The sequence below is a fragment of the Rosa rugosa genome, chromosome 1 (assembly GCF_958449725.1).
Source record: "Rosa rugosa chromosome 1, drRosRugo1.1, whole genome shotgun sequence".
Taxonomy (NCBI): domain Eukaryota; kingdom Viridiplantae; phylum Streptophyta; class Magnoliopsida; order Rosales; family Rosaceae; genus Rosa; species Rosa rugosa.
The window spans coordinates 24,040,179-24,104,658 of NC_084820.1; the positions used below are offsets into that span (position 1 = coordinate 24,040,179).

The 64,480-nt window shown below is 38.8% G+C and overlaps 1 protein-coding gene, 2 long non-coding RNA genes and 1 pseudogene across 4 annotated transcripts; all 4 read right to left on the bottom strand.

The window, feature by feature from the left end:
- Positions 1 to 16,402: 16,402 nt before the first annotated feature.
- LOC133725662 (uncharacterized) lies at positions 16,403 to 21,258 on the bottom strand. Of its 2 annotated transcripts, none has more exons than XR_009854533.1 (7): positions 20,668 to 21,258; positions 20,555 to 20,581; positions 20,310 to 20,431; positions 20,065 to 20,133; positions 19,729 to 19,791; positions 18,583 to 18,658; positions 16,403 to 16,677 (listed from the first exon to the last, which is right to left on the bottom strand). It is a non-coding gene; the product is annotated as an uncharacterized LOC133725662 (long non-coding RNA). The 2 variants fall into 2 exon arrangements; XR_009854524.1 differs by having other exon boundaries at positions 19,987 to 20,133.
- Positions 21,259 to 28,675: 7,417 nt separating this feature from the next.
- On the bottom strand, positions 28,676 to 30,989 carry LOC133725742 (uncharacterized). Its single transcript, XM_062153141.1, has 2 exons — positions 30,317 to 30,989; positions 28,676 to 30,122 (listed from the first exon to the last, which is right to left on the bottom strand). Exons 1-2 carry the CDS (start codon positions 30,806 to 30,808, stop codon positions 28,890 to 28,892), a joined length of 1,725 nt encoding a protein of 574 aa, XP_062009125.1. The 5' UTR covers positions 30,809 to 30,989; the 3' UTR covers positions 28,676 to 28,889.
- Positions 30,990 to 38,052: 7,063 nt separating this feature from the next.
- LOC133724955 (acyl-coenzyme A oxidase 2, peroxisomal-like) lies at positions 38,053 to 40,653 on the bottom strand (annotated as a pseudogene).
- A 4,467-nt stretch (positions 40,654 to 45,120) lies between these two features.
- Positions 45,121 to 48,805, bottom strand: LOC133724337 (uncharacterized). Its single transcript, XR_009853622.1, has 3 exons — positions 47,745 to 48,805; positions 46,369 to 47,290; positions 45,121 to 45,630 (listed from the first exon to the last, which is right to left on the bottom strand). It is a non-coding gene; the product is annotated as an uncharacterized LOC133724337 (long non-coding RNA).
- Positions 48,806 to 64,480: the final 15,675 nt, after the last annotated feature.

Genomic DNA, 64,480 nt, shown 5'->3' on the forward strand with positions numbered 1-64,480 from the left:
GTTTCCAAAATTGGAAACTGAACATTCTCTCTCTTCCTCACGCGTCCGAAACCGACGGAAACTGGGCAATCCTTCGCCGGCGTCTATCTTCCAATTCCGGCCACCTCTGGACGAGCAACCACGTCCATCAGCTTCGCCTCACTCCTCCGAAGCCATCTGTGGCAACCTTGCACGGCGGCACGGCCCCTAGCGGCGGCGGCGGCCCGGTTTCGATTTAAGCTCGATTTTGGTCAACGCCGGTTTTCTCCTAGCTCCGGCCACCAAAACTCACAATCATTAGCTCCTTGAACTCACCTCAACCTAGTGATCATGCTCGGAGAAGGATCGCACCTGGAGTGAAGGTTTTCACGTTCGTCGGAGCTCGACTGTTCTTGATCGAGAATCAAACCTTTCGATCGTGATATCTCGAGCTGTAGTGCATCGTTTTGATTGATTCTTGAACCAGTGAGTTCGCCTTGATGTTCTTAACAACTCTCCAGAAGGGATCGAGGCCGGAGGATGAAGTTTTCACGTCGAAATCATAGCATATCGGTTTCTGCATTTCTTCGCCGGTTTCTGGAAAAATTCCGGCCACTCCAACTGTTCTAGGTAATTTTCGACTACTTCCGGTCATTTTCAGACTTCATGCTAGTTATGAAAATTGTTAAGCTTGTTGAGATGAAGAAGGGCAGCCCGGCCCCGACACCATTAGCGGTGGTCGGCGGCGGCTCTGCCACTAACTCCGGCGGCCCTTTCCGGCCACCTCCGGGGATCAAAAATATGGTTTCTGTACATTTTCAGATTCTATATTTCAATACGATCATTTCGATATATTATACGCAATTTTTGGATATCGTATGATTAAGTTATGAATTTTACGATTTCGATCGATTTCGATCGTTCGATTTGTGATCTGTGAAGATCGGACCGTCCGATGGACTTGTAGTTTTGTTATGTTGATCTTATGACTGTCCCAGTGGCTTTGTGTGGTCATGGGCGAAGATCCGACCGTTGGATCTTCGTATAATTGTGAAATAGTGATTCGGAAGGCGATTCGTGAGAATCTAACCGTCGGATTTTCGTATAATTTTGAGGAGATGTTTGTTAGAGTGATTCAAGAAGATCTGACCGTTGGATCTTCGTGATAATTTTGGAGGATGATCCTAAGGGCGATCCGTGAGGATCCGACCGTTGGATCATCATATAAATTCGATCTGGCCGTTGGATCATCATTAAATTAGAATCCGACCGTTGGATTTCCGTATATGTGTGGTTTATGAATGATTGCTAAGTTAAGATCGTATCTGACTAGGTGATTGACGGTTTGAGTTAGTGGACGATTGTGGATCGTATTTTGAGCGGAATTGAAGACGCAGCGGGATTATCGAGGTGAGTAAACCTCACGTGGTTCATATTACGAACCGAGTACTTTTAATTAATTTATTTTTTTGTCGTCATTGTGTGAACTATAGTTGGTATTAATGGGCATTCCTGTGTGAATGTCTATCTATATATATATTATTTATGTGAAATAATATGTATTGTTGAAATTGTGAGATATTATGTACTGTTATGGTTGTGTCGAGTTTATTGTTGAAAAGCAACAATATTGTGAGAGGTATTAAATTTATTGTTGAGAAACAATAAATTGTTGATTTGTTGAGATATATTGATCTGTGGAGATCAATAGGTCACGGGGGTGACCATGGCATCTATTAGTGAACCACGCCCTTGTACCGGGTAGGTGGAAACTAATAGCATTAAATCGTGAACCACGCCCTCGCGCCGGGTAGGTGGAAACGATCAGTTAGAGCTCTAGTCTGTCTGCCAAATGTTGAGTGACCTTATGAGGGTAACGGGGAGTGACTCATAAGTGTATAATATTTATATATATATATATTTATATATATATGAGAGTGAGAAAGTGAAGTGGTTTTGTGGTGATCATTGTAATTGTGATGTTTCTACATTTCTATACTTGAGTTAAAGGAAATGTATTTTATTAAATCAACAGTTCTTCTTGTTTACTCATACTGGCTGTAAAAAGCTTACCGGGTTTTGTGTTGTTGCAACTCCCGGTACACTATTCAAATTGTGTAGCGGGTAATCCTACAGGACAGGAGAACCAGGACGGTGATCGTGCGGTTAGAGCAATTGTTAGAGTTTTACAGCAATTGTACGTTGTGAGGTGTGTTATGCTCATTTGAGCTTTACAATATTGCTTGTGAGAGTGAATTGTAATAATGAACTCGAAGTTTCGAGATTTGGATTTTGTAATTGTAATTATTCATGTTTCGGATTTGAATTTATTATTCAAAATTCGGGGCGTGACAGTTTGGTATCAGAGCGTAAGGTGCATATTTGGTGATGTGTCAATACCTTCCGAGTGATGGCCCGTCTGCAGCGGATCCCCATCGTGTGCTCTTCGGTATTGGCTAAGTCATTGGGTATGCGTGAGTGTTGGGAGTTGTTTAGACCGCTAGGTCGTTTTAGGAACGTGAATACCTTCCCTATAGTATTGACTTGGTTAATATGAATTTGTATTTGACTTATACTGTGTTTTAAGTGTTATACATGTATTAGCCAAGCATACTATACTCCTTAGGTGATGGATATTCGAAGGGGTTGTACTTAGAACCTTACAGTTGCCTTCTAAGTTCGTATTAGAATAAGTTTAGTTTCCGCGAGTTGTGATCTTCGAGGAATGGAAACCTCCGGATTTAACTCTGATGAGTCAGTGAGGATTGTTTATGGAAATGAGTTTCCGTTTGTATGTAGAAGTGTTTGGTTGAAGGCATGGTGTGAACCTATGCTTGTATCTGATGTGGATACGAGTATTAATTGATAGTAATTTTGCCTTCTTAAGTTGGACATACAGATGCATTTGAATAGATTCTAGACTCATGTGGAGTTGTGAGTAGTGTTGCGGTTAGGGAAGAAATTATTGTGGTTAATTCTTCCATGTGCTTGTAAGTTGTTGAGCAGAGTTTGAGGTGCGAGAACGGAGTTTGATCTCGTGTTTGAGTGATTGAGACGAACGACTATATATTTGAGTTCTCTCCGAGTACCTAAAATCTTAAGGGCTATTTGAAGTGGGACTAGTGGTAGTTTTAGTATTTCTAAATTTAAATCGAGATCCGAGGAACATGTTTTGTATACGTGGTTGATGTTGCGAGCATCATTTTGATTGATATTTTGCGTTTCACAAAGACAACTGGATTGGAAATTCTCCGTTTGGACACCTTGGTCTGTTGACCTGACTATGACTTGTGGACATAGTTTTATTTAAGTGAAGGAAATTGATTTTGTGAACTAGTTTTCTTAAGTTTTGGATCGTAGTATGGAGTTGGACTGAAGTGAATTTGAGGTTGTTTGTGTTTTAAGTTTAAGTAGGCGGGACACTTAAAGTTTTGAAATGGAGTTTGATCTTGGTCGGTAAATAATGGGGAGATTTAGAGTCAACTCTCTGTAAATGTTATTAGATGAGGGTGTGTTTCTGTGGTGATGGATTTTAGGAGAAATGGTTAAGTGCAATTTTGGGTATTGATTGTAGTGACATTGTTGGGTATCCATAGTGGTTCAAGTGAATTACTATGCGATATGGAGTTTGATTCGGTTTCTAAATCGTAAATTCATAGGGTATGAATTGTGGTAAGTTTAATGGAGCAATTAATAGAGGAAATGGTTGAGATTTTATAAGAGTTGTAAGAGTAACTCTAAAGACGTGGGTTTTTCCTAGCTAACTCAGGATGTGTTTAGCTTTATAAATCCCTAATCCTATCGATGAAATTGTTGTGTTTGGTTTGACTCAGAGGATACTAGCTAGACCTCGATGCGACTTAATTGATTGTTGGATTCTTTTTGAGTGATTGTTTTTATTGCATCATTATGAAAGATGTGTGCAGTAGAGTTGTTTATGGTTTTGAAAATAGTATTGGGTGACCAAGGTTCGATCCTTGGTGTTGTTGTTGGTTAAACAAAAAGAAAAGAAAACATGCACACCATCTTATTGATTTTACATTACAAAAAAAAAAAAAAAAAAAAAAAAAAAAAAAAAAGAAGGAAAACGAGGACCATGCTATACTAAGCCTAGTCAGCAGCTCCGGATGGATTGAGGCTGAGCTCAAGAGAAACGTTTGAGCCACTGTGGTAACCGCCTGAGCCACCAGAATAGTAACCAAAAGCGCTATCTTCCTCGGAAGTAGCCTTCAGGTTACCAAAGACGTCCTCGCCGTGCACGGGGAACAGAGGAAGAGTTTGAACCTCCTGGTGATCTCCTCCTCGTTGTTGCAGGGATGTTTGTCCTCCTGTTGTGCCAAAAGAGTTGTACTGGTATTAGTGTTGAAGTGTGAGGAAGAATATGAAACAAAATTTAAATCAAGAAATCCTTCATTACCAGTAGAATAGGTGGAACCAAAGTTGAGATCAATGGATCTACCATCATCAGTAGAACTAGTGGACCCAAAATTGATGTCAATGGATCCACCAGCTGGCCCAAAATTGATGTCGATGGATCCACCAGCACCAGTAGAACCAGTGGACCCAAAATTGAGATCAATGGATCCACCAGTACCAAGAGAACTAGTTTCCATGGGCACTGGAGCAGCCTGATTACACCTATTCATCTGCTTCTCTCGAGCCCTGACGTTCTGGAACCAAAAGTAAATGTTCTTACCCTCAACATGTCCATACTGGTTCAGCTGGAGGCAGATCTCGTGAATGTGCTCTGTAGTTGGGCACTTAAATCCCTTGACGTAGTAAAGATCCTTGAGGATTCTTATTTGTTCTGGAGTAGGAATCCACCTGGTACGGCTTCGCCAGAAATCCATGTTGGCACTACTTCCAGCTGCTTGGGTGTTTCCTCCCTCCTCTGTTGGTTGCTGTTGTTGTGGTTCCATTTGTTGCGGGGTTTGGAGCTCCATTAGTTGCAGAGTTCGTGGCTCTTGGGTCATGGAGTGAGAGGATGTGAAAATCGAGGAATACATGGTTTAGTGTTTGAGGGAGATTTTGTTAGAAGGATTGGAGTTGTTGAACTGGTGATTGGAGATCTGAGATTCTCAGAGGAAAGATGAGATCGAATCTTCAAATGGAAGAAAAGATCTGAGAAAGAAGGATTGAAGATTTGGAGGAAAAGATTGAAGATCTGAAAGTTCAGAGGAAAGATGGGATTGAATCAACTAGATGGGAGAGAAGATCAGAAGAGAAGGATCGAAATTGATGAAGAAAGGATTTGAGAAGAGAAAGGCTGAAGAGTTGAGAGAGAAAGACTTGAGCTCGGAAGAAAATTTCTTTTCTTTTGGAGTGAACAGTTTTTCTCCAGAATGCACCTATTTATAGAACAAGGTGAGCAGATCTCCACCGTTGGATGAACGATCTCAGAATTTGAATCCACGCGTTGGATTAAAGTCGCCCCGAAACCCGGAAAAGCTGTTGGCGCGTGTTGAGCGTGTAAGGGGACAGGCCGAAGCTCGAGACGCTGTGGCAGACAGCTTTAGCCGAAAGTGATTTGCTTTCCGTAAATCACGGAAGAGACGTGTCGTGGCACGTGGAGTGTACCGACAGTTTGTTGTTATTCTATCGCTTATGATAGAATAAATAAAAGAAGTTGCATGGATAGTAACGAGAGCAGCTGGTGCTCTAGTGGTTGAAGAGCAAGGCTCTTGTACAAGAGGTCAGAGGTTCGAACCTTGCCTCTCGTTTATTTTTATTATGTTCGCTTATGACATAATAAGTATAACATTTGTACACATTATATTAAGCACAGCTTGTGCTCCAGTGGCTGGGGACAAAAGTTTTGTGCAGCAGGTTGAGGTTTCGAACCTTGCCTTCCCCGTTATTTTATTTATGTCGCTTATGACATAATAAATATAACACGTGGGCATATATTAATGAAGGCAGCTCTTGCTTCAGTGGTTGGGAGCAAAACCTTCGTGTTCGAGGTCGGGAGTTCGAACCTTACCTCTTACAAATATTTTTGGATCTCGTACATGCTTGATATACGGACGTATATACGGTATGTACGGTATACATACGTATATATGGTCTGTACGGTATGCATACGTATATACAGTTGTACGATATGCATACGTATATACGGTCTGTACGGTATGCATACATATATACGGTATACCTACGGTATGTACAATTTCATACCGTAGCCGAGCTGGAAGTCGGTGGGCCGATTGGTAGGCCCAAATAGTAAGCCCAAATAGTAAGCCCAATTGTTCGGCCCGAATGGTAGGCCCAAATGTTAAGCCCAATTGTTCGGCCCGAATGGTAGGCCCAAATGTTAAACCCAAATTGGTTCGGGCCGGTTCGAAATGTGAATGGTTCGGTTCCTTCAGCCCAATTGGCCAGCCCTAATGCTTAGCCCAAGGATTGAGCAAGCCCACGTCATCATCACTGGGTGACATATTTTATTGGTGTACTTTTGGGGATGATTTGTTTTGAGTGATGCATCTCTATTGTTGTGTAGAATAGTGCATGCTTAAGTTTTACTATAGAGATTTACCGTGATGCTAATGGAGTAGCGAAACGCTTTGTGGGAGTCTTTACTGTGCTTGTATGCCAGTACAGGGTGATGATCTATGTGAGGATCTATGAGATAATCTCTGTGAAGATCTAAGTGATGATCTCTGTGATGATCCACGTGATGATTTTGTGTAATTGATGTGGAGTGATGTTGAGCAGTTGTTTTGTGAATTTACATCGTGACGAAAGGATTTAGTGGCCATAGGAATGTATTTTTATACAAAGGGCTGTGGCTTTGTAGATTACTACAACTTTGGGAATGATAGAGATTCGATGATTAGGTCAACCTTAATTGAGAGGAATTGACTTACGCTTAAATTTCGGGACGAAATTTCTTTAAGGAGGGTAGATTGTAATACCCCGAAAAATCCAAATTAATTTCCGTGGATTTTTAGAAATGATTTCACAATAGTGGGAGCGAGTACGAGGCTCTGAGAAGTTGTGGAATTAGTTCGAACGATTAATTTTCGAAAACGTACGTTATTTAGGGGCACGCGAAAATCGACTTTTTATACGTATGGAATTTGGGAAAACTTCCTTCATGAAAGTTGTAGAGCTCGTCGACACGATCGCGTGCATATATGGAACGCAAAAATCGGAGCTCGTAAGAATTAGTTATGTTTTTTTTGAAAACGTTTCCAGTTTAATATAAAAGCTTCCTTTTTTGTTAATTTTCCAAAAATACATTAAGTTTCCAAAATTGGAAACTGAACATTCTCTCTCTTCCTCACGCGTCCGAAACCGACGGAAACTGGGCAATCCTTCGCCGGCGTCTATCTTCCAATTCCGGCCACCTCTGGACGAGCAACCACGTCCATCAGCTTCGCCTCACTCCTCCGAAGCCATCTGTGGCAACCTTGCACGGCGGCACGGCCCCTAGCGGCGGCGGCGGCCCGGTTTCGATTTAAGCTCGATTTTGGTCAACGCCGGTTTTCTCCTAGCTCCGGCCACCAAAACTCACAATCATTAGCTCCTTGAACTCACCTCAACCTAGTGATCATGCTCGGAGAAGGATCGCACCTGGAGTGAAGGTTTTCACGTTCGTCGGAGCTCGACTGTTCTTGATCGAGAATCAAACCTTTCGATCGTGATATCTCGAGCTGTAGTGCATCGTTTTGATTGATTCTTGAACCAGTGAGTTCGCCTTGATGTTCTTAACAACTCTCCAGAAGGGATCGAGGCCGGAGGATGAAGTTTTCACGTCGAAATCATAGCATATCGGTTTCTGCATTTCTTCGCCGGTTTCTGGAAAAATTCCGGCCACTCCAACTGTTCTAGGTAATTTTCGACTACTTCCGGTCATTTTCAGACTTCATGCTAGTTATGAAAATTGTTAAGCTTGTTGAGATGAAGAAGGGCAGCCCGGCCCCGACACCATTGGCGGTGGTCGGCGGCGGCTCTGCCACTAACTCCGGCGGCCCTTTCCGGCCACCTCCGGGGATCAAAAATATGGTTTCTGTACATTTTCAGATTCTATATTTCAATACGATCATTTCGATATATTATACGCAATTTTTGGATATCGTATGATTAAGTTATGAATTTTACGATTTCGATCGATTTCGATCGTTCGATTTGTGATCTGTGAAGATCGGACCGTCCGATGGACTTGTAGTTTTGTTATGTTGATCTTATGACTGTCCCAGTGGCTTTGTGTGGTCATGGGCGAAGATCCGACCGTTGGATCTTCGTATAATTGTGAAATAGTGATTCGGAAGGCGATTCGTGAGAATCTAACCGTCGGATTTTCGTATAATTTTGAGGAGATGTTTGTTAGAGTGATTCAAGAAGATCTGACCGTTGGATCTTCGTGATAATTTTGGAGGATGATCCTAAGGGCGATCCGTGAGGATCCGACCGTTGGATCATCATATAAATTCGATCTGGCCGTTGGATCATCATTAAATTAGAATCCGACCGTTGGATTTCCGTATATGTGTGGTTTATGAATGATTGCTAAGTTAAGATCGTATCTGACTAGGTGATTGACGGTTTGAGTTAGTGGACGATTGTGGATCGTATTTTGAGCGGAATTGAAGACGCAGCGGGATTATCGAGGTGAGTAAACCTCACGTGGTTCATATTACGAACCGAGTACTTTTAATTAATTTATTTTTTTGTCGTCATTGTGTGAACTATAGTTGGTATTAATGGGCATTCCTGTGTGAATGTCTATCTATATATATATTATTTATGTGAAATAATATGTATTGTTGAAATTGTGAGATATTATGTACTGTTATGGTTGTGTCGAGTTTATTGTTGAAAAGCAACAATATTGTGAGAGGTATTAAATTTATTGTTGAGAAACAATAAATTGTTGATTTGTTGAGATATATTGATCTGTGGAGATCAATAGGTCACGGGGGTGACCATGGCATCTATTAGTGAACCACGCCCTTGTACCGGGTAGGTGGAAACTAATAGCATTAAATCGTGAACCACGCCCTCGCGCCGGGTAGGTGGAAACGATCAGTTAGAGCTCTAGTCTGTCTGCCAAATGTTGAGTGACCTTATGAGGGTAACGGGGAGTGACTCATAAGTGTATAATATTTATATATATATATATTTATATATATATGAGAGTGAGAAAGTGAAGTGGTTTTGTGGTGATCATTGTAATTGTGATGTTTCTACATTTCTATACTTGAGTTAAAGGAAATGTATTTTATTAAATCAACAGTTCTTCTTGTTTACTCATACTGGCTGTAAAAAGCTTACCGGGTTTTGTGTTGTTGCAACTCCCGGTACACTATTCAAATTGTGTAGCGGGTAATCCTACAGGACAGGAGAACCAGGACGGTGATCGTGCGGTTAGAGCAATTGTTAGAGTTTTACAGCAATTGTACGTTGTGAGGTGTGTTATGCTCATTTGAGCTTTACAATATTGCTTGTGAGAGTGAATTGTAATAATGAACTCGAAGTTTCGAGATTTGGATTTTGTAATTGTAATTATTCATGTTTCGGATTTGAATTTATTATTCAAAATTCGGGGCGTGACAAAAATATCTCTTGATAAAAAATGTAGTAATTATAATATCGTTTAAATTGTAGTAATTGTTTTTTGTTATAATTAAAATAATTAGTTGATAAATAATGATGTAATTACAACGATGTTTATATTTGTACTTATTGATTTTTATTGTAAAACGGTGAGATACTTTCTTATTAAAATTATGACCTTTATATTTGTTGATAAATTATTTAATTTGTTGATACATTATAGTAAAATATGTCTTGATAAATAATGTAGTAATTACAATATCGTTTAAATTGTAGTAATTGTTTTTCGATATAATTAAAATAATTAGTTGATAAATAATGATGTAATTACAACGATGTTTATATTTGTACTTATTCATTTTTATTGTAAAACGGTGAGATACTTTCTTACTAAAATTATCACCTTTATAATAGATGACCCTTTATAATAGCGTTTATATTTTTACTAATTGCATTTTTTATTACTTTTTAAAATTATGTAGCAAGATGAAGCACATAAATTGTGGCATGCCGGGATGAAGAAAAAAGGGAAGAAAAGAAGACACAATTTTCAGAGTTTTGATAGTTACGCTGTTGTGGAGGGCTTTGCACAATTTAAAGACATCCCTAGCCATACATCCGGAGGAACATCAAATGTAGGAAGTCAACCAACGCACAGACAACCAATTGCTGAAAATTCCCCCATCAACTTGGACATGGATGTAGATGAGGTAATTGCAGGTGAAACTGCAGATCCTAATGTGAGGCCTCAAGGAAGGAAGGCTGCAAAAGAAGCAATACGGAAAGGAAAGAAGGCAGCGAAATATCAAAGTCCTTTGTCAAGCACTCTCGAGAGTATAGCGAACAACCAAATAGAGGCAACCGCGGGCAAGAAAAAACTCGATGACGAATTTGCTCGAAGTCTCCAAGAGGAAGAGAAAAGAGCATGTATCCTCTTGCAAATCGAAATGCGAAAAGAGCAACTCCTATTTCAAGAAAGGCAAAATCGAATTAAAGAGAGGGAAGAGCGAAATAAAGAGAGGGAAGTAAAAATGAACAGTAGAATAAAACATATTAAAAACTCGATGAACAGTGAAGATGAATGATCAGTGCCACGATGAACAGTCTTGACTGGTCAAGAAAAAACGGGTGGAAACCCATGTCCAGTGGCAGTGAACAGTACCTTGACTGGTCGAATTCTTGACTTTTCGACCTTGACATTTCTTGACTACGGGTGAACTTGCTCTAAGGGGGATCTGAAACAGCATCAAACAAGAGGATTCGCATTAGGGAGGGAGGAGGGTTGGAGGACCAATCTTCCGGGCACACCCTGCGTTTTTCCAGCACTGCAACTAGATCAACTGCTGCATTAGCAACTCTACTGGACCACAGCCAGTTAACACGATGAAACAGCCCACTTCGGACACGAACTTGAGCAATGATGTGAGAAGCAGACCAATCCACCGTTGAAAGGGGGTTCAAAAGCGCCGAAATCAGGACAAGGGAGTCTGATTCAAGCTGAAAAGAAGAAAGGGAGAGGGAGGTGTGTACGGTTGAGAGAGCGCCGCTATTGGTTGTCACCGAAAAGAGGGGCCGGACTTCGTGTCGGGGTTTCATCCTCGATGGAGTAGTATTCCGACATCTTCATTGACGTCGGTAAATTAGAGTTGATATAGACTTTCTACAAATATGTATTTGAGAGGTAAGATTTATTGATAAAATATAACCGCTCACCATGTCCTATTTAATTAGGTGTATCTTTAACATAAAAAAAGTAGAATGAACAAAATTTTACTGTACCAAGGTTAAACTAAATTTAGCTCAACTGGATTTGATCTCTCTTAATAATTCATGGACACATAAGATCACTCAATGGAGCAAGGTAGGTTAACATTCTTGCACTCTTGATTGTTTGTATATATACACATGAAAAATAATTTCGAATGAGACAGCCCTAAGTTTTAGGCATAACTAGATCCCGTAAAAAAGAAAGACTAAATCATAATTTTTTTTTTAGAGGAAAGACGACAAACTATATTAGATGAAAACTGAGGAGTACATGAAGCAATGCATAAGCATCGAAAGAAAACAAAAAAGCATAACAAGATGCACAAATGCATCTATAATGAAGAAAAACAATAAAAGATAAGAAGATGCACAAACGCATCTAGAATGGAAGGTAACCAGGATGTGACTTGATGCCGAACGACATCGCTGCACTACATATGTCACGAGAGCAGTGTAAAAGTAAATGTAACCGTAACCGGCGATATGATCACCTAGGAGAGGTGAATCACTCACCAAGAGTCCGAAAGTAACCGAGGGTGTCAAAAACTTGAAAATTAGCAAACGAACTCCTAAGAACCAGAACCAATACCAGATCAATAGAAGCAGCTGTCTCGGATCCAAGATCTGGATTTGAAAGCTACCCGGGTCCCAAATACGGTCCCAAATCCGGCCCGAGGCCAAAAACAAATTTGCCAAAGCATACTTGACAAAAGCCCAAGCCCACCTGAAACTGATTTGGACACCCAAGTACATGGCCACCCTATCCGACCTTCTCTGGACACCCAAACATCTGCGCTCCCACTGCAGCCGTCGAAAGTCGCCAGTGGAAGAACCCACAGCGTCGCCACCACCAACCTCAATCAGCCCCAGCACACCTGGTCCAATTCCGCCGAGCCATAGATCGGAAGACCCTTCGCTAGGAGGACTTGGCACTATCGTCAGCCGTAGCACCTTGACCTGGGGACCCTGCATCCTCGACACCGCCTGAAGCCAAGACGAACTCTTACGTCCAAGATCTCGACGCACAGCAACCAACCGCCACCAGACAAGAGGGCCGGGATCCCAGATCTGGTTTGGGTCCCCCAAAACACAACACCGCCACCCATCTCCCTCCCAAAAGCGGAGAGCGGCATGAACACGGGACAAACCCGTGGGAATTGAAACCCGATGAAAAGATGACGGGATGAAGGTGCAGCAACTGACTGGTTGAAAGGGGGAGATGCTCGAGCCCAGAAGACTCGACGGCCAGGCTCCGCGAACTCCGTCGCAGGGCAAGGAAATCAAAAGGCAAAACCCTAGAGTTAGCCGCCAGAGAAAAGGGAGAGCGAGAGCTCTCATTTTTTCTAACTAAATCATAGTTGAGGGTACTACTTCGCACCAAAAAGAAAAGAATAAAATATTTTAGTTACTATATATTCTTGATCTATTATTAACCCAATAAATATATATACTTCTTAGTTGTAGTCACAAAGTAAGAAACATTCCTAGATGTAGCTCATCATATACAACCTCCTCTTCTCCTCTCGCGTGAGGAGAGAGACTTGAGTGGGGCACCTGCACCACGTAGATATAGGGCTGACCAATCAACCCCCTGCTGAGTCTTTTAGGTATTGCACTTTTAAAAAGCAGGGGTAGTTTAGGAACAAGGAAAAAAAATTCTGATGTCTGATTGGCTTGCCCTATATCCACGTGGTGGGGAAGCCCCTACCTAAGAATTTCTCATGATGGATATGACTCTATGAGTCTATGTTATCAGAAATTGGAGGTGTACATATATGGCCGCCTATAATTTAGGATATATAGCTAAACGACATGATTGCATTTGGATTATACATCCTTTATAATCACTTGTATCATTATTGAGCACATTACCGCATGTTTTCAACATGCATTTAGACATATGATTTATCATGTGAGCTATATCTAGGCCTGGCAACAGTGCGGTCATGGGCAGGTTACGAGCGGTCTTAACGGGTTGGCGGTCTTAATGGGCTCAACCCGTTATAGCTTATATCGGTAAGAGATCGATCTAAACAGCACTCTAAGTCAGCCCAACATCGTCATTCTTAAACATACGAGAAGTTATCGTATGTCCAATGGTTGACGTCCCCTTCACACTCTGGGTTCGAGGTTCGAGCATGAACTAGGAAGAAGCCAAACAGCCAATGGGATGAGGGGTCAGATAGCCAAAAATGGGTCTGAAATTGCTTGATTTTTTTTTTTGTCCAGTTTTACGACCTAAGATAGAGTTTATGACCAGAACCTTTGTGCCCGACGTCTGCTCATTTCCATGAGTATGTACAGCTCTATATTGTTTCCCCCATAGTATAGTATTGTAACTTCATTTTCTAGAATTATTCAACGGTTCCCTTTCATTTCAAACTTGGAACACTGTTCTAATTTGGCTCACACAGGGTGATTCTCTTTTATTTTTCCTTTGATACTAGTTTTTAAAAGAAGAAGCAAAATTAAAAAGTTGTACAAAATTGCTTCCTTTTAATTTTCCCTAATATTTGGGTAGACATTACTGTTCACTAATTAAATCGTTGCATATTTTAACAAAATTCCTATTTAGACTTGTTATTGACTTATTTATTAAATCAATAGTTCAAAAACTTAGAAGGATTCCAATGTCACTTCACATATCTCGTTTGAATGTGACTTTGGCATGACTGAAAATAAGACATTAGAGCAAGTTCACCCGTAGTCAAGAAATGTCAAGGTCGAAAAGTCAAGGCGTCGACTAGTCAAGTAACTGTTCACTGCCACTGGACATGGGTTTCCACCCGTTTGTTTTCTTGACCAGTCAAGACTGTTCATTTTTCACTGTTAATCGATTCTTAACTGTTAATTTTCACTCTTCATTGAGTGTTTTAACTGTTTATTTTCACTGTTCATTGAATTATTATTTTTTTATTTTAAAATTAAAATATATTTGATGTAAATAGATGATAATAATGGAGATTTATGGATAATTAATGTGAGCCCCGGAAAAGTTTAATGAGCTAAATTGAGATCGTTCGATAAACTACTTAACGATCACGGTAATCATCAAAGTACTCGAGAATATTTTCAGAAATTTTCAGAAAGTGAAATCCTCGATTTAAGGAGTTGGAAAATAAAGTACACGACATGACGAGTTCGTGGAAATTTTCGAGGAATTTTTCGGATACCCGAGCTATATGTTATGATTTTCGGAAGTTTTGGATTAAGGAAAATCTTTTGGAAAAGAAAAAGAATTTTATGATGCAATCTGGATCGTTCAATCTAGCACCGCTTCATCAGAGCCGTCCAAATTAATAAAGAAGGGAGTATAAATATAGGCGGGGTCAGATCAGAGGCTCAGATTATTCGAGACTCTCTTAGAAGCCTCGACCCGTTTCGGTAGCTAGATGACCCGCGACTGGGTCCGACCACTGCTCCTCCGTCCGGCCACCTTCGGCCGGCGCACCGCCACCGATCTCTTCCTCTCGTCATCGCCGTCACATCTGTGGTCTCAGATCGTCCATGCACTCAATGAGAAAGAAGAATCGACGGTGAGAATGTCCGACTGCTCCGGCGAGTTTCTGCAAATTCTGGCGACTGATTGGGCTGTATGTGGTATGAAAATCGCTCTTCTCATCATGCTCTACAAGTCTGTTTAATTAGTTTTTCAATTTGATCAAGTTTTGATAAATTGATTTCTAGGTTGTTTCGGGTTCGGCGTCGTTGCTACCGCCGGCAGCTCTTCTGACTTCCTTGGTTCGTTTCCGACGTCGTGGAGCATCAATTGAAGTCCAAGGAAGCCCAGTTTATTGAGTTGGCTGAAGTGAGGAGCTTGGGTATATATGTCCTGCCTCCGTCGTACCACCCCTTGTGGTGGCGGTTTGAATTTCTTTTGGGTTTAATTTCGATCACAGTGTGTCGACGTCAGCCACGATAGGTACCTGCCGAGCTGGCAGCCGGCGAGCCTGGTCAGGAAATATGTCAAGGCTTTGCCTTTTTTCTTGGCCTCGGTTAAGGAAAGCCAAACCTTGGCTGGGCAAGATTGGGTCGGTGGAGGGATGATTTTCCCCTTGCCCGGTCAACACATCATCAATCCTTGCTGGTGCTCGGTCAAAACTACACCGGTGAACTTGCTCTTAGAGCAAGTTCACCCGTAGTCAAGAAATGTCAAGGTTTAAAAGTCAAGGCGTCGACCAGTCAAGTAACTGTTCACTGTCACTGGACATGGGTTTCCACCCGTTTTTTTTCTTAACCAGTCAAGACTGTTCATTTTTTTTATTTTTTCACTGTTCATTAAATTTTTTACAATTTTATTTTACTGTTCATTGAAAAAGTTGAAAAAAGCCTCAGATGGACACTACTAGAATTTTTCTCATATACATCGACCAGAAACCGATGTAAAAAAAAATTTGTACACATGTGTTAGTGGGTGATGTAAAAGATCGCCAAAAAATAGACATCGGTTAAAAACCGATGTCCCATACAACAATAAACATCGGATTAGATTCCAGACTCGATGTTAAACTGCTATTATGATCACAAATTGGTGTTTTTAGATATTGTTAAACCTTCATATTTATGCATTTAATGCTTAACGAAATATAGGTTCAATAGCACTAGTATTCATTTTAACATCGTTACTCATTCTAGAAACGATGTGTAATATATTATTAGACATCGGAGTTTTTGAAATTTGCCTGCTGTTTATAAGCTTTACGGGTACTTGCTATATATCACACTATTTAAGATTGAATCTACATTCTTTTGTATTACTCGACCGATGTTCATTATTCTGTTAAACATCGTTTTCTTTTACAAAACGATGTCCATTTTTCTATTAAACATCAGTTTTTGAAGTTGACACCGATGTTCATACTTATACTAGACATCGTTTTTTATTTAATAAATCGATGTCCATTGATTTGTTTTACATCGTTTCTTACTTAAAAAGTGGATGTCCATTGCGTTGTTTTACATCGTTTCTTACTTAATAAGTCGATGTCCATTGAGTTGTATTACATCATTTCTTACTTAATAAGTCGATGTGCACTGAATAAAGAGACATCGATTTTTGTTTCCAATCTGATGTATTATCTCTTTAATGACATCGTTTTTGTAGTTTAATACTAATTTGAAATACACGTATATACATCATGTCCTTTATAAATTGAAAATTGGTAAGATACCAATATGAACTCATTTCAATTACAAACCAACAATCACAATTGTAACACCAACCAAAGGTTTTGCAAAATTATAAGCATCAAAATACCTAAAACTACTAAGCTTCTTGTTGAACTTAAAGAGTTATACACAAAGCTAGTGACCAAAACTTCTGAACCATATGTGTGGTAATAACTAACATCCTCGCTTGTAACATTCCTCACCAAAAGACATGTCATGTTGAAAGACCTGCACATATAAAGACACGTTCAAATTTATATTAGGATCCACGCCAGAACACTTCTAGCTGGAGCAGCCCCATTCTAATGCTCCTGCATAATATGTATATATCAATTAGATGGAATTTAATTTTTCTAGCTGGAGGTTTAGCCATTGTTTCATAGTACAAGAAAATGATTACCGACGTACATAAATAATTGTTTGACACCAATTTTAACTTTCAAGTATGCAATGCCTGACAATGGTACTGCCTGAACTCTTAAATAAGTAAATTCTACATCTTAGAGGTTATGCAGCACAATTTCAATTTAGCAAGAAAATATATCAATATAAATTTGCTCCAATTAGACAAGATCATAAAACTTATAACTATAGACTCACCATAATGCAACTTAAAAGTCCACACCTCTACCTCAAACACCAAAAGGGATATAGTACCGCTATTCCAACTCATCACTTGTAATACTATCACGAATGTAAAGTACTAAACCCTCAATTAAAGACAGACAAACTCCATTAAATTGGAACAAATGCCAGCATAGATAGACCCTGATCAAGTCCCCTATTCTTCAACCCCAACGTAATTATGATCTTAAAGAATTTCTCGGACAAGGCCAACAACAACCAAAAGGAAGAATCTATTTCTCCCAGTGCAATTCCAACTCGATCCACAGTTTAGATGAGCAGGAGACCAGCCTTGTTTTAGCTTCAAAAGATGTAAAGAGGATAAGGAGCTAAGTCCCCTACTTAAATTAATGACAGTCCATTTGTTCATGAGAAATTTGATTTCTTATTTAAAAAGAAAAATGAAGAAACTGGGATACATGATCACATATAGTTGAAAATCAAGTGATTAGTAATTTCCATTTGAATTATCCGTAACTCTGCATGTCTTTATTTCCAGACTTCACCATGCTATGTAACAAACCACATACCTTGCATGCCATACAACAAAAAACAAATCAATGTTTAAAAAGTATTCATGTAGGAAAGAAAGGTTACCAATGATGCTTTTCTGCTATAAACAGCAACCTCATGATTGGCTATTAATCTCTTTTCATAAACCCTAGCCTGAAACCTCTAATTCATTTTGTGTCTTGAATTATTCAACTTGTTTTACTGAGAAACCCAATAGCAGATCACAATGAAACTTCCTTCAATTATTTCTAAATAGTCATATATACCACCTACAAGCTGCCATAGCTTTCATTAATTGACTCATTATGAGATAAAATACTAATCATGTGACACACACCAATGATAAGTGGATCTAGGCTGCTATGCTACGTGAGTTTCTTTATAAAATACTGAATCTTTACTATGTATGGCCTTTTTGGTTGCTGTTAATTAGATGTTATCAAAGATTGGACTTGTTGACTTAGATCCTAATTATGATTCTCAATTATTTTGATGACATTGATTGCATCACTGTTAACTTCAAACTTCCTGAAGTTTTCTCCAACTTTAAAACAAAGTTCTATTAACTGTGTTAAGGGCTTAGCTGGCTCTGTTTTACTCCAAAAGATCATGTAGCTATTTTTTCAAAGAATATATAATAAAGAAGAAAAGAGAAAATTATTCAGACAAACAACAAGAACATTTGAGAGTTGAATTTCAATTCGATTACTGCTATGACTGTTGCTGCATTCTTAATATATTATCAGAGGGTAAAATTCAATAAAGACAACTGAAACAATTAATTTATGAAACTTAAACCATTATATCATATTGTTAAAAGTTTTAACTTGACCTTAGAAACTGACAGAAAGCTAAATACCAATTTATGTTAACAAACTTTGAAGACCCTGCAAGTCATGTTCCTACCTAATACTATTAGTCAATCAAAAGAAATAAAAAAATTACTTAACGATTAGAATTGATATACAAAAATGACAAATAGAGCAATGTTCTCACCTGTTTTCAAATTATAATTTGCTTATCACAAAACTCCTTTGACCAAAGCCAAACAGTCCAAGACACACAACAGAACCTGCATTAGAAAATAATCATCTTTCAAAACATACTCTAACCAACCCACCCACATGATAACTGCACAGTCAAACTGTACAACCATTGCAATGAAACTGAAAAGCCTAGCTTGAATCCCTTTAAATTTCAACCCATATTTCAATCCACAGCAGAAGTTCTAGCAGCTAGATTACTCTTCCCCGCTGTGTTTATATTGGTCATTTAGCACTATTTATTTTGATCATGAAATTGATGATTTACTATGTTCAATAAGATTTTGCTGCTACTACATAGCAAACCCTTTTATTTTTGAAAGGGCCTATTTTTGATTAAGCTGACCACTTCTGTAAGTCGTTCTAAATAAAAACACTAAAATCCTAAACCTATAACTGCACATTCCGTAACATACTGTCCCAAAACAAAATCAAGCAGCAATGCCAGTGGACATGAACACAAAAGGCAGTACTTGGTTACTAAAAGCAAAAAGAATTTCTCATTCAGTTAAGAAAGAGAAAAACAGATACTTCAAGAAGACACTTCTCTTGCCCTTGAATCTTCCAAATACAACAATCGATCAACACAGTTTCAGAGGTAATACTTGCTGTACATAATATAAAATGTCAGCAATCCCTTCACGTGCAGAGTGAACTCAATAGAAATATAAAAATTGCATTTCACATTAACCTGTAATCTCCACTATAATTTCATGGCAGAAGGAAGTTTGTAGTTCTCCCAAGTTTAAAACCGAGTATAGATTTTTATAGTTGAATTTTTTTATTTTTTTTTCACATCACATACAACTTCCTATACAATAATATCTCATAAGCTGTTTTCTGTAGCTATGACCAACGTCAACTCTATTTCAAACCCATAGATCAACCTCTAAATCCCAGATTAACTTGAATCCAATCATTAAGGAAATAATATTTCAAAACTGAAAACAAATCAACAACAGCAAACAACAGAAACCTTTTTATTTTAAGGTCAGATCTGAAAAAAGAAAACAACAATGAAATTCACACACAAACCATAAAAGGTAAATGCAGAGATATAACTAAATTAACAACTAAAATAAATAGAAAGTAACTAAACCTTGACTGAAGGGTTAATCAAATGAACTTTGAGTGTAGCTTAGAAGGACCTCCTTTATTTGGCCTGCACAATAAAGTAAATGGAAATGTCAGACAAAGAATTCAGGCTTTAGAAGAAAGCTGCACTCTACATACATAAAAAGGTAATAACACGACCCATCTATATTGATCTGTGAGGTTTGGTTTTAATAATCTTGTAGGTCAGATATCAAGAATTCATCTTTTTAAAGAACAATGGTCCATAGTATCATCTTTTTACCAGTCTCAAATTTGATAGAATTCCAAATATCTGGTTGCTTGTCTTTTGACAAATCAATGCACTTAGCATAGGAACCACCTTCAATGTTTGACACATGATTGTCACTGTAGCAGTGCTCATCATCTCCAATTAAGTACGTATTATGATCTGCAGACAGAGTTGTTTTGTCAGTTTCTATGACAGATGAGCCACAAGCATCCCTCTTTATGCATCTTACACTAAAATTCAATGAACCATTGTCTTATGCTACCCATATAGAGCACATCAACTAGATTCAGCTTACAAATCAACGAAATAAATCGAACAATAAAAGAAAAACTTACCACTCAATAAGTTTGGCAAAGTGAGCTCAAAGAGTGTAATCATAAGGTAGAGAATCCAATACGTAAGCCATTGGCGATCATCAGTTGGTGATTTAGTCTCTATAACCCGAATTGAGGCATACCTACACAACAACCCAGAATCAGTTAACCAGATTACAGAGGATTTAACATGAACACAGAACAATGCATAAGAAAAAAAAAAGGATCAGAATTCAGAAAGCTATAATCTTTGAACCAAAACTTACAGTGGCTAAACCAAACTAACCACAGGCCTGCAAGAAACAAACCCATTACATAACCAAAAAAAAGAAAAAGAAAAAAAAAAGGTTTTGGTAAAGTGGGTAATAGCAGTTGATACCCAGCAAGAACATCGAAGTTTTTAAGGAGAACTTTGAGGAAACTTCCAGCACCAGATCCCATCTCCGGTTTCTGAATGTCGGTAACTGAGAACTGAAACTGAAGGGTTCTTTGCCTTCTTTCAGTCTTTCGAGATCCGAGATCCGAAATCCGAGAGAGAGAGAGAGAGCTTGCTCGTGGAGGTGATGGCGCCGGCAAGGGGGCGGAGGCGGTTAATGAGAGAGAGAGAGAGAGAGATAATAGCGGGAGTGAGCGGATGAGAGGGAAGCGGTGGTGGCTGTGGAAAGAGAGTGGGAGAGGAAGGAGGAGAGGGCTAGGGTTCGGGGAATAAGAGGAGAGAAAGTGAGTTGGAAAAATTTTAAGTGTGGGGAATGAAAATTTTGTTCCCCGCGTTCTTGAAAATTTTTAACTTAGTGTTTCCGCGTTTTTGAAAATTTTAGAATCAAAATATAGACATCGGTCAACAGTAAAAAACGATGTCAGTTATATGCATACAAATCGGTTTTTGAGGAATCGATGTTAATGACATTGTTTTACATCGCGTGTATTTCTCACCGATTTAATTGTCGTGATGTCTATGAGCATAATTCTAGTAGTGGGACGATCCAAAAAGCTCTAGAGAGAGCTTGGAGCTCTCTGACCCGAGATGCACCCGCGACCCGCGACCGACTGGAACTTCCACGTCCGGCCACCCCACAACAGCGCGCGACCACCGACGTCTTAGTCTCGTCGTCGCCATCACGCCTGCGGTCTCGGACCGCTCATGCACCCGACGAGGAGGGAGAAATGACAAAGAGAAGCCCGAACCTTCACCAGCAAGCTCTGCAATTTCCGGAGACTCCGGCCACCGATTGGGCCGCATGCATGTGGTATGGAACTCACTCCTCTCATCGTGCTCTACACTCTAGTATAATTAGATTTTCGATTTGATCGAGTTTTGACAATTTGGTTTCTAGGTTCATCTCGATTTCGTCGCTGTTTTGACGCCGGCAGCTTTCCGGCACCTTTGGGCTTGGCTTCCAGCGTCTCGTCCTCCACTTTCTTCCTTCAGCGTGTCGCCTTCTCCAGTTGTGTAGACGACCTCACCCACATTTGGGGCTGGGCCGAGCTGGCAGATGGGTTGGCTGGGCAAGAAAAATGTCAAGCCTTTGGCTTTTTTCTTGGCTTCGGTCAAGAAAGTCAGGATTTTGCCCCGTCAAGAAGCTACCGGTGGAGCTGCGTTTTTCTCCTCCATGGTCACCACCTCAGCTTTTCCTAGCTGGTGACCGGTCAGGAAGCAACCGGTGGACTTGCTCTTAGAGTCCAACTCTATATCTTTCGTTATGAAATCCTGTTTGGTGCAACTCTAAGAGAACCGTACCACACTAGCGTGCATGTGTATTTTTTTCTCTTTTCATTAGCAAAACAATATATATATATATATATATATATATATATATATATATATATATATATATATACAGATTTTTTCGAGAGCGAGGCTTCGCTCTGAAATTTCAGAGCGAGGTTAGGGTTTATGATCACTTTTCAGTCGCATTTCCACATCTCGACCGTTCAGTTTTTAGCAACTAATGTATAGATCATCTCTGCAAAATTTCAACCAAATTGATGGTCGTTAAGTCATTGATAACTGTCTTAAAGCTAGTACGGTTTAGGTTGGACAGATTCAGTTCGTCTACTGGTTTAAGTGAGTTAGATACCTTAAAGATCATCAATTTGACTGAAATTGAACGGTCGAGATGTGGAAATGCGACCGAAAAGTGATCATAAACCCTAACCTCGCTCTGGATAGGATCTAATATATATATATATATATATATATATATATATATATATATATATATATATACAGTCCGGCTACACTAAGGATGTCCTTAGTTTTTCTTAGGTACGAATTTCCGGTTTTCACCCACTTTCCGATCAAATTTTCACATCTTAACCGTTCAGTTTTTAGGTCCTAAGTATAGATCACCTCTGCAAAATTTCAGCCAAATTAGTGATCATTAAGGCATCCAAAACTGCAAATTACAACAATGTAAACGAACGGTTCCGGTTCGACAGATTCGGTTCGTTCGTGTAAATTGCAGTTTTGGACGCCTTAACGATCACCAAATTGGCTGAAATTTTGCAGAGGTGATCCATACATTAGGACCTAAAAACTGAACGGTTAAGATGTGAAAATGTGATCGGAAAGTGGGTGAAAACAGTAAATCCGTTCCATAAGAAAAACTAAGGACATCCTTACCTGAGAAAAATCCTATATATATATATATATATAATATTTAAAATGAAGTTACACATAATAATCTTACTCAAGGGACACGGCATAAAAACTCATTATCCAAGTAACTTCACGTGTTTGGGCTGGTGATAGCTCAAGACAAAAAATAAAAACCGATTTCAAAACCCTAAGGCATAAAAAGTTTCAAAATTATATAGGACCAGGAACACATCTTGCGACACATAATTTTAATTAAAAGAAAAGTCCTGAAAACATCAGGAAACCAATAACTAAAACTTATGAAATCCGGCAGGCCCTCGGGAAGACACGACAACAAGTTCGATGAAGAAACGGAAAGGTAGTACCAAGGGAGGACCCAAAATTTTTAGTTCAAATTAGGCCTTCATAATAATTCTTGCCAAAACTTTATAGTTACGAAACCATTCCAAAAATTCAAGACAAAAAAATTATCAAAGTAGTTAATCTTCATAGTAATATTGTTTGCCCACAGAAGGCTACAACAAGTCGATGTAATTTATCAGCAGTCGATAGACAAAAAACCCATAAGCAACAAAAACCCTAGCCGGCCACCAGAAAAACCAAGCCACCATATTCTCACACACTGGAAGTTTAAAATTCAAAATAAAGTAACAAACTCTCATTCTAACTACTTAATCTATGAGGCGATCGACATTCTTAACAACTGTATTATTTGTGGGCGCGGAAGGGCCTTTGTTAATACAGAGAAGTGAACATGAAATTCATCTCTATAAAGAAAATAGTCAAAATTACTTCTATTACTAAGTATTCCTATAGATTGTCCAAATGATAACCAAGTAATTTAGTCTAATTCCTACCTTAATTATTTACAGAAAAGCAACACAGAAATGAAGTATTTGAGATCGACTAGAGTCTCAAAAACACCTAATTACTGTTTATGCAAGCAACAACAATTTTTTATGAATAATATAACTATAGGGTAATGTCCAAGGTAATCTCATTTCTAAGATTAATAAACCAAAGTACACTCCAAATTGGAGGATTAATAGGGGTCTTTGGGGTTGTGGGTTTTGATTATGTCACACATGTGAGATTGATTGATCTTATCAATATTTAGGTCAGCTTCTTCAATAATCCCTCGAGTACAATGTCACAGACTCACAGTCTGAATGTGTGACTGATGTTATGTTGGAGATTGTAAAACCCGAGCCAATCCATTCACTTGTGCAAAAACTGGGTGAGAGGGTCAAATAGCCAAAATTGGGTCTGAAATTCAGAAATTGCTTTATTTTTTTCCAATCACAGAGCCTAAAATAGATTTGAGGAGGACGACGTCTATCTACTTATCTGCCCACCTAAATCACTTCACGCAAATGACGCAATACAGCTTTCTTTCCCTACATGATACCTCAAATTTAAAAAAAAAATTAAAAATAAAGACATTTTTTAATTTTTTTTTTTTTCAGTATAACGCTTCTCTTTCGTTTCAAATTTGAATACCGTTTCAATTTGGTTCACAACCTTTCATTACTATTTCCTCTCTTTGGTACTAAACTACTAATTAATCTAGTAAAGAACATGACCCGAAAAAAAATAAAAAATATATAGTAAAGAAGAAGCAAAATGCGTTTTTACAAATTTCTTCCTTTAAAAAGTTAATTTTCCAAAATAATCATGTGTGTTAAAATGTTGTTAGACTGTTTAAAACTTTAAATAGGTGCACATTTAAGTGTTCACTGTATTTGAGGACTAATCCAAAAATGAGAGCTAGCAGAGTACTGCTAGAGTTGGGAGAGCGCCGCCCCTAGTACTCTTCATCGAAAAGAGTGGGCCGGTCTTCGTTACGGGGTTCATCCTTAATGGAATACTATTTCAGCATCTTCATCGATGTCGGGTAAGTCGAGCCCGACTCTTGCTACGTTTTCTTCTTCGCAGAGTTCTTCTGGAGGCATGGTGATGAGTTGGTGTTGCGGCGGCAAGGACAAATGCTATTTTGGTTTGGCTGCAGGGGAAACCCTAATTGGGCTTGGGCTCTGATCTGTTTTTCAAATTTGGGTTTGGGCACTAATGGGTGGACTAGGGCAGCAGCAAGTGGACTCACTACATTTTGGATTTAGATTTGGGATTTCGGTGGATTTTTTGAAAAAAAAACTTAAGATCCAGGTCGATTTCCGTTTAAAATTTTTTTATTGGCATCAATACCCGCACGAAACTTCATGGCTTATTGGTCTGAGGTGTTAGCAAGTCTACTAGTGGATTCTACGGAAAACTTTTATTGTCAGTCTCTCATTAGTTTACTCCCTCCTGAACTACACTCAATAGGTGAAGTGGTATTGCGTTAGCGGTATCTCTTTCTGACGGCCCCACAGAGGCGGATAACTATGTAATATGGCTTTTGCTTATTTTGAATAAAATGGTTGACATTCTTCATCTCAAAAATAAAAAATTAAGATTGTTATTAACTAATTAGACCTATTAGAGTTGATATAGACTTTGTACAAATATGAATTTGAGAGGTAAAATTCATTAATAAGATATAACAGCCCACCATGTCCTATTTGATTAGGTGTATCTTTCACATAAAAAAAAGTAGAATGAAAAAAATCTTACTCTACCAAGGCTAAACTAAATTTAGCTCAACGGAATTTGATCTCTCATAATAATTCATGAACACATAAAATCACTCAATGGAGCAAGCAAAGAACCATTGATGGTTCATGTATGACATATTATGCAGTCCCAATTGGAAGTGAGGCGTGTTTTTGTTTTTGTTTGTTTTTTTTTTTTTTTTTTTGTACTCAGTTATATATATAATGTAAATTTCATAGGTTTTTTTTTCTTGCAAGAAGTGTATACTTCCTAGTTTAATAAAGGCTTGTACAAAACAATTTTGGGTCTCAACAATAAAAATTAAAGCATGAAAAACCTAATTTATTAATGTGCCTAATTTCAATTATTATTTAAGTTCAAACAAACACTGCCATTGAATGTAGCAGACACTCATTTACATATTTTTGATGAGAGGGAGGGACCGGCAAAAAAAAAACACTCTAACGTCCAAGTCTGGCTCAAGTCTGTCTCGATTAGGTGTGAGTTAAAAAAAAAAAACATTATTACCTTGTTTACCTGTTGCCCATTCTTGCTCTTAAACTAATAAGTCCCTTGTAAAAAGAAATACAAGCAATTCCTTCGTATGCGATGAGTTGTTTTGAGCTCCCAAAGCATTTATGCAATGAGACTGATGGCCCGTTTTTGGTGGGGAGGAGATGACACTGAGAGAAAGATTCATTGGATCTCTTGGGAGAAGCTTTGTAGTCCTAAAAATGAAGGAGGTTTGGGTTTTTGGAACATGCATCATTTTAATTTGGCGCTCTTAGCCAAACAAGGTTGGCGTTTGGTTCAAAATCTGAATTCCATTATTGCTAGACTCTTAAAAGCAAAGTATTTCCCTAATTGCACTTTTATGGAGGCTGAGGTTAAGGGAGGTGACTCCTATATTTGGAGAAGTATTATTTCGGGAAGAGAAGTGTTAAAAAAAGGGTTGAGATTTCAGGTAGGTGATGGGAGTCGTATCTTTGTTTGGAAGGACCTATGGGTGCCATTTCCCCATTCCTTCAAACCTTTCTCGCCCATGATGGAAGGGACGGAGGACTTTGTGGTTGCAGATTTAATTGATGGGGAGAATGGGGGAGTGGTTACTAGACTTGATGGATGAGCTGTTCACTGAAGGGGAGGTTGACACTATTGCATCAATTCCTTTAAGTCTACGTGGGGCAGAAGATAGGTTAATATGGCATTTTGATCGGAAGGGTATTTATAATGTCAAGAGTGGGTATTATGTGTTTAATAAAACTCAAACTGCACTGGAGAGGGCTTCAACGTCAATGGCAGTGGACGGCGGAGCTTGGCGTCGTTACTGGCAAATGGTGTGGAGTGCTAATGTTCCCCCTAAGGTGAGGGTCTTTATGTGGAAGCTGCTGAAAGGGGTCTTACCCACAAAGTTTGCGTTGGCAAAGAAGAGGGTTCCTATTGCTGATATGCTTTGCATGTTTTGCATGGGTGACGTTGAAACAGGTACGCATCTATTTAAAAATTGCCCAGCTTTGATTTGTTTTTGGCTATTTGGACCACTTAAGCTGAAAGTTGTGGAGCACCCAGCAACTTGCCTAGAAGGGTGGACGCTGGACATGTTGGATGTATTGACCATTGATCAAAGAGATTTCTTCTTTGTGGGCTTGTGGGCTATATGGGCAGAAAGAAATAGATTGGTTTGGAATAATGGTGCTTTTAAGCCTATGTGTTTAATTGAATGGACAGTCCACTTTCTGGAGGATAATCAGAAATATCACCCTAAGGCAGTGAGAAAGAAGAAGAGGCCATTAACCAAATGGCAATGTCCACCTAGTGGCAGACTGAAAATTAATGTTGATGGGGGCTTTTAGACCGGAAAATGGGTGTGGAGGCATTGGGGTAGTGGTCAGAAATGATGCTGGTAAGGGTATTGCTGCTTTAGCTAGACCTTTTCTACATGCTCACTCAGTCCTAAATATGGAAGCTGAGGCGTGTAGAGCTGGTCTTCTCCTTGGTATACATCAAGGGTGGTCTGAAATTGACATTGAAAGCGACTCTGCCATTCTGATTACTGCTCTCAATAGTGTGGAGAAAAATTTCTCGGAGGTGAGTCGGGTTTTGGATGATTGCAAAGATTATTTTAATGTTTTTCAGTCAGTTAGAACTCGACATATTTACCGTGAAGCAAATGGTGCAGCTGATAGGCTAGCGCACCTTGCTAGTTTATTTTCTATTGATGATGTATGGTTAAATGAGACTCCTGCTATTATTCAGGATGTTCTCTACGAGGATTACAGTAGTGTTCCCCTGGTCAGCAGCTGACCATGGGGAATATGATCACTCACTGTCTGATTTCAATCGGACGGTTGACAGCTCTCATCTCAGATTTCATCACTTAGCTATCAACCGTCCGTCCGAAATCGGACGGTGAGTGACCATATTCCCCATGGTCAGCTGCTGACCAGGGGAACACGGCAGACGAGGATTATTGTAATAGTAATTCTGTAGCTCGGGGTTCAGGTTTTATGTCCCCCCCCCCCCCCCCCCCCGATGCAAAATTTTAATTCAATAAATGGAACCGGGCGTGGGGCTGAGTCTCCCAGCTAGGCTGGGTTCCAAATCCCTTTAAAAAAAAAAAAAAAAAAACTAATAAGTCCCTTGTATTATTATTCGAGCTCAACAGCCATGACAGTTCTTGGGTTGAAAGCCTAGCGCCGATACTTGCGGCGCAATCTACTCGAGTCGATCCCTGTGGAGTGTGGTGCACGCTTCGGAAAGTTCATGGACTACTCGAGGTCGTTACTCGTTACAGAAAGAGTCATTAGCCGCTCGAGCCCGCATCTGCGAAAGCCACATCTACTGGAGTTGTTTATCAGCAGTTGATCCCACGTTTGTACATTCTTCCCTATCATACCATCAAGATTCCATTGCTTCCAAGTTCAAAACTGCAAACACCAAGCTGAGCATTGCTGGTAAGTACTCCTCCACACCGCACATTCTCTGTTGCTTTTTACCTTCAAAGCAGCAATGGATCTTGAACTCCAAATATACCTCCAGTCTTGTGCAAACCATAGGTCATTGCAGCATCAGTTATTGAGCTAGGCCATCTTAATAAACCTAATGTACTGAAGCAATGAAAAGATAAATAGCAACCGAGAATGTGCGGTGTAAAAACACAATTAGCGTATGTAAAAACACAAGTACAGTTCAGCGACGGCAAAAGACTTTATTGAACAATAACCTTAAGCTTAAGCACTTGTTTCACCCCGTTTATAACATAGTTTTAACTTAAAAGGGAACGGGCCTTGAGCTAAAATAAAATAGTACAGGTCACAAAGAGCTAATATACTAGAGACAAGAGGTTAATTAATTATAAGCATGCATCATCATGAGCAGCTGTGTTAATTGAAGTGGAAGGAAGCCTGGCTTTCTTAGAGTTTAATCTTCTTTGCTATCTGCGCAGCACCAGATACCGCAGCTTTAGCTGCCTCAGCCATCATCTCTGGTGAACAATCGTATGGCAAGCTTCCTGGGGGGGACCCAATATTCAACCCCATCTTCCGTTTTCGATGAGAAAGTTCCGACTTTTTTTGGGACTTAAGGCCCCTGTAATCTGCAAGCAGTGCCATGAGTTGTTCTTGAGGCAGGACAGCCCTAATATTGATATCATCATGAAGCCCACATTTCTCCTCGACAAGGGATCCTAGAAGAAGTGTAGCCTGCTTCCTGAAAGGGAATTCTTCATCAGGCAACTTGTGCATGTCTGCCAACCTCTCCAGTGTACCTCTCATGAAATAAGAAGCATATGCCCCTAATTTATCGAACATTGTCGAAACAACTTCAAATGCAAGGTCCATGCTGAGAGCAGGAGCATTAGTCTGGTGATAACCAAGCAAGCTGTGAATAGTAGCACACAATTTTTCTATTATGGTCGACTCCTGAGGCTGAGGCTCATACTTGTTTGCAATGGCACCGATCTGGTCAACTCCCTGTTTGATCAAGCCTTGATCAACGCAAGCATGAATGACACACTTGAATGCGTTTGCTGCTGCGTCAATGTCCTCTTCTATATTGCCGTCATCCTCTTGTACAGGTTTCCCCATCAAAATTTTGAGTGCATGAAACACAAGAGGGAGTTTACTCACACAGATTCCCCTGTTGGAGGAATAAACTTTTGCCACTCCAGTATTGAGCAATGAGGACGTGGTGTACCCCTCATGCGCGTGTGGAACTTTTCTAGAGACAGACTTAGATACCAAGCATAAGAGGTCGAGCAACAGCTGTGGTGGAACATCTGTAGATGGGTGGAGGCAGACTCTATGAAGGCACCACCCTAGGCGCACCGTAACAGGGGGTCTATGCGCTTCCAGTTCCAAGATGAGTTCGAAGATAGCCTTAAAGTAATTGAGAACTGCTAGCTTGAACTTGGTAGGCATGAAGACGAGACATATTTTCATAACATCCAAAAGATACCAGTACTCTGGGACTCCTCGCCGAGTCAAGGCAGCAGCAGCAGCAGTATTTGATGCGCCACCACCAGAAAGCACAGGAAGCCACCACCTTTCAAACAAGCTAGTAAGGGCTTCACTTGCAGGGGCAAGATGCGGTGTGCCTTGGAAACTTTGCAGCAGCTCCCCAATCACATGAGATGATGGTTTCCTCACCTGTTGTAGAGTTGGGTAAATTAGCTAGTATAACTATCAAGTCTATATCAACCTACTCCTCTCCTCTAAAAAAAGTTTGGAGAATTAAAAAAAGTTTCAAATAACGTCTAGCTAGCAGTTAACTTAGGCAACAAAGTCGAATAAATTTATCAATTGCTTGCCTAAAATTGGGATAAGAAGAATGAAATACATACCCGAAGGATGGAACTGGTGGTGAAGTCGAGTAAGTAGTCGTACAAGTAGGAAACGTCGGACCAGGTAGAGTTAGAGTTAGAGTTGTTGTTGAGGATAATAGCAGCGAGCAACTGTGATATGCATTTCAGTCCCAACGCGCCTGCATTGTTATTCAAAGATGAGGGTTGAATTCGGAGAAGACGGACCACGGCCTCGGATACCAACTTGCTGCGGCTATTCAGAATTTCGGGTGAGACTTGTGGAATGACGACGGAGAGAATTGTGAAGAGGGCCTCGATGACGTGAGGCTCGGAGGAGGACGGGAGCTGGGACAGAGACAAACACGTGGCCTCCAAGTAGGCAACGGCGGAGGGAGCAACCTTCTGCGCTATGAAGTCATGGGCCATGGCGACTGTGATTTGGCGAATCTCTAGGTGCTCCTTGCGCGTCGGATTGGTGAAGCGCATCAGGATCCAGCTGCCCATGTTGAAGTCGCAGTCTTCAACCTCCATTTCAGTTCGGACCTCGCAGATCTGGTGGTGTGCGGCTGGGGTTAGCGTGAGAGCAGGTAAGCTAGTCTCAAATCCAGAACGAGTTTAGTCGGTACGTACGTCTGGGGGGTTTAAATGTGCCGCTGCTTCTCACCTATAAATTTTTCCTGTTTTTCTTTAGCTACCCCGGCTCTCTTAAAATGCCTAACTATGGTCAAATGGGTTACCAATGGTTCGTGAGGGTCGTTTGATCTTGGATGAAACCAAGGAGCTCCGTCAAGCGTCGAAAGTCAACTAGAATCTACTAACAATTATGGGCAGAAACATATAGAATTTTTATTGATAACTTGAATGAAAATTACAATCTAAGAGCAGGTGCTTTATATAGGGCACATAACATAAACCTAATACAACTAGAAAACATAAAAGAACAATTTATTATAGACTAAAACTAGGAAACTGTTGAAGGAATATCGATTTAGTGTGCCTTATCAAACTAGGAGTAGCAATAGGAGAGAAGGTTCTAGATTTCCCAATCCTACACGGATTGGTATTCCTTGTAACATTAGAACTAGCACTTTGTAATCCCTATATATAGGGCTCCTATTCTCAATAATAATACACATCTCTCTCTACAATTCTCTCTCGAATCTATTTTACTTAAACACGTTATCAGCACGAGCCCTAAACAAAAAAAAAGCTAAAAACCCAAAAACCTGAAAAGAAATTCTTCTCCTCAAAAATCTGCCGCAAGCTCCTAGCCCTCGCTAGCCTCGCTCGCTGCTGCTGCCTTGCGCGCCTCCGCACCCCCTGCTGCCCCGCGCACACCTGCGTGCCTACTGCCCCAGCAGGCAGCAGCCCCTAGCCCGAGCTAGCCAAGCCTTCGCTACAGCCTGCTCCTTGCACGCCCAGCGCTACGCGCCCCTGCGCTCCGTGTTGCCCGCCTGCGCGCCCGTGCATCTGCAGCCCCGCGTCGCTGCCCTGCTGCTCCTGCAGCTCTCTCGCACACGCTGCTGCCCCTGCAGCACACCTGCCTCAGCAGCTCCTCTTTCTTCTGCTGCAACTCGCTGCCACTGCAGTACCTCTGCAGCCCCTGCTGCCCCGTACCGCTACACGCCTCTACTCAAATTGCTTCGCTCCATCACGCCTGCATCGACACGCGCGTGATCTAAATACAAGTAAGTATTCAAAAGAGTAAGTTTTGAAGTTCCTATTATTCGAAATTTAAATATTTCTTCTTTTCTCGGGGACTTGAAAACCTCCCTTCTTCTACATCCCACCTTTCTTATAACGTGGGTTCGATCATTGAAAAGCGGAATCGTGGGGATTCACGCAATTAACGAACTAAGAGCGTTCGTAAGATTTCGGACTAAGAGCGTCCGTAAGCATCGATTTACGACCATACAAACATCATTGTTTCGGTCTAATCCAATTATTCTTGGAAATCGATTTCTTGGTAGCATAGCTCGGAAACCTTATTTATATTAGTTTTCGTGGAAGCATTGACTCCGAAACTAACTTGTTCTTGTTTCATCTTTCAGGATGTCAAACATGAACAAACTCGATTTTGTTCCATTGGATTATGCAGGCAAAAGGTACTTAATTTGGGTCATTGATGTCGAGATCCACCTTATTGCCCGTGATTTATTGCATACTATCCAAGAGCTTTGTCCTATAGAAACAGCTCCAGACCCTCAAACTGAGAAAGATAATTCTAAGGCACTTGCCTTCATAAAACGTCACATGGATAGTGACCTACAGTTTGAGTTCATAAATGAGGATAGCGCCATAAAGCTTTGGCATGCGCTTCGCGAACGATATGGCAATGTTCGTGACTCCATACTTCCGAATACAGAAGCAGAATGGAAAGATCTTTGCTTCTCTGAATTTGACACGGTCATGCTATTTTATTCGGAAGCCCTCCGCATCAGAGTAATGATGCGTCTCTGTGGAAAGATGATCACAGAAGACCAGTTGATTGAGAAAACCCTCAATACCTTCCCCGCCTGTGCTATGAGGTCCTCTGACTTATTCCGGACTCATGTAAATGCAAGACGGATCATAAGTTTCCAACAGCTTATTGAAGCTATGGCCACTGCTGAAAGACATGGCAATGAACTTGTGAAAAGAGAATTTGATAGGCTTCAAGAGAGCCATCAAGAGCATCGTCCTATGGCTAGAGAAAGTCGCTATCGACGTCATGATCCATACGATCGAAATGCTCCAGAAGGTAATCGCTCAAGGCGACAATCCCACGACCGTAGGAGGCGTGATTTTGAGGGAAATAGGGTTGGAAACCATGGAGCCAACGTTGGCCATGGGCACCACTTTCCAACGCCACCAGTCCTAGGGACTATGCATATTGCGCCAATGTGCCTCAATCAAGGGAGAATCCTCTTTATGGTGTCTATTTCTGATATGGAACGTCTGATCAATGGACCTGAATTTGCAATGTACCTACGAAGGTAGTTGCATCATGGTGATCAAGACTTCGAGTTCACAATGACTTTAAATCTGGCGATGAAGACAAAATGCGCAGATTTTTATTTATAGTCTTTCATTTTTCCAAGAATTATGTAATGACGATTATGCCTTAAATCAATAACGTGACTTATTGTATTAACTTTTTCCCTCTAGGCGTACTCAATAGTACTTGTGATGTCTAGGCAAGGTTTGATATGAGAGAACGGTTTTAAAAGTGAGCAACGCTCCACCAAAATCTCGCCTTACCTTACCTGGTCACAACTAAATTGAAATTACCGAACGGATTGAGTGACTACGATTTGTCTACGGTTTGATTTTTATGTTGGATTAGATTTTGGTCAAGAAACTTTGATGTAATCATTGGCTATTATTAATAAAGTATCGATTTATTTTATCTCATGTCATGGACATCTTTTCGAACTTTATTACTTACAAAATGTAAGTACCAATGGTTTCCATGTGAGAATGGACAAGAGTTCCTTTGCATCACCTCTAATGACTACGGACATAAACGAGTATTAGAGAAACTTATGTGTCGATCTAGTGGGTTGTATGCAACCACTATTCGAGTAATTGAATCCAATCATGTTATATGATTTATGGGATTCTGACACATATAGGCTTTGGCATGACCGTCTGGGACACCCAGGTCGTGATATGATGATCCGTATATTAAAGACTTCACACAGACATCCATTCTTCAGAACAAAGAGAAGTAAAAACCAAAAATTGGTTCGAGGAGATGCACCTGCGCCTCACGGCGCCAAGACTGTGCAAGACCGGCCACTTAGGGCCGGCGCCGTCTACCCCCTACGGCAACAACATGGCATTGACGCCATGGATCATTGTTTGACTCCTCCTTCTACTTCTAAAGTCAATTGTGACTTCATGGATAAACCAAAATCCTCATTGGTTGTCTCTAAAGCCCATCATTCGTTCTGCAAAGCCTGCTCTTTAGCAAAATTAGGATCAAGACCATCCTATGCAAAGGACACCAAAGAAAATATACCATTCTTGCAAAGAATCCAAGGTGATATTTGTGGACCTATTCAACCATCATGCGGACCATTTTGATATTTTATGGTATTGGTTGATGCATCAACACGCTGGTCACATGTCATGCTATTGTCCACAAGGAACGCTGCATTTGCTAAACTCCTAGCACAAATCATTAAGTTAAGGGCTCACCACCCTGATCATCCTATTAAGTCTATAAGGTTAGACAATGCTGGGGAGTTTACATCAAAGACTTTTGATGATTATTGCATGTCCATTGGGATTGAAGTTGAACATCCAGTTCCTCATGTTCACACCCAAAATGGTCTCGCAGAAGCCGCCATTAAATGACTATAAATGGTCGCTAGGGCATTGGTAATGCGCACCAATCTCCCTATTTCTGCTTGGGGCTATGCAATATTGCATGCAGCTGTGCTTATTCGTCTGAGGCCTACTGCCACTCAACCCTTTTTTGCGTCCCAGATGGTGACTGGGTATGAGCCTAATGTCTCACACTTACGCATATTTGGGTGTGCAGTTTATGTGTCAATTGCGCCGCCACAGCGCACCAAAATGGGTCATCAACGACGATTAGGAGTTTATGTTGGATATGACTCTCCAACTATTGTCCGCTACATAGAACCCTTGACAGGCGATCTCTTTACTGCACGATTTGCGGATTGTCACTTCGATGAGATAGTCTTCCCGTCGTTAGGGGGAGATAAGAACATCAATGTTCAACAGGAACGACAGGAATTGTCGTGGTCTGTCCCCACTCTGTCTCATCTTGATCCCCGAACCGCACAGTCCGAAATTGAAGTGCGGAGAATTCTCGATCTTCAGAACGTAGCAGAATCGATGCCTGATGCATTTTCTGATATCACAAAAGTGACGAGATCACACATACCTACTGCAAATGTGCCTACAAGGATTGATGTCCCTAAAATCAGAGGACATGACGCCATCTCAAGGGCAATTGAGCATGGCGCCAACGTCCCCTCTCACAGTGATGGTGACGTTGTGGCTAGGCCCATGGCCCCTGCCAGGAAGCGCGGGAGGCTTATAGGTTCGATGGATTCTCGCCCAAGAAAGAAAGCGAGTTTGGCACAAAATAATCCATTAATCATCAATGTGAATAATCCATCTCATGAGAATATTCCGGATTATGGTTATGCCTGAGAGACATCATTGGGGGACGCTCCAATGTCAGAACCAACTCCAGAGAATAGAGAGATCTCCATAAATTACACTAGTGTACATGAGATGATGGATAGAAATTCTATGGCGATTGATGATGCATTTGCATATCATATTGCAAAAGGAATTATAGAATATGATGATATCGAACCTCGCTCTGTTGAAGAATGTCAACGAAGAGCAGATTGGCCTAAATGGAAAGATGCGATCCAGGTTGAATTGAATTCACTAACAAAGAGACAGGTATTTGGGCCTGTAACGCAGACACCCCCAAGTGTAAAGCCTGTTGGCCATAAATGGGTCTTTGTTAGAAAGCGTAATGAGAAAAATGAGGTGGTAAGATATAAAGCCTGCCTTGTGGCGCAAGGTTTCTCACAACGCCCTGGAATCGACTACGAGGAGACATATTCTCCCGTAATGGACGTTATAACGTTCCGCTACCTTGTCAGTTTGATAGTTTCCGAAAAACTTGACATGCAGCTTATGGATGTGGTTACAGCATATCTCTATGGGGATCTAGATTCAGAGATATATATGAAGGTTCCAGATGGACTTCAATTACCCAAATCAAGTAGCTCTAAACCACGGAGCGCGTTTTCAATAAGATTAAAACGCTCACTAGCTATATGGATTAAAACAATCTGGACGGATGTGGTATAACCGTCTAAGTGACTACTTGATTGGGAAGGGATATATTAATAATGAAATATGCCCATGCGTGTCCATTAAAAGAACAAGTTCCGGATTTGCAATCGTAGCAGTTTATGTCAATGACATGAACCTAATTGGAACTCTAGATGAGTTGAAGGAAACTGCTAAATACTTGAAATCCGAATTTGAGATGAAAGATCTTGGGAAGACACGGTTTTGTCTCGGTTTAGAACTCGAGCACCGTAGTGATGGGATTTTGATCCATCAGTCTGCATATACTCAGAAAATCCTAAGGCGCTTTAATGAAGATAAAGCAAAGCCTGTGAGTACTCCCATGATTGGTCGTAGTCTTGAGCCCGGAAAAGATCCCTTTCGTCCAAAGGATGAGGACGAAGAACCATTAGAGGCCGAAGTGCCCTATTTAAGTGCAATAGGATCATTATTGTACTTAGCTCAATGCACAAGACCAGACATCTCTTTTGCAGTGAACTTGTTAGCTCGACATAGCTCTGCGCCAACATGCCGCCATTGGATTGGTGTAAAGACAATATTTCAATACCTAGGAGGTACGATTGATATGGGCCTATTTTATCCCTACAGAGAGAAAATGAATGACGGAAGAATGGGATCGGACCCCATTAGGCATGGAGCCGCCGTCCATAACATGACCGTCGGCCATGTTGTCACCGCCAGCGCCACCGCCGCCCATGGTGGCCGGCCTCACCCTATTCCCCTCCATCAAAACGACAATGATGTCTTGATGGGTTTTGCTGATGCAGGGTACCTCTCTGACCCTCACAAAGGTCGCTCCCAAACTGGTTATGTCTTTACCATGGGAAGCACTGCGATATCTTGGAGGTCTACGAAACAGACCCTTGTTGCTACTTCCTCAAATCATGCAGAGATTATTGCTCTACATGAAGCCGTTCGTGAATGTATATGGCTAAGGTCTGTAATTAGACATATTCAAGGAAGTTGTGGTTTGAAGTCTACCACAGATGAACCTACATGCATTTATGAGGATAATGCAGCTTGTATTGAACAAATGAAGTTAGGTTTCATCAAGGGCGACAACACCAAGCATATATCGCCTAAGTTCTTTTATAATCAGCAACAACAATCACTTCTAAAGATTGAAGTGAATCAAATCTGATCAGAGGATAATGTAGCGGACTTATTCACTAAGTCGTTATCTAAATCCACCTTCGAGAAACATGTGAAGAGCATCGGATTGAGAAAGTTATCCGAACTCCCACGATTGTAGCAATCAGGGGGAGATATCGACATCAGGGGGAGTTATGATGTCTACATGTTCGATCTCGAAGAGTGAAGGACGTGTTGTGCTCTTTTTGTCCTTCGACCAGGGTTATTTTTATCCCACAGGGTTTTTGTTACCTGGCAAGGTTTTTAACGAGGCAACGGATGAAGCGTCACCACCAAGTTTGAAGCGGCACAAGGGGGAGTGTTGAAGGAATATCGATTTAGTGTGCCTTATCAAACTAGGAGTAGCAATAGGAGAGAAGGTTCTAGATTTCCCAATCCTACACGGATTGGTATTCCTTGTAACATTAGAACTAGCACTTTGTAATCCCTATATATAGGGCTCCTATTCTCAATAATAATACACATCTCTCTCTACAATTCTCTATCGAATCTATTTTACTTAAACAGAAACCTAATTAAACCTCATTAAATAAAAATCAGAAATAAAATCCTAGATACTAAAGAATAGTACGCAAATATGTATTTGGAATCCCAACCAAGATTTTGTCCGAGAATCTCGATATATCTAAAAGAGTAATTTATTATTAATTACATCATGAAGAAGCCTATTTGAATATCAATTTTCAATATTCAAATCATTCTTCTTAATGTGAAGACGCTTTACTAAAATCTTGTCCCACAAAGAAAAGTAAAAAGAATACACTGATATTGGAACTAGGAAGTACTTCTGCACAACTTCTATAAACTTGGCAAGGATGACAGATTCAATATGGGACTCTGCAAGTGTCAAAAGGTGGTTTAGCAAATCTCGTCCCACAAAGAAAAGTAAAAAGAATGTAAAGCATGAGACAGAGAACGGAACTAAGAAGTACTTCTGCACAACTTTCATAAACTCGGCAAGGATGACAGATTCAATATGGGACTCTGCAAGTGTCAAAAGGTGGTTTAAGCATCTATTCCAAGCGCCAAAACTTCCAAGAGTATTAGAGTGCTTGCGAGGTCTTACAGCAACAGTTTGAAGTAGTCGAGAAGTTCGGTACTGCAAGAAGAAAACCAAGCCAATCAAAATTCAGTTTTAAAATTTGGTTATTGCTAAAATAATCATTTCGATCATAAAAGCCAACTCACTCTGAAAGCGTCCAACTGGAACTCAGGATCTCCCAAATGGTCTTCACTTTCCCATTGAGCAGTCACCGGATTTGGCTGAGATAGGTATGAGTTCATGAAATCTCAAAGGTAGTTCCCGGTAACTATGAGTGTCCCGCCTTGAAACTTCTTGTATTGCTTCAACATATCATCACCAGCAACCTGCGTTACCACTGAAAATTTCAGAATAGGAATTGTTTTGTGAATTCAGTAGAATATCCACTTCACGTATTCAAACTCAACATTAATGCCAATACCCAAAATGCAGTTTCATGTATACATGGTAGAAGTGGCATTACCAAACCTAGAATTCTCCATATAAACAACTTAGCATAAACCATGAGAATAAATATTATCTATGAAACTTTTCTAGGAAAAAAAAAAAACAGTTTTAAAGCGTTGGAGAAACTAGTATGATGATGTAAAAACAAAAAAAAAGAACAGTTTCAAAGCCTTGGAGAATATAGTATGCTGATGGAAAAACTTCGAAATATTAGAAAGTGATGTGATAGCAGCCTGCTGTAGAAGCACCATGTTGTCCCCTTCGAATGTCTGAAAAATGTCATGGTCATTCCTCAAACTGCCAAATCAGTTGACAGCAGCATACCTATGGCCTCCACAAGCTTCCCTACAGATACTCAATGACTTTGCTGCATACGACGTCACATAAGCCTTGAGCCCTGCTGAAAGAGAATGGACATCTGGAACCAATTGTTCATCATGAGTCTTCTTCATCTCTGAATATTTATTCACCAAATGCAGCGAGGCAAAATGGAATGCGTAAGTTGAAGCCAGCATTGGCATCAACATTGTGCTGCTGGGATTGGTAATCAAGAATACTGACTTCAGGTGGCTTTAGAGGACCAAACTGCTGACGCAGTAGAGAATATCGGATTGCAATTGTGGCAGCAATCTTCAAGACACTGCCTGAAGAATATGCAAGGCCGACCCTCCCGCCTACAAGTTCTCGTAGCGCAGCAGCAAATCTTTTATTTATAGATGGTAGGCTACTTGTGTATTTGCCATCCCGAGAGACATCTCCAAAGCGATTAAGAAGATTATCACGAGGGATTCTCACTGAGAGGAATCTTAATGCTCCATTGTCCACCCCATTGAGACCAACCTTGTGGCCACAATCGTTTATCTCAATTCCTGGAAGAGTTTGATAAATTTTCTCCTTTATTGGCACAATGAAGGCGTGGACACCCATATGAGATACTCCTCTTTTATCATGTGTTGGCAAAATCAGCTAAGAAAAAACAGTGGCAAACTTGCCACGAACAGAAGCATTGCCAATCCACCATTTTGATGGCACCATCATTTCGTGTGTCAATTACAAACTCATCTGTGATCGGATCAAATGTTGCCATTGTTTGTAGACCTTGAACATTTGAGCCTTTACACACCAAATTAGAACAAAAATGAATTAATTAAGACATGAAATCTAAGTAAAGCAACATCTCATTCAAATAAAAATCAAACTTGCACAATTAATTGTAATCAAATCCAAAAACATGTAAAAGTAGAATCTATGAACTAGATAATTGAAAAGAAATGTGAAACAAAAGAAGGTAGATATCACCAAGCAGTCATATAATAATATGGACCAAGTGAAAGATGATAACCTTGTTTGCATTCTATACTATTTCAATACTCTGGCAATTTTAATTGATATTTATATGAAGTGTAGAGGAAGTACAATCACACTGGACCACCAGTCCATAGAAGCTAAAAGAAGTACACCTAAACCTACAGAAAACAAGCCATCCGAAACAAGATAGAAGCAAAACAACATAAATTACGTCACAGAAACAGAACAGCGAACAACAAAAAACCCATACTTATGCCAAAACTCCTTCCCAGTCAAGATCCCTCTTCTCCCTATTGTCTGCGCTCATTCCTAAAGTGCCCGCCTCAATTCTCACCGATAAGAATAAGAGCGAAGAGTTGGTAACCGATCCCCTGCTCCGTGTTCTTCGTCTTCGTTCTTCGTCTTTGACTAGGAACGCGGGCCGGTTGGGCCTGCAATGCATATCGCAGCTGCTCGATATCCACCGCCTCAACAACAGTCCTTGGTCAGATGCATGTCATTTGTTCGAATGCTTACTGGGTTTCGCCACTAGTCCCGTATTGTACTTGAGAAAACCATCGGCAGCACCTCGTGTCATGACTCATAGGCGAGGTGCTCCGGAGTTTTCGAGGGTCGCCTCATCTTCTTGCGCCTGCAAGTGAAGCCATTACTAACTTGTTTGAAAGGTGGTGGCTTCCTATGCTTGGTGGGAATAGTTCCTCTGCTGTTGTTGCTAGTAGTTTAAGCAGGGGAGGAGCCCCGGAGTACTGGTATGTTTTTGAAGTTGTGAAGACATGTCTCATCCTCATGCCTACCAAGTTCAAGCTAGCCGTCCTCAACCATTTTAAGGCTATCTTGGAACTGATCTTGGAGCTGCAACTGCAAAGACCCCCAATTATGATACGCCTCGAATCGTGCCTCCAAAGAGTCTGCCTCCACCCATCTACAGATGTTCCACCACAGCTGTTGCTCGACCTCTTATGCTTGGTATCTAATTCTGTCTCTAGAAAAGTTCCGCACGCGCATGAGGGGGCAACCACGTCCTCATTGCTCAACAGTGGATTGGCAAAAGTTTATTCCTCCAACAGGAGAATCTGTGTCAGTAAACTCCCTCTTGTGTTTGATGCACTCAAAATTTTGATGGGAAACCTGTACAAGAGGACGACGGCCATATAGAAGAGGATATTGACGCTGCAGCACACGCATTCAAGTGTCTTATTCATGCTTTCATTGATCAAGGCTTGATCGAACAGGAGCCAACTATAGTTGAAAAGCTGTGTTCTACTGTTCAAAGCTTACTTGGTTATCACCGCACAAATGCTCCTGCTCTGAGCATGGACCTTGCATTTGAAGTTGTTTCAACCATGTTTGATAAATTAGGGGCATACGCTTCTTACTTCATGAGGGGCACGCTGAAGAACTTGGCAGACATGCACAAGTTGCCTGATGAAGACTTCCCGTTTAGGAAGCAGGCCACTCTTCTTCTAGGATCCCTTGTCGAGGAGAAATGTGGGCTAAATGATGTTAATATTACTGCTGTCCTGCCTCAAGGACAACTCAGGGAACTGCTTGCAGATTTTAGGGGCCTTAAATGCATATCAAGGTCGGAACTTTCTCATCGAAAACAGAAGATGGGGTTAAATATTGAGCCCTTTCTAGGAAGGGACCGGTCAGAGGAGATGAGGGCTGAGGAAGCTACAATTACAGCCATATCTGGTGCAGCGCAAATGACAAAGATTCAAAGAAGATTAAACTTGATAACCAGGCTTCCTTAACTTCTTAAAGACAGCTGCTCATGATGAGATCTTTTTAATTTACACACATTTACAGTAGTATGTACAGACTATTATTATTCTTAACAATCTCTTCTTTGTAGACCAAAGCCATAATTGTTCATCATCTTTGTTGGTTTGCTTTTCATTATCAATTGTCTTATATGACCATTTATCGCTGATCCTACGCCTTACTCTTTATTGTTTTCGGAATTCTAGTTCTCTCAATGCTGTGTAGTTTGCACAGTGCACAGTACTGAGTATATGTACAGTATACATTCCTGAAGTTAGTTGATATGACAAACTAATTCAACATCCAGATGTCTCTGTTAAAACAAACTAAGTTTTAGTTTTCTACAAATGAAAAGAATAGTGAAATGCACATATGAACCTTGAACTTTACTGATTGTAGTGTTATCACATATACACATGTTCACTGCCACTTTCATGAATGAGTATGGCTTCCTTGGTAATTATTTCTTAGTTCAAAGCAGTACAATACTATGGCCTTACTAACTGCAACTTCGTTTATTTTCTACTGATAGTTTCCTTTTCTGCTACACTTGTTTCCACTAATCTGAAATTAACATTCTAAGTTAAACATGCATTACTTTATTATATTACGACACTAAACGCACAGTGCCTTATATTTTAGGACACCCTGGTTTTTTTGCAGAGCCACACTAGTACTCAAGTTTGTTTCAGAAGAAGGGTGGTTCTATGCCGCATGCCCTTCATGCTCAAAGCACTGAAAGCAGATGAGGCAAAAACCACAGAGTCAGCTGTTAATCTGCCCTGATGATGACATGTAACAGCCCCTTTAAAGGTAACAACAGCCAATATTTATACTACCACCTTTAACTTTGAAATACCATTATGGAATATATGCTTCATTAGTTTACTAACTTCCAGTTTAATCGCATTATTTTCACTTTAAAAAACGATAATATTATTGGTTATCCAATAAGGTTTAATTCTTCAGTACTGAAGACTTTTTTTTTACTCAGCAATGAATGTAGGATTACATGATTTTTAAAGTATCAGTGTAGTGTTGGGTGGGACTGAGCAAAAAGTCATGAACAAACATATTTAGGAGCAGGGTGTGGGGGTAGAGAGAGAGAGATTCCCAACCTAATTAGATAATCTAGTCTGTTGAGGTTTCCCAACCTATTGCAACCCGTAAGGCAGTGGAAGATAACCGTACATTGTTTTCTTAATAAGTTGTAATCTTTCAGAAGATTTGTGTAATATCACTCTGACCAAATTGTTGCATGGACATAATCTCCCTACATTGAAGAATGATAAGTTTTCCTTTTATATGCTCTCATTCCTGGTGGTATATTGAGCCTTTCCTCATGTGACTCAGCATTTTCATTTCAATAAGCTTTTAGATGGATTTTATAACTGTGGTTGTAAAATTTTTGTTATGTAATAGGATTCCAGTTTTATCGATTGTAGCTTTTTCTTGATTATGTTTATATAGAATCTAGTCTGTTGTTTGAAGTCCCACTTCATATCACATGCCATAAAACGTGGTTGAAGAAAATTACCATTCTTGTGACATTAGATTTGTGGTATCCTGGCTCTTTGTAATACTTTACCTAATGTATGTGACTATGTCTCATAGACTCATAGTTAATGTCACTGTCTCCTTATACTCAGCTTAGCTAAGGCTATAGGATATTTATATCAGGGATTGCGATATTTTCACTATCTGTTAAATGTTGGCTTTTTTCTTTTGGTGTCTTATTGTGATTTGAGAGGCAGTAATGTGCAATCTGATGCTTGCCTTATTGTAAGATTGTTGTTGCTTCAGATTGTGCTTACTTGTGCATGTGCACAACTGCATAAGTCTATTCTTGTGTTTTCTAATTTTTTTTATTATTTTTTTATCTGAGGTCTATTCTTGTGTTGTTTCGAGGATTATATAGTGTTCTCACCAGTTTTCTTAATAAGCTGCTACCTTTTAGTGAACCTGTGTACTATCACTTTGATCACGTGTTGCAGGGACATAATCTCCCTTGTGTGAAGGATAACTTTGCCTTCAATCTACATTACTTTCTTGTCATTTTTGTTCCTGTGGTGAGTTGCTTATATTTTTTTCTATTGGATTTAATTGATGGTTAAGGTAATTCTTTTCTCATATATGCATATAATTCTTACAAATGAATGGATGCTGCTGTTAGTAGCCATCAAAAAGTAACCATCTATTCATCTTTTTCATTTCTGCACAATTGTTTTCACAGTGTTGTACGTTCTATCTCTTCTTGAAACAGAAGTATAAGACTTGTGATTTATGAATTCCTTGCAGCAGTCTGCATTGGTATAGTGGCATAGGGAAGGGTTTAGTTACTATTTTTTTGATAAGGCTGAATTGATCAAACTTTTGGTTGAGTTTTTCCTCAAATATTAAGATAATATTTAAGGTTTTGATGTGGCTGGATATCACAATTTGAGGTTTTGGTTTTGCACGCTTGTTTAAGTGTCCACCTGCATGGCTGCATCAATGTTAGAGCAATAGCATGGCTGTGGATTGTATTCTACTTGGGGTCAAGTCTATGCTTTCAGCTCAAATACTTGGTTCAAATTTGAAGTTTTTAATTAGGCTCTCCATCTGATCTAGTGAATCTCCACTTGCTGCTGATATCTCAGTTTAGTCTCTTCTTTAATTTGTCAGTAAATCTTAAGCAATATCACTCAATCATGTTTGTGATTCTTAACGAGTGCTCTCATTGGGGTTAGTGAAATATGTCATTTGCTGTGCAGTTTTGCACAGTGCACAGTATTGAGTATATATACAGTATAGAGTTGCTTACATTGCTGAAGTTAGCTGCTATGACAAACTAATACAACATTCAGATGTCCCTGTTCAAAGAAACTAACTTTTAGTTTTCTACAAATGAAAAGAATAGTGAAATGCACATATGAACCTTGAACTTTACTGATTGTAGTGTTGTTATCACATATACACATGTTCACTGCCACTTTCATGAATGAGTATGGCTTCCTTGGTTATTATTTCTTAGTTCAAAGCTGTACAATACTATGGCCTTACTAACTGAAACTTCGTTTATAAAAACCTATTTCTACTGATAGTTTGCGTTTCTGCTACACTTGTTTCCACTAATCTGAAAATAACATTCTAAGTTAAACATGCATTATTTTATTATATTACGACACTAAACACACAGTGCCTTACATTTTAGGACACCCTGGTTTTTGGCAGAGCCACACTAGTACTCTAAGTTTGTTTCAGAAGAAGGGTGGTTCTATGCCGCATCCCCTTCGTGCTCAAAGCAGATGAGGCAACAACCACAGAGTTAGCTGTTAATATGCCCTGATGATGAAATGTAACAGCCCCTTTACACAGAGAGAGAGAGAGAGAGAGAGAGAGAGGGAGAGATTCTTATAAATTCTTTCACATTAGGTATTCTGTGCCAATATGTCTTTATATATTTTGTATTACAAATTTGCTTCAACAATGTTTCACTAAATAGTACAATATACCCCTTCTAATACCATAGGCCCTTATATTCTTGACTTATGAAATTTATGTGCAAAGACAGATACATCTTCTCATGTCCATTACGATGTATGAACATTGAACTTCACCATCACTATTTTCCACACTTCTATTCCTTTATTCACGCAGCTTCAGAGTAACCGTAATTATACAATATGAATTTGATGAAAGCACCGCTGTCATTATGGGAAAACATGCTGAAGAGCTGTCTGGAACAACTTGCGAAGATTTAATCATCAAGAAAAACTACAAAGATCCAAAGGTGCTGCCACCAGAAATCCTGCAAGCAGAAGGACAAATTAAATTGCTGAAACTGAAACAAGGAACTACACAAAACATCATCGTGAAGGGAGTATTCCAAGACACTCAACCATTCACTCCAACACAGCAAAGACATCCTTCAAGCTCGACACCGGACCAGGTCTCATTAGCAAAAAAAAAAAGAAAAAAGGGAAACCTTGACTCCATTGGCAAGCAACTATACAAAAATCCAAAGAGGTAACCTTCTATACTCACAGCCTTTACATAAAAGTTGTGTATGTCCCAACTGGTTTTGTATAAAAGTTCTTTTGTTTTGATTCTCTCTGTGTATCAATGAAAAAGACTAATTAACCTGTTGTAGTTCAAACACAAAAAAGGCAATGACATAATCTCTATGTTTGATCACTTATCAGAACATACTCTATGAGCCAAAAGTTTGATCAATTCAGCCTTATCAAACTAAAGAAACCAGAAGGTAACTAAATCCTTCCCCATGACACTATAGTGACTATACCAATGCAGACCGCAAGGAATTCATAAATCACAAGGCGTGTACTTCTAAATTTCAAGAAGAGATGGAATTACTGCACTGTGAAAAGTATTGTGCAGAAATGAAAAAGATGAAATAGATGGGTACTTTTTCGACAGCTACTAACAGCAGCATCCATTCATTTGTAAGAATTATAAGCATATCTGAGAAAAGAATTATCTTAACTATGAAAATGGAATCCAATAGATAAAAGTATAAGCAACTCACCACAGGAACAAAAATGACAGTAGACTGAAGGCAAAGTAATCCTTCACAGCAGGGAGATTATGTATGTCCCTGCAACAGGTGATCGAAGTGATAGTACACAAATTCGCTGATAAGCACACAAGAATACAAATGGTGAGAACACTATATAATCCTCAGAACAACACAAGAATACACTTGTGCATTTGCACACATGCACAAGTAGGCACAATCTGAAACGACAACAATCTTACAATAAGGCAAGCATCAGATGCACATTACTGTCTCTCAAATCACAATAAGCCCCCAAAAGCAAAAAGTCAATATTTAACAGATAGTGAAAAGATCGCAGTCCCTGATATAAATATCTTATAGACTTAGCTAAGCTGAGGATAAGGAGTGACAGTGATACTAGCTATGACGCATACAATAGGAAAAGCATTACAAGAGCCAGGATACCACAAATCTAATGTCACAAGATGGTAATTTTCTTCAACCACGTTATGTGGCTGGCAATATGAAGTGGGACTTCAAACAACAGACTAAATTCAAAATAAACATAATAAAGAAAAAGCAACAATCGATAAAATTGAAATCCTGTTACATAACCAAAATTCACAACCACAGTTATAAAATCAATCCAAAAGCTAAAGGTAGAAGGGAGATTATGTCCATACAACAACATGGTCAGAGTGATATTACACAAATTTTCTTAGAGAGTACAGCTTATTAAGAAAACTGGTGAAGAACATAGTACTTTTTAAAACAACCATACAAGAATACACCGTGCGCACATGCACCCCGTGTAGGCAGAAGCTAACAACAATCTTACAATAGCACAATCATCAGAAATGCACTAGAGTCTCTTTGAGGGCACTCCAACTGCTGTTTCCAGTTCCATCTTGCAGTTGTCTCTCAAATCTTTTAGCGTGACAAATTTGTCATGCTGCCAAGCAGAACCAAGAACATTTATCATAATTAGACCGCAAAAGAAAGAAGTAGCCACTTGACAGCAAGAGCAAAAGATCATGTGATCTTATTTAAAGATCTGACAAACTTAAGCTAACTATAAGATTACACTAAAACAGCCTAGAGCAACAACAAAGCGCCAGCAAACCACCAAATCATTTAGTCACATAAAAATGGGTTTCTTCCCCTGCCTTATGGCTTGCAATAGGATGGGAAACTTGAAGAGACTAGATTTTTTTATTTTTATTTTTTAACTTGGTTTGGAGGAGCATGAAAAGTGGTCAAACATAGGTAAATTTATAATAAATGAAATAACAAGGTGGTCACACTCACAAGGTTGGATCATTTAGTTTGGATATAGTTTTCATATATGAAATTGGACCTTGAGCATTTTAACCTACCCTAAGCTAACAGAGTAAAAGATGCAATACCAATTCTTGTTAACCCAAAAAACACAGCACAACTGCAACATAAACACAGCTCACTCAAAGCAAAACCCAAAAACCACAATGCTTCATTTATGTAGCTAGAATCTGACATGAAAGTGATGGAAATAGCAAACCTTCTCTCTCTCTCTCTCTCTCTCTCTCTCTCTCTCACATTGCAGTATTAAAGCACGACTTCACTTCTCTTTGTTCCACATCTCTCCATTTCAGCTTTCACCTCTGTTTTCATATTCACCTCTTCACCTGTCCTTCCATTAATTTCAGAATTTCATCTTTGTTTTCACATTTACCTTTGATTTCACATCATGCCTCTCTGTTTCTGATCGCCAAAGATTGATCCTCCTTCTTGAGTTTTCTGACATGAAAGTCATCCAAAAACTCCTTCCAAAGAGCACCTGCTCATGCAGCCTTTCAAAGAGTTGGTCAGATCCTCATCTGACCTGCTCCATCAACCTCTGCTGCGATGTTTGTGATTCTCGTCCTAAGACGGTGAGCTCCACTTCGAGGAGAGCTTTCTTCAGCTCGCCTGGCTTCACCGCTTCCTCTCCTCTCCTTAAAATTCGGAGCTTTCCCACATTTGGACGCTCCCCTTCATCACAATAGGGGCACTAAATGTCCAAGTCTCCCTCGGATGGGGTGAAGGAGAAAGACTTGAGACGAGAATCACAGACACCGCAGCAGAGTTTGATGGAGTAGGTTAGATGAGATCTGACCAACTCCTAGCAAGGCTACACGAGCAAGTGCTCGCTGGGAGGAGTTTCTCGATGCCTTTCATCTCAGCAACTTCCAGAAGAAGAATCAACCTTTGGCTATCCGAAATAGAGAAAGGCATGATGTGAAATCAAAGGTAAATGTGACAACAGAGATGACTTGGGCGTGGGGGGACGCAGAAAAGGGGAGTGAAGAAGAGGAAGAGAAGACTGGAGAAAAGGGGAGTGGAGAGGAAGACCGATAGATCGAGAATGGTGAGTTTCGATCATTGACTTTAGTCAACTATCCCTTTCCTTGACCAAAAATAAAAATGCTGTTTTGACTATAATTTGACAAATTATGTTCGGTTTTATGCAGGATAATAGCCTAATTATGAAGAAGCAAGAGAGGAGATGGTGTAGTTGTCTTTGTTAGGATAATAGGGTATTAAGAACTGCTACCGTGCTGCAACAGCAAGAAGCTTAACAAGAGGAGATAGTTTAGTTGTGTTTGTTAGGTCCCTTTCTATTATTAACTAGTGTTTTAGTTTATGACTTGGGAGTATCTTATGAAATATGAATTATCATCTATGAGTTTCTTATCACAAATTGTTTAAGTATCTATGCAATTATATTTTTAGTTTTATATATATATATATGGCCTATTTATGTTATTACAGACATTTTTTTGGCGTTTGAACACTGAATTAACTACAACACCCATCTACCACCATCTTCTCAGAATTGAGTTACTCTTTTCTTTTGTACATTCAGATGCTGACCTGATCCATATATAATACTGTAGCTGACAGTAGCAACTGAAGCAATATATTCATCATGAGCTACCTAGGAGCTCCAGGCCGTAGGTGTAGCTCTTGCAAAATAATTTAAATTAAAACCTAAATTCTACTTCTTTTTTATATGACAATATAAGATTCACCACATCTGAGCCTAGTAGTTCTAGTTAACTCCTTTTTCACTTTTGTAAAGCTTATTATGAGCAGAATAATTAATGTGAATTAATTTTCTAGAAAAATATGCAGTTAATTAACTTAGGCCACCAAATTTAAAATTTCAGGCTTCGTCATTGTTCGATCAAGTTAACATAGAAAGTGCACCTCGATTAGTAATTCCCGGCCATTGGCTGGTCCTCAGAACAGCTTTGGAGAAGAACCCTAGAAACAAATTGATCCATCCTCAATTTACTAGACACTTAATTACGTGTTACACAATAACTACGTAATCACTTAAATGGTAAACAAGTAATGAAGCAAAACCAATTAGTTAATTGAAACAGTAAATATTGGTCTTATTTCGAAGATGTCGATGATATTTTTCTAATGGTTCCCAGCATAAGTTTTCATGATATAGATTTAGATTCATGCAATAATTACAGTTGATTTAAGGATAGGGGACAATACGAAGCTCAAAGCTTTACTTAATCTATAGTACCAAAAAGGGCGCAGAGAGAGAGGTATTCACTCCAGTTTCTTATATAGGAACATTTTGGACTGACAAAAGTCAAAGATTTTGTGGTCCTTAATTTCTCTGTGGTTTGGTTCTGAAAATTAAGATCGTTGTGGCTCAACCCTAGAGTCTCAGAGAGAGCAGGCATGGGTAGTTGGATGATGTAAATTACCAAACCCTAGCTTCATATATATATATATATATATATATATATACTTCCTGCTTTAATATATGTAGGCCTGGGCAAATTAACTCAATCTTAAAGATATTCAACTACTCTTACAAGTACAACGATCCCGATCGTCACAATATTAGCTAGATATTTTATTGTCAGATCTCGATCATTGAAATATTGATATTCCAACTAATTAACCAGAAGCTTAATTAACAATAAGACCCTATTTCGATGGATATTACCTAAGCCTTGAATTGGGACTAGCTATAGGATTTATTTGTAAACACCATTCTCATATCAGATCTTTAGGGTTGAGCCACAAAGTGTCACACACACACACACTCTGCCACCCTGCATTTCATGTGTGCCGTGGATCTTAAGTTCACGTACGTCCTTTTCTTGTGTTAATAATAAGTGTTGCCGGTGGAGCTCCGGTTGACCGACAGAGAAATCAGATCCCAGATCTGTTCTCTCATCTGTTGTTTCTCTCTCCTTAATGAATTTGATGAACCCAGAGCATGATTGTTGTTGTTTTTCCAGAAGAGGCGATGAAGAAGAAAGAGAATAAAAACACGTCTGTGTAACCAAAACGAGAGAAGAAGAGAGAGAATAGCAGAAGGGCAAAAGTGACAAGAAAAAAATGCATTAATAAGCTAAGCGTGGACGCAGGGTTGAGTGTGTAGCTAGCATTCCCCCAAGAGTGTGAAGCTGTGAACCAAATTGAAACAGTGTTCAAATTTGAAGTGAAAGATCGACGTGTGTTATGCGCAAAGAATTTCCTATCCCGTGGGCAAAGAAAGCTGTATTGTGTGAAGTGATCTAGGTGGGCAGATTGGCAGATAGACTTCGTGGTCCTCAAATCTATTTTAGGCTCTGTGATGGAAAAAAAATTGAAGTAATTTCAGACCCAATTTTGGCTAGTTGACCCTCTCACCCAGTTTTTGCACGATTGAATGGATTAGCTCGGCTTCTACAATTTCCAACATAACATCATTGCCACTGTGAGACTGAGAGTCTGTGACATTGTACTCGATCGAGGGATTGAAGAAGCTCACCTAAATATTGATAAGATCAATCAATCACAACTGTGTGACATAATCAAAATCCACAACCCCAAAGAGCCCTATTAAATATTAATCCTCCCATTTGGAGTGTACGTAGTTTGGTTTATTAATACCTTGGACATTACCCTAAATTTATCTTTAATTAGTAAACAAAAGTCGTTAATCAACAAATTGGTTTATTAGTCTCATGCATAACAAATTGATGTTGCTTGCATAAGCAATCAGGAGTTTCTAAGACTCTCTAGTCCCAAAAGCTTCATTTCTGTATTGCATTCGTGTAAATAAAGAAAGAATATATTAGGCCAAGTTACTTGGTTATCATTCGGACAATTCATAGGAATATTTAGTAATAGAAGTCATTTTGACTATTTTCCTTATGGAGATGAACTTAATGCTCACTTCTCTATATAAACCAAGGCCCTTGGACTCTCCTAATACAATTGTTAAGAATGTACCGCCTTAGAGCATCTGCAGTGGGGACTTATTTTTGGTAGGGGTGGCCAAACGAAACCGAAAACCGAAAAAAAAACCGCACCGAAAACCGAACCGTAGCCGAAAAAAACCGAACTGAAAAAAAATCGAACCGAAACAAAAAAACCGAACCGAACCGATTATTTTCGGTTTCGGCTAGGTGAAAACCGAACCGAAATATTGTGAAATTTTATGACCACGGTTTACCAATCCGATCGGGTTCGAAACTATTATGAAATTTGCTAAATTTTTTACCACACGCATAATTTATTGTAATCATCGCATCCAACGGTCAGTTTTTTTATTTTCTTTGAATTTATAGAGGTTTCTCTTTGGAGTGTATGATATATAAATATAGGTTTATAAGAGTAACTAAGTTTGACCTAGTTGATTGAATTCAAAACGAGAACCAAATTGGCCAGATTTTTTACAACCACCATAAAACATTACAATCTTTCCATCGAGTGGTTGGTTTCTCCAAATTCATTTTTCTCTTCATGGTTGCTTTAGAATGAACCTCAATAATTTAAATACAATATATAAGTCATACTACTTTAGGAGACAAATTGGTATAGGCCAATGTATTGGTAATTAAAATTGAAATTTTTATCTTATGTCAACGCACATCCATCAATGAAATATTTACAAACATGATGTAAAAAAATAAGCACGTTTCGCGGTCGTCACTTCATTGGTCAACCAAGAAAACATACAAGTGACTACGGTTGACCAATCCGATCAGGTTCGAAACTATTGTGAAATTTGCTAAATTTTTAACCACACGCATAATTTATTGTAATAATCGCATCCAACGGTCGGTTTTTTTATTTTCTTTGAATTTATAGAGGTTTCTCTTTGGAGTGTATGATATATAAATATAAGTTTATAAGAGTAACTAAGTTTGACCTAGTTTATCTAATTCGAAACGAGAACCAAATTGGTCGGATTTTTTACAACCACCATAAAACATTACAATCTCTCCATCGAGTGGTTGGTTTCTCCAAATTCATTTTTCTCTTCATGGTTGCTTTAGAATGAACCTCAATAATTTAAATACAATATATAAGTCATACTACTTTAGGAGACAAATTGGTATAGGCCAATGTATTGGTAATTAAAATTGAAATTTTTATCTTATGTCAACGCACATCCATCAATGAAATATTTACAAACATGATGTAAAAAAATAAGCACGTTTCGCGGTCGTTACTTTATTGGTCAACCAAGAAAACATACAAGTGACTACGGTTGACCAATCCGATCGGGTTCGAAACTACTGTGAAATTTGCTAAATTTTTAACCACACGCATAATTTATTGTAATAATCGCATCCAACGGTCGGTTTTTTTATTTTCTTTGAATTTATAGAGGTTTCTCTTTGGAGTGTATGATATATAAATATAGGTTTATAAGAGTAACTAAGTTTGACCTAGTTGATTGAATTCGAAACGAGAACCAAATTGGCCAGATTTTTTACAACCACCATAAAACATTACAATCTTTCCATCGAGTGGTTGGTTTCTCCAAATTCATTTTTCTCTTCATGGTTGCTTTAGAATGAACCTCAATAATTTAAATACAATATATAAGTCGTACTACTTTAGGAGACAAATTGGTATAGGCCAATGTATTGGTAATTAAAATTGAAATTTTTATCTTATGTCAACGCACATCCATCAATGAAATATTTACAAACATGATGTAAAAAAATAAGCACGTTTCGCGGTCGTCACTTCATTGGTCAACCAAGAAAACATACAAGTGACTACGGTTGACCAATCCGATCAGGTTCGAAACTATTGTGAAATTTGCTAAATTTTTAACCACACGCATAATTTATTGTAATAATCGCATCCAACGGTCGGTTTTTTTATTTTCTTTGAATTTATAGAGGTTTCTCTTTGGAGTGTATGATATATAAATATAGGTTTATAAGAGTAACTAAGTTTGACCTAGTTTATCTAATTCGAAACGAGAACCAAATTGATCGGATTTTTTACAACCACCATAAAACATTACAATCTCTCCATCGAGTGGTTGGTTTCTCCAAATTCATTTTTCTCTTCATGGTTGCTTTAGAATGAACCTCAATAATTTAAATACAATATATAAGTCATACTACTTTAGGAGACAAATTGGTATAGGCCAATGTATTGGTAATTAAAATTGAAATTTTTATCTTATGTCAACGCACATCCATCAATGAAATATTTACAAACATGATGTAAAAAAATAAGCACGTTTCGTGGTCGTTACTTTATTGGTCAACCAAGAAAACATACAAGTGACTACGGTTGACCAATCTGATCGGGTTCGAAACTATTGTGAAATTTGCTAAATTTTTAACCACACGCATAATTTATTGTAATAATCGCATCCAACGGTCGGTTTTTTTATTTTCTTTGAATTTATAGAGGTTTCTCTTTGGAGTGTATGATATATAAATATAGGTTTATAAGAGTAACTAAGTTTGACCTAGTTGATCGAATTCGAAACAAGAACCAAAGCCAACCATTTCATATAATGAAGCTTTGAAATTTGATTATGAACTACGAAGCAAGATTATTGTCTTGCCAAAAAATAAAAAAAAATTGTTTTATTGAAAAAAAAAAAAACTATTTTATTGAAAGAAAAAAAAACCGAACCGAACAAAAAAATACACAAACCGAAAAATACACAACTCGAACCGAACCGAACCGACAATTCGGTTCGGTTTTCGGTTTCAGCCTAAAACCGAACCGATCGGAACCGAACCCACCCCTAATTTTTGGGTCCAAAATCAAAATTTGGGTCTAAAAGTTTGGAATTGTGCTGCAGTGGGTCGGAGAGAATTGGATTCATAACTCCTGGAGACTTAAATTTTAGAGCAGATTTGGTCCAAGGAAGGACGCAAATCCATTTGGACTCATAAATTGTGGGACCCGCCACATGGGAAACAAAATCTGAAAATCCCACTTGTTTGTGTTATGAAATCTGAAGCTTATGACATGGGGACCACCATCACACACCATCATTCTTAACGGCTATATGATATTAAAATGGGTGACCCAGATTTGTTGCTTCTTCAATCCAACGGTGCACAACTAATCAATTCAATCATGCCAACTCTAAAAAAATGAGTCTAAAATATGGGTCCAAAAATAAGTCATGCACCACTGCAACACCTAATAAAAATAAGTCCTTTTGTACACTATTCAGATGGACCCAAATCACTATTCCAGCTTATTTGGACCCAAATTTGAGTCTAAAAAATGAGTCCCCACTGCTGATGCATAGATTAAGTAGCTAGAATGAGAGTTTGTTTCCAACTTTATTTGGAATTTTAAACTTCCAAAGCTTGTGATTTCTCATGATCTAGTACCAAGGTAATTAAGAAATGTACTCGATGGATAAGGTCTGTGGAGATCATTACCAATTAATGGATGATGGCATATATGGGTAGCAAGATGCTATTTATGCATAACCAAAGCCTTCATTACCCATAACCAAACTCTTTTGAGATGCAACGATCACATAATAGCATACATAAACAATTTGTGATAAAAAAAAACTTAGTTCATAATTCATATGTCATAAGTAGCCATATGACATTCATAATTCATAAGATACTCAAGTCTTAATCTAAAACACTAGTTAATAATAGAAAGGGACCTAACAAACACAACTAAAGCATCTCCTCTCTTGCTTCTTCTTGTTGCAGCATCAGCATACACACTAGCAGTTGATAGGAGCACAAAGTGTGACGATAACTTTGAGTCTAACCGCATCAATTTTTGTGTCCTAAAAAAAAGTTAAAAAATGTTAGAAAAATAAAAAATTTCGTTGGTTTTTGGTTAGTTTTAGAGTCTTTTGTTTTAACTTTGAGTCTTAGGATGCCCTTAACTGTCTAGGATGATTCAATATCTCTGAAATTATGGCTAAAAGAGGATCACAAGATTGAGATGATTTCTAAATGATATTCTTTGGTTAATTGAGATATATAAAAAGCATATGCATGTGTAGTGGATATGGATTTCGTGACCTTGATACAGAATATAGCATGTTAAGATGAGTTTTGATTCATAAAAGCCATGTGAGATATTTGAGCCATGTCCCTTTTTCTTGGAGTGATAAATGAAATATATTCTTATTTTCTTGGCAATGTTTTGATGATCTCATTATTCTTTCTTTTGATTGATTGCTTGTCATAGATTAAGTTTAATGCACTAAAGAATGCTAGAATTCACTCTTATGCTTGTTGAAACTTTTATCAATATATGTCCTTGATTCTGAAAATGATAAAGACACTCTAGGAATTATCATCAATGCCAAAATGTCATGTGTCCCTAATTGTGTGCACAAGTTGTACACCCTTTAGATAAACCCCTTTGAGCCTACATGTATAAACCTTTCTTTTATCACCCACATAATCTTCACCATGTGAACCTTAGTATAGTTTTGACTCTACCCTTGTCCTTAGGGCCTAGTAGAGCTTAATTTTGTGATATATTGTGTGAAGGGATGATGAGAAATAAGTGTGGGGGTGGATTTTTCCAAGAGAAAGAAAAGAAAAAAAATGAGGCAGTATTAAAAGAAAAAAAAATGTGGATTTTAGTCCCCCATACTTTGTGGATTTGGAGTTTGTTTTGAATTGAAGGCCTACTACATAAAAATTTGGTCTTTGTCCAGTTCACGCGAGTTCAAATGAAGTTTAGAATGAAGGTTGAGCCCAACATGAAGATATTAGGCATTTTTATTTTGCCTCTATGGGTTATGACGTTTTGGTGGATTTCTAGAAGTCTCTCTATATCTATATGAGCTCTACTAGGTTTTTAGGATACTTTGTTAAATTCCTTACCTTTCATTTCTTAAAAACTTTGAGCCCTGGCCCCATTACAACCCTTTATAAGACCTTTTTTTATCCTTAAGATGGGACAGCCTTTGATCTGTGGAGATGAGTTATAAGAGTTGAACCTATGGCTTGGGTCCATTTGTGCAAGTAGTTGATATCTTTCATGAGAGCTTAAAAAATTATATTCACAAAGTGCTTTTCTTTTCTTATATATGTGAGCTATTTGATTGCCTCAAAATATTTTCTCTCACATATAATTGAGTGATTATAAGCTTTTAAGCTTGCCTTGATCTGAGTGAAAAAAGAGTGGGATATACCTTGTGAGGATATGAATCATACTTGTCTGAAACATGCTGAGCTCCACCCATCACCATTGTTACAACCAAGTCCTACTTATTTATATGTGGATTATATGCTTCAATTAACTCTCGAATATCTAAATATTGATTCTTGATTAAGTGTTAATTTTGATGCCATGAGAGTAAGGATTTCTGAGACAAATGTTAAGGGCAATATAGTCTTTGTGTGTCACTTGTGTAGAGTCTAGTAGTGACTTGTTTGTTTTGGTTGACTCTTTCGTTTTGATTTTGCTAAGGGACTAGCAAAAGCTAAGTGTGGGGGAATTTGATAGGAGCGCAAAGTGTGACGTTTTTAATATGTATTTTCCCTCATTTGGCTAAGTTATTCTCTTAAAATTACTAACTCTAACATAGTTCTGTTTTTAGGTACTTCAAGGACGGAAATGGAGAAAAGAGGCGAAAAAGAGCATAAATGAGTGTAAATGAAGGATAAGTCATTTTAGAAACTTTCCTCTTTCATTTTAGGAAATATTTCCTATTTTGTTTTAGGGAATTTTATTCTTTTGAACTTTCCTATTTCTGATTTTCTTGTTTTAAAGAGAGAATTTAGGAGTCCATCCCATTGAAAACTCTTGAGTGATGAAATCAAGGAAACTTGAAGGATAAGAAGACTTGCATGAATCAGGAGGAATTCAAGGAGTTTTCATTCACACAAATTCTTCTTATTTCATGGAGATAAAAGGGAGTGTTTATAGTCAATATTTATTCCTAATTATCTTATTTTCTATTGATTATAGACACTAATTAATTTATGATTTTTCTTGATTATAGAAGTTCATTGTGTGCACAATTCTTGGAAGAAGAAATTAGTGCAATTCAAAGGACCTCAGGGATGTACCTGGTCACTATTCAAGGGAAAAAGGAGCATTGCATGATTAACTCTAGAGACATCCAGGGAATATATTAAGGGAGAAGTGATAGGAGCATTTTAATGCGACGTTTTAATATTTAACTCCCCATATTTTGCTTAGTTATTTCCTTTACTTAATCATTTTTAATTTATTTTCTATTTTCTAGGTACATCTGAGAGAAGAGGTAAAAAGAGCAGAAATGAGCGTAAATGAATGAAGGATAAGTCATTTTAGAAACTTTCCTCTTTCATTTTAGAAAATATTTTCTATTTTGTTTTAGGGAACTTTCTTCCTTTGAACTTTCCTATTTCTGATTTTCTTGTTTTAAAGAGAGTCCATCCAATTGAGAACTCTTGAGTGATGAAATCAAGGAAATATGAAGGATAAGATGAAGCATAAAAATAAGGAGGAAATCAAGGAGTTTTCATTCACATAAATTCTTCTTATTTCGTGGAGATAAAAGGGGGGTGTTCATAGTCAATATTTATTCCAACTTAGGATATATGCATGTAATTGGAGCTAGATTTAGGTAAACAATTCACCTAATAGTTTTGTGAACCTGTTTCATAAGTAGTAAAGGTTTTGGACAAAAGTCGAAATCAATTAAGGAGGATTGCAAATAGATGAACTTTTTCATACTACGTTGTGCACTTTGGTTGACATCCTTTCTTTGTTCTTCATGTGTTGAATGTGTTCTCGATTAGCTAGCTTTCTAGACTATGATTGCATGTTCAATAGGATTGATTTAGGTGCTTTCATTTAGATCAATTATTCAAGGAAAGTAAAATATGGGAAATCGTTTGCTTATTGACGTTTCACATGGTCAACTTCTTTCTCATGACTTAGATGATCAATTATAGGGTTTGAATCGAATTTGATTACATGGAATTGGTTTTGATCTTTGTTTCTTACGTTTCCTTCTTGTATATGTGTTTTCGTATTTTCTTTATTTTATTTATTTTAATTTTCGAAACCCTAATGTTAAAACCCCCCTTATTTTGTTATTTGTATATATCCTTTATTTTATTTTTGTAAATTTTTACCTCATACTTTTATTAATTCTTTATTTGTTTTACAATGACAGGTGTACCCTCAATCCCCGGTTAGAACGATCCCTATTTACCATATACTAACGATGACATTTTTCAGGGTTAAATTGCACGCTTGCTTTTAGCGTATCAAGAAGAGATCAGAAAAATCAAGACTGTCAGGAGAAAATCAAAGAAATTTAGAGGAGAAATCACCTCTACATGAATGGCCATGATTGCATCACAAGAGAGGAGGATTCCACTATAAATAGCAGCAATTCATGACTCCAAAATCATCACTTCTTCATGCAAAATTCAATTCATTAGCCTAGCTCTCTTATCTCCAAAACCATCTCCAAAATTCAGAAAAAGCCTCTTGTCGTGAAGAGCTTTAGGACTTCTCCAAGGCTGTTCGTGTTCTTGAAGGCCTAGCCCTGTGTTCTCTTGACGTTCTCCAAGCTTCCTTGAAGATCAAAAAGTGTAATCCATGACCCTTACTTCTGTTTTCGTACTCTTTAGTATTGAATTTCATATTTTGATTATGGACTTTGTTATTGGAGTTGGATTTTTGTTAAGAACGAGTTTATGTTAGTAATATTCAAATTCTTTTCTTCATGTTCTTAAGTTGTTTATGATATCTCTACAATCTGATTTTGTGTCATCCTTTTATATCTTTAAGCATATGATTTTGGTTGAATAATGATGTTAATCTGCAGGTTAATAAAGCCAAATTTGTGTTCTAATTCAGCTAATCGTTTTAGGGTAGAAATTGAAGTGATAAAGGCTATGTACAATGGTCGAGATTATATGCTACATGTTTTGTGCGTTTGTAACTTCTTATGGATGCATACATGTTTGAATTCAGAATTCTAATTGCAATTAATGATTCATATTTAATGTTGACGGATGCTCTTCAGTATTAACGTAATATTTTATATGAAATATTGTAAGTTATGGACTTTTCCTAACTTAGGAGATTAAAAAGAAGAATTAAACTAGTACTCGATCTCTTCAGACTTGTACTTCGAATTCATTTATGATATTTAGTGTTGGCACGATTTTAGGTTGTATAGATTGAAACAACTCGTTGCATGTTGATATGGTTTGAAAATTATGATTTGAGTGTGAAGAAGTCGATCATTGTAGATAGTTTTATTTGTTTCGTTTTTACTTTAAGTAGATTAGGAACCAAATTTCAAAACCCCCCATTTTATTCTTTTATTTGTTAATTAACCTTTTTGTGTAGGTGTACCCTACAATCCCCGGACTGAACGATCCCTGCTTATCCTATACTGACAACTACATTTTGCAGTGTTAAATTGTGAGGCTATTTCATCCGCATCAGTAGTTCTCAATACCCTATTATCCTAACAAACCCAACTGAAGTACTAAACCATCTACTCTCTTGCTTCTTCATAATAGGCTATTATCCTGCATAGAACATATAAATTTGTCAAATTATAGTCAGGAAAGGAAAACAACATTTTTGGTCAAGGAAATGGGATAATTGATTGATTATTGACTAAACATAACAGTCAATAGTCTAATAATATTAGAAACTCACCATTCTCGATCGATCAGTATTCCTCTCCACTCCCTTTTTCTCCAGTCCCCTCTTCCTCTTCACTCCCCTTTTCTCCGGTCCCCTCTTCCTTATCTTCTTTTGTAGTTGCTTTCCCTCGTCATCCTTCTCTCACGGGTAGAGATGCCACCTCATAACCTCCATAATGTTTTCCCACATTCGGGTGGATATCGTCGCCTACGGTTGCCAGCAAGTCAACCAAGGTGGAAGATCGGTCTCGTCCCCCCACGCCCAAGACGAACTCTCCAGTGAGCTCCACTTCCAGGAGAGCTTTCTTCACCTCTCCTGGCTTGACGGCTTCCTCTCCTCTCCTTAAAATTCGGAGCTTTCCCACATTTGGACGATCCCCTTCATCACAAATGGGGCACTCAATGTCCAAGTCTCCATCGGATGGGGTGAAGGAGAAAGGCTTGGGATGACTCTCACAGACATTGCAGGAGAGGTTGATCGAGTAGGTCAGATGAGGATCTGACCAACTCCTAGCAAGTGGTTTTTGAGTTGCAGCTGTGCTGTTTTTTGGGTTAACAATAATTGGCATTGACTAAAAAATCGATAATTTAGCCGATGTTTCGGTGAAATTTTCGTTTTTTTGAGGCTCCGATATTTTGGATGACTGAAGGTTTACTACTTCCATAATGTCAAATTCTAATAAATGAAGCATTGTGGTTTTTGAGTTGTAGCTGTGCTGTTTTTTAGGTTAACAATAATTGGCATTCACTAAAAGATCGATAATTTCGCCGATATTTAGGTGAAATTTTCGTTTTTTTAGGCTTCGATATTTTGGATGACTGAAGGTTTACTACTTCCATAATGTCAGATTCAAATAAATGAAGCATTGTGGTTTTTGAGTTGCAGCTGTGCTGTTTTTTGGGTTAATAATAATTGGCATTGACTAAAAAATCGATAATTTCGCCGATATTTAGGTGAAATTTTCGTTTTTTTTAGGCTCCGATATTTTGGATGACTTCCAACAATGTTTCGTGCGATATTTTCGAAAAATCTGCGATATCTCCTAAATTTTAGGGAATATTCGCGAATCCTCAAACAAAATAACATCGAAAAACTTGACACAGTCAGGATTCGAACCTCTCCTCCAATATCAAGTCAAAAAGCACCCCAGCCAACTCGACTGGAGTTGATTTTAGTTCTTCTATACTTTTTTTATTATTAATATGCTATTTGATAGAATAAATTACTAATTTCTTTAGACAATTAATCTAAACTTCTAACTTCTAAGATATAATTTGAACAATTCTAGATTTTTAGTTTTTTGACTCTAACATTCCTAAATACTTTTGCCATGTTGCAGAAATATTAATTCATTTCTATTTATTGATTGAATAGCTTTACAACTTTAAAAAATTTCTAATTAGAATTATATATTCTAAAAGTACCAAATATTATACGGGCAACTTCAAAAATTTACTCTAAATTACTATAATTCACTATGAAATGAAGCTTTGGTGGGGTGGTAAGGCTTTGGTCTTATATATAAGAGGTCAAGAGTTCGAGCCCCATCAAGGGTGGGTATGGGGTTTCACTTAAAATTTCAATGATTTTCTCCTAATTTCCATCATATTTTTTGAAAATTTATTGATATCGAAACTTTCTCGATATTTCCATTTTCCAAACCATCGATATTTTCTTGATACTCGATATTTTGATCATTGATAATTGGTATTGGATCTTTTACTTTGTTAGCATAGGGTAGGTTAAAATGCTCAAGGTCCAATTAAACTTTAGGGGAAATGATCATTTACCCAATTTCAACAACAAAATTGCCCACTTGCTCCACCATGAGTTGTTAAACCTCATTTACCCAAAACACTCTAAGGGATTATTTCCCATTTACCCAATTAATTCTTTTTTTATTCTTTTTATTTATTTTTGGGACTTTTTTGCCCTCTCCTTCTTTCTCACTTAGAGGGAGAAATCATCCTCCACCTTGCCGGACTCCGGTGACTAGTGGCCGGCCTCGGACTCCGGCGACCAGGTACAGGAATCCGGCAACCGGTGACCGGAATCCGGCGACCGGTCACTAATAATACCCAGTAACCATATTATTGCCCCCCAGTAATCATATTATTGCCCCCCAAAAATAACATTATTGCCTCCAATAATCATATTATTGCCGTCGAGTGAATTGTATGAACTCCCAAAATCAAAATGAATACACTACAGGCACAATTGATCAATTTATAATCATATTATTGCCCCCCAATAATCATATTATTGCCTCCCAATAATCATAGCTTCGACCAATCACAGAGTGCCATGTCACCTTTGTTGTGTCATCCAACCAATCATAAAGCTCCAAAATAAGTCCATAATTTTCTGAATATATTTTTGCCGAAATATCCATTAATTAATTCTGATTTTCTTCTTTATTTTCGGCCAAAATTCCTTTAGGAATTGTAGGATGAACCTAGACTTGTTTTGGAATTCTTCTTTCCTTAAAATTCTCCCTTGAAAATCTCCATGCATATCATTCCTTGTGTGGCGTCAATCACCTTGATTTTCCACGTTATTTCCTTGTTTCTCCCTTGGCTTTTTACGGCAACACATAATTAACTCCTCCAAGAATATCTTTTTGCCCTTAAAAATCTCCCTTGATTTCCTCCAATCGAAATCTCCAATCACTCTCCTTGATTTTCACGTTGGCTCCTTTTTTTCCTCTCCCCCAATAATCATATTATTACCCTCCAATAATCATATTATTGCCCCCCAATAATCTATTGACACTATGTTATTATTTGTGGGAATTATGTTTTTGATAGCTGATACGTTTATTTGTGTTTATAGTGTGGAAATGTAGTGTACTATGTTGGTCTATTGGGGGGCAATAGAAATATTATTGCCCCCCAGTAATGTGATTTTTAGACGTCTATTGCCCCCAATAGACATTTAACTTCTCTCTATTGGCCTCCAATTGACATTCAAATCATTTTTTTTTCTTTTTTCTTTCCTTCTGCCCCTTATTTTACTTAAAAATAAATAAATTTGGGCACCCAGAAAAATGATCTGGGCACCCACATCAAGACCGGACGCTTTTCTCGACTACTAGGTGTTGGACTCCGGCGAGGTAGGCCGACCAAAGCTGCTTGGTCGTCTTCAAGAGTGGATGCTGCTTCTCCAATCAGCGCCGCAGACCGGAAAGCCCAGATCGCCGAAATCGACCAGAAGCCCGGTCGCCGAAATCGACCTTGCTCGTCGCCGTCCGATCTCAACAGAGTCCTCGATCTGCGGCCTCTGAGGCGTCGTCTTCGGCCTATGCGGCGTCGTCCGGCCTCTGTGGAGCGCGGCAATGGGCACGGTGCGGGGAGAGAGAGAGAGAGAGAGAGAGAGAGAGAGAGAGAGAGAGAGAGAGAGAGAGAGAGAGAGAGAGAGAGAGAGAGAGAGAGAGAGACTGGAGGTGGAGATCGGGGGGAGAGAGACATAGAGTCTGAGGGGAGAGGGATGAGTTTCTTTTTAATTAATAGGGGTTAAAATGTCAATAGATATTAGATTGGGTAAATGGGGTTAAAAAACTGTTGGTGGAGCAAGTGGGCAATGTTGATGCTGAAATTGGGTAAGTGGTCACGGCCCCTAAACTTTATGTATATAATGATTTTTAAAATGAAGGCTTTGAGTTAATATTAGTGTTTTAAATTAAGGCATCTCTGAAGTTGACGAGGATGGGGGGTGATTAGTTAAGGAAGAAAAACGTGGTTTAGAGAGAGAAAACCAGAGGGTTTAGGAGAGAGAAGGTCATTGCCACATTGGGTTGGAAAGGTTATAGAAATACAGGGCAAGTGAGTGAAGTGACCATGGGAATGCAAGGAGAGCCAAAACACAGAGTGAGTCCACAAATGCTCTATACTGTATATAAGCAACTCACCACAGGAACAAAAATGACAAGGAAAGTAGATTGAAGGCAAAGTTATCCTTAACAGAAGGGAGATTATGTCCCTGCAATACATGATCGAAGTGAGAGTACACAAATTCACTGAAAGGTAGCAGCTTATTAAGAAAAATGGTCAGAACCTATATAATCCTCGAAACAACACAAGAATACACTTGTGCCGTTGCTCACATGCACAAGTAAGCACAATCTGAAGCAACAACAATCTTACAATAAAGCAAGCATCAGGTTGCACATTACTGCCTCTTAAATCACAATAAGACCCCAAAAGAAAAAAGCCAACATTTAACTGATAGTGAAAAT

What these genes read in the sequence shown, in the direction of transcription:
- LOC133725742 (XM_062153141.1), bottom strand. Translation starts at nt 30,808, where the DNA reads ATGGAGGTTGAAGACTGCGACTTCAACATGGGCAGCTGGATCCTGATG. An exon ending in CCACCAGTTCCATCCTTCGG is followed by an intron (nt 30,123 to 30,316) that starts GTATGTATTTCA and finishes ACTCTACAACAG; the next exon opens with GTGAGGAAACCATCATCTCA.